At 30.9% G+C, this 71,135-nt stretch overlaps 9 protein-coding genes and 1 pseudogene across 12 annotated transcripts; 4 read left to right on the top strand and 6 right to left on the bottom strand.

Annotated features, from left to right (window-relative positions):
• Nucleotides 1-2,008: 2,008 nt before the first annotated feature.
• LOC110642940 (uncharacterized) lies at nt 2,009-7,070 on the bottom strand. Its single transcript, XM_058137607.1, has 7 exons — nt 6,930-7,070; nt 6,630-6,723; nt 6,120-6,252; nt 5,870-5,973; nt 3,630-3,801; nt 3,385-3,525; nt 2,009-3,312 (listed from the first exon to the last, which is right to left on the bottom strand). The coding sequence occupies exons 2-7, from the start codon at nt 6,677-6,679 to the stop codon at nt 2,326-2,328; spliced, it is 1,587 nt and encodes a 528-aa protein (XP_057993590.1). The 5' UTR covers nt 6,680-6,723; nt 6,930-7,070; the 3' UTR covers nt 2,009-2,325.
• Nucleotides 7,071-11,257: 4,187 nt separating this feature from the next.
• LOC110672114 (ATP synthase delta chain, chloroplastic) lies at nt 11,258-12,336 on the bottom strand. The gene has a single exon (XM_021834798.2). The coding sequence runs from the start codon at nt 12,130-12,132 to the stop codon at nt 11,404-11,406; it is 729 nt and encodes a 242-aa protein (XP_021690490.2). The 5' UTR covers nt 12,133-12,336; the 3' UTR covers nt 11,258-11,403.
• Nucleotides 12,337-14,550: 2,214 nt separating this feature from the next.
• On the top strand, nt 14,551-21,513 carry LOC110642949 (uncharacterized). Of its 2 annotated transcripts, none has more exons than XM_021795164.2 (12): nt 14,551-14,775; nt 16,214-16,365; nt 16,462-16,509; nt 16,696-16,737; nt 17,160-17,279; nt 17,443-17,588; nt 17,677-17,824; nt 17,952-18,035; nt 18,458-18,573; nt 20,338-20,396; nt 20,672-20,762; nt 21,073-21,513. In XM_021795164.2, exons 2-12 carry the CDS (start codon nt 16,263-16,265, stop codon nt 21,298-21,300), a joined length of 1,185 nt encoding a protein of 394 aa, XP_021650856.1. In that variant the 5' UTR covers nt 14,551-14,775; nt 16,214-16,262; the 3' UTR covers nt 21,301-21,513. The 2 variants fall into 2 exon arrangements, with proteins under 2 accessions (XP_021650856.1, XP_021650849.1); XM_021795157.2 differs by having other exon boundaries at nt 14,551-14,779.
• Nucleotides 21,514-23,522: 2,009 nt separating this feature from the next.
• LOC110655292 (transcription termination factor MTERF4, chloroplastic) lies at nt 23,523-25,370 on the bottom strand. The gene has a single exon (XM_021811538.2). The coding sequence runs from the start codon at nt 25,138-25,140 to the stop codon at nt 23,596-23,598; it is 1,545 nt and encodes a 514-aa protein (XP_021667230.1). The 5' UTR covers nt 25,141-25,370; the 3' UTR covers nt 23,523-23,595.
• A 15,916-nt stretch (nt 25,371-41,286) lies between these two features.
• On the top strand, nt 41,287-52,191 carry LOC110655293 (putative 1-phosphatidylinositol-3-phosphate 5-kinase FAB1D). Of its 2 annotated transcripts, none has more exons than XM_021811539.2 (13): nt 41,287-41,519; nt 42,777-43,073; nt 43,187-43,220; nt 43,311-44,024; nt 44,785-44,929; nt 45,008-45,349; nt 46,097-46,912; nt 47,315-47,643; nt 48,613-48,739; nt 48,912-49,067; nt 49,438-50,925; nt 51,007-51,273; nt 51,622-52,191. In XM_021811539.2, exons 2-13 carry the CDS (start codon nt 42,836-42,838, stop codon nt 51,955-51,957), a joined length of 4,992 nt encoding a protein of 1,663 aa, XP_021667231.2. In that variant the 5' UTR covers nt 41,287-41,519; nt 42,777-42,835; the 3' UTR covers nt 51,958-52,191. The 2 variants fall into 2 exon arrangements, with proteins under 2 accessions (XP_021667231.2, XP_021667232.2); XM_021811540.2 differs by having other exon boundaries at nt 41,289-41,453.
• Nucleotides 52,192-52,662: 471 nt separating this feature from the next.
• On the top strand, nt 52,663-53,750 carry LOC110655370 (protein DMP2). The gene has a single exon (XM_021811671.2). It carries the CDS (start codon nt 53,115-53,117, stop codon nt 53,748-53,750), a length of 636 nt encoding a protein of 211 aa, XP_021667363.1. The 5' UTR covers nt 52,663-53,114.
• A 63-nt stretch (nt 53,751-53,813) lies between these two features.
• On the bottom strand, nt 53,814-56,912 carry LOC110655295 (probable arabinosyltransferase ARAD1). Its single transcript, XM_021811542.2, has 3 exons — nt 56,223-56,912; nt 55,183-55,436; nt 53,814-54,498 (listed from the first exon to the last, which is right to left on the bottom strand). Exons 1-3 carry the CDS (start codon nt 56,869-56,871, stop codon nt 53,947-53,949), a joined length of 1,455 nt encoding a protein of 484 aa, XP_021667234.2. The 5' UTR covers nt 56,872-56,912; the 3' UTR covers nt 53,814-53,946.
• Nucleotides 56,913-57,049: 137 nt separating this feature from the next.
• LOC110655296 (hevamine-A-like) lies at nt 57,050-58,846 on the bottom strand (annotated as a pseudogene).
• Nucleotides 58,248-59,736, top strand: LOC110655371 (hevamine-A-like). Its single transcript, XM_021811672.2, is given in 3 exon segments — nt 58,248-58,265; nt 58,844-59,678; nt 59,681-59,736. Coding segments are annotated over 3 exon segments (909 nt in total).
• Nucleotides 59,737-60,377: 641 nt separating this feature from the next.
• LOC110655297 (uncharacterized) lies at nt 60,378-64,528 on the bottom strand. 2 transcript variants are annotated; one of them, XM_058137842.1, is made up of 2 exons: nt 64,390-64,528; nt 60,378-60,894 (listed from the first exon to the last, which is right to left on the bottom strand). In XM_058137842.1, exon 2 carries the CDS (start codon nt 60,850-60,852, stop codon nt 60,556-60,558), a length of 297 nt encoding a protein of 98 aa, XP_057993825.1. In that variant the 5' UTR covers nt 60,853-60,894; nt 64,390-64,528; the 3' UTR covers nt 60,378-60,555. The 2 variants fall into 2 exon arrangements, with proteins under 2 accessions (XP_057993825.1, XP_057993826.1); XM_058137843.1 differs by having other exon boundaries at nt 60,378-60,891; nt 64,390-64,514.
• Nucleotides 64,529-71,135: the final 6,607 nt, after the last annotated feature.

Genomic DNA, 71,135 nt, shown 5'->3' with positions numbered 1-71,135 from the left:
AATATTCTAAAGGATAGTTGTAATTTATTTAATGATCTAAATTAAAAAATGTGGTGTTTAGATGGCAACTTTTATATATATATATATATATATATAATTGTAGGATCTATATAATTATAAGTAAAATATTCTATTTTTGAAAATTGTGGAATTTATACACATAAATTTCACAATTAAAAAGATAATATTTTTATCATAAATTTATTTATTAAAAAATAATTTATAAGTTAAAAACATAAGTTTAAAAATCAACATAATAAAACATAAGTTTAAAAATCAACATAATAATATACATATATTTTTTTATCAAAATTATAACATTTAAATACTTAAATAATTCAATTAAGATTATTTTGAATTATCTATAATAAATACTATTAAATCAACCAATAGGATAGAGGGTGTTGGACAGTTAAGTTTTTAAGTGACTGTTGCTAGTATTCCTCAATTCTTTATTTACTCTTTGAAAACTAGAATATTTTATAAAAATTAAATTAAAATTTTAATTAATTCTTATACTTAAAAATAATTAATTTTTTAAATTAATAAAATTATTGTAAAAAAAATAAGTATAATTATAAGAGAATTTAATTAATTTTTTTAAAAATAATTTATCTTAAAAACGAAAAGCTTAACTAAGGTCCAAATTTAAGAAGTGGAGACTTGTACATTACCAAGTTGCATTGCCCAAGCAATCTCCAGTAGTATCCCTAGAAGAATATCAATCCCAAATTCTTGCATTGATTCAATTTCAAATCTTGAGGTACCCATATAACATTCTATGGATTCTAATGCCTCTTATATTCCAAGTTACTATATAATCTTCGCCACAGTCTGGCTCAAAATCAAAATTGAAGTCAGTCAAATCCAGGTTAATTACAAAATTAGTATTAAAAATTGGTCAGTTCAGTCCAATTAAGAGTCAAAATAAAAAAAATTAAAAAAGAATTCAACATGGAGTTTAATTAAAATCAGATCAAACTAGAATCGAACTGAAATCAATGATCCGGCCTAAAACCGCCTGCCATGTCTAATTATTATGTCAATGCCTGTCCAAGAAGTGTGCAGACTCCCTGATCGAAATCAGAGATTTTTCCCAGCCTAATTCAAATAATGATCAAGAATTAGTTGCATTCAACCAGTGCATTCTCAGAAATGCAAAACACTAATACTGTGTTTGGATTGAGATAAATGAAGAGAAGATAAATCAAATTTCTTTTCTTTTCTCTTATGTGGGCATCAAGTAAAAGAGAGAAAGGAAGAAAAATAAGAAGAAACGAGGAAAAATGCTCCTTTTTAATTAACCCACACTATTTCTCTCTAAATTGATGGAAATCGGAGAGAAATAGATAGAAATTTATAGTAATATACTGAAATCTTCTACAACATAATATAAATCAGAAAGAAAATGATATAATAGTTATTTTCTCTTTTTTCTTTTAAGGGCAATATTGCATTTCTCTCCATTTCTAGAAATATATCTAAACAATAGAAAGTATTAATTTTTTTTTCATTTTTTTTCATTTTTTTTATTTAATTTCTCTTCAATTCCCTTGCATAATTAAGGATCCAAACATAAGGTAAGGGTACTTTCAATTCGCACACTAGAATAAAAATCGGTATTAGAATGGGAATCGAACATGGAATAATAAATTTTCATTTATATTTAGTTTACTATAGAATCAAAAGTCAAGGCTTTTTTAACTATAATTATAATTATTATAATTATAATTTTTATTTTTAATTAATAATATTAAAATATAAAAATTAAAACATTCTAATAAGTACGGATAAAATTAAGCATTTAATCTTTAATAAAATAACCATTCGTTCTGCATTTTAATTTTAATGTTGAAAAGAGAAATAATAATTTCCTTAATTGTGGGAATGTAATCCTTTAATTTATTGCAATTAAAAAAAAATTCAAACACGCACAAAAAAAAATCATTCCCACTCTTGAGTATTTTTTAGTGAACCAAACAAGTTCTAAGGCTTCGAACGTTGAAAATATCAAAAAGTTGAAAAAGAAATTTATTACCAACACGATGCTGTTTTTTGCACAAAAACCCTAAACCTCACCAACACATCACAGAACACACCATTTGAGATAGCTTCTCAGCCACAATAGAATTTTCCTTGTCCAAAACCTTGTTGAACACTGGCAGCCATAATTGCATTGTACTTGCACTCTATAACAGCTAATGACCTTATTGCTCTACAAATAATACAGAAGGATCAATACCCTCCAGTATAAGTGCCATTATGCCAAATCTACTCATTGGTCGGGACCTGAAAATAGATGCTTCAAGACCCTGCAACTCAAACCTAATGGATGGAGTGGGAATTATCTGTCACAGATTGAGCATTGGTTCCAACATTTGGGTTCTGAGGCGTAAACAAATTTGGGTACGAGAAGTATGACTCATCATCCATTGAAGGCAGCCTCTGTGGCTGGTGATGAAAAGAACCTTGCTCACGAACATGATCACTTGGAGGAGAATCATATTCAGTGTTGAGTTTTCCGAAGGAAGGAAGATCATGTAATTTTGATGGCTGGTGGTCTTCATGAAGTTGATGTGAGTCACGATCAACACCCGTAGGATCAAAAGAATGTTGATGATCAAAATGTGGCTTTTCTGTAGTAGCTGATTGATCAAGAGTATCTGTATGAAATGGATTCTCATTACTATCCTCAGGGAACTTCTCACTATTTTTCTTGGTGAGCTCACTAATCCTGGCCTGTGCAAGAGTAGCTGCTGAGCGGGCTGCTGCTGCTGCACGTTCAGCAGTTTCTGCAGCAGCTTGAGCAGCAGCTAAAACATCCTGCAGATCTACATTGGCCTCGCTTTTTGTCCTTGAGGTAGGAGGCAAACTACTCGGCCTTGTTGAAAGGGGTGTAGAAGCTACTGATAGGGGAGACATAAATGGCACAAATTGTTTTTCTTTGTTGGCACCTACCATAATATTGGGCATTTCTTCCTTGGCAGCCACTAGCTTTTCTTCAGTCCCATCCTCATTTTCCAAATGAGATCCCTGAGCTAGATTTTCAGAGGTTGCAGAGTGATTTGATGATTCACTATCAATGCTACGCTGTGCAGAATCTGGTATAGGTTCCATTTCTGGTGCTGAGGCGGCATTGGCATTTGGCCGTAAAGACACTTTAGGGACTTCGGGAAAATCTAATTCTTCAAAGTCTGAATCTGAATCAGGGTCCTTATTATGGGAATGATCAGGAACAGAGTTCAATGCTTCATTATGTTTCTCTTCTGGAAGGGGCAACTTAGACCCACTAACAAATTGTGTTGGACCATTCTGATAAAATAAGGACAAATGTAAGGCAAAGAATGAAAGCAAAAATCAGGGCACCAAGATATTATCACTTACCAATAAATCTTCATGTTTTTTCAAAAGCTCCTTTTCAGAGGCAGCTGGATCCCAATCTAATTCATGCTCTTCAGCAATTTCCTTCAGAAGTTTCAATTTTACTTCAGGTGAAGGAGCACGAACAGATAAGAGTTCTATCAACTGTTGCATTTTAATTCACAGGAAAAATGTCACAGGAAAAGAAACATAAATATGCCACTTTTTATCATAACTAATCCACAATATAATATGACAGATCACAAAACCTGTCGATTGACACCACATTCTGGCATAAGCTCAGTTGCAGCAGCTATAAATTCCTTTCCATATTTGAAAGCAAATAGCATTTGAACCTGCAACAACTCTGGCAGATCTGCGCATCTTGGTGCAGCAAAACAGATGCTAGATATTGCTTCTTTCAAGTCTAAAGGACACTCCCTGAAGTAAATTTGACCTTTCAGATATTCAATTTCTAAAAGAAAGTGTATAAAACAAATTAAGTAACAACAAAGCTAAAGTACTCGCGAGATATAACGTTAAGTGAACACGATACTATCAAAATGATACAAGGGCATAATACATAAATATATGCTCTTCCAATCCCATAGTTATTAAAGGCGCAAGATGCACCAAGGCACCAAGGGGTCTTGGAGCCTAAGCACAGGCTCGCGCCCAAGTGAAATGAGGAGAAAAAAAATAATTTGTTTACAAAAATTCAATATTACTTATTTTCATAACATATATAAGAAATTAATACTCAACCTCAACCTTTAGGAAAAAAAAATTAATTACATAATTAATTATGTCTAAACAACTTAAAAATTTTATCAATTTCCATCGCATATATCTTAAGTAAACAAATTAATCACAAGAAAAAAAAATTGAAAATACAACAAATTAACCACTTTGAATAAATTTAGCACACACTCACAATTAAAAAAAAATAAAAATTTATCAAGAAATTCAAAAACAGGATCTTTTATGAATTATCTTCTTTTGTTTTAATTTTTATTTTAATCATTTCTTTATTTTATTCTCACAATCTCACTAGATATCTAAGAAAACAAACTAGCAAATTAAAGAGCAATCTGCACTCTGCAACAAATAAACCAGCAGCAAACTAGTAAACAAATGGTAAATCAGCAAATAAACAAGCAATAAATGGCAACAAATAAACCAGCAGAAAATAAACCTAATTGAAAAAGAAAAAGGAGGAAAGGAAGAAGGAAAGAAAAAACCGGGTTCCAGTAGAGTGCAGAGGTGAGTGCTGGCAGGGGAGAAAGGGAAGAAGGAAAAAGAGAAGGAAGGGGGGGGGGGCGCCGCGGGGGGCCGCGGTGGTGTTGTCAGGCATTCTAGCAAAGGAGGAGTAAAAGGGATAGAAATGGAAAGAGAAGAACAAGAAAGAATCGAAGGAAAAAAAAACCAAGTGAGTGGTTCTTCGTGGATGGCAGCGAGACTAAGAGAGGCTGTTGGTACTGCCCTAAAACTGAAGAAGAACAAAAAAGCGGATGGGTTAATATGCGCCTGAGACAAGCCTTAGGCACATCGCCTGCCTTTTGCAGCTAGAGGTGCTGAGGCCTGTGCCTATTGTGCCCCTTTGATAACTTTGTCCATTCATATTTCCTCAACTGCATATGTAACAGTTATTTTTCACCTTTCATTTTCTCTCATTTTTATTTTTCTGGTATATGGAGATGGAACAATAAACTGGGCTAAATAAAGGAAAATGATCCATGTATCAGTTGCTAACTAGATTGGGATATAGATTAAGTTGTCTAGGAAGATGGGTTTTGAAATAAGCCTGTTACTTGAAAAAATAATGCAGAACAATCTCTATGAGCATTTGTTTTGATGGTTGTAACATAAAAATTCAGGTAAAATAGAAGTGTTTCTTGTTTGGCACAAATCAATATTATTCCATTCAAGACAAACAAAAAATTAGAAATTTATACTATAATACACTTAATTGGCATATTTTCTAATCACATATCACACTAATCAAAATCTTTAATTTATTTATGAGTTGAACCAGTTTTACAGTTAAAAATGATTGTTGACTATCAATTGCCTTTCATAACAAATCAATTCTTCAAATACAGTGGATGCTAAAATTTGGCATCCTTCTGAATCACATATGCAGACCTTTTTCAATAAAATTAATCCTTATGATCTTTCCCTGTTTTTCCTTGTTTGTTAGAATAAATCTAAACTAATTTGACTTTGAAAACAACCCAGATAGCTAAACATATACCCAAACAGGCTAATTTTATAAAATTTTTATCATACAAATTTCCATCAATTTAAGGTCTCATTCTTTCAAGATAAATGTAGCCCACACTTAATGCAAACTAAATTTAAACTGTGCACCCTAACCATTCCGAACTCCAGCCTTGTGGACTGCTAACTCAGAAAGCTTTATAACTAGTACAAAAATCTATATTGACAAGTGTATTAACAACACAATGAGAAGATAGTGCAAGCTAGACAATAAATTTTGAGGAATAACCTTTGTACTTCAATGATTGGAAGGCGCACAGAAATAAGCTCGCAGAATAGCTCAAGGATCTCTTGAGCAGCCATCATGTTTTCTTCTCTTATTATATGCTCTACCTGAAATGATGGAAAAAAAATCAACGTGACCATAAAGACATTTTATTTTCTCCCCACAACAAAAGCCTGTCTAGGTAAGAATATTTTTCATATTAGCAGCAAGAACAGTTGAACACCCAATGATTTTAAAGGAAAGGCAGTCATACCCGAATGCGAGCAGTCGCTTCTTGGCCAGTCTCAAGAAGCTTAGCAATGTCTCGACGCATTTGCTTTACCTGAATCTCTCTCCTATTCCTCAGCAACTTTATACGCGGTGTAGTCAACTTAAGCAGGGTTTTACTGCACATAAGCAATACAACAACGGAAAAGAGACAAATAAATTTTCGAATCTCTAACCCCCAAAATAACAAATCATAACATTCAACTAAAAGATTAAAACACTGAAAGCAAAAAAAAACACCAAATTGTCAAAAATTCAGTTCACTGCTAAATACAAAGATAAAGTATTATGTATTGCAATGCCCGATTTTTCATTCAATTGCTGAGAAACAGTAGCAAATTATCAAAGAATTTAACCATCACACATCATGCAATTTTTTTTTTTTTTCAGCAATTTCTTCAAACCAAAACGGAACCCACAAAACTCTCAATCCCCACCAAAAAAAAAAAAAAAAAAGATAATAAGCAGAATTAATCAGAAGAAACGAGCTAATTACCATTTCGCAGCTTTAAAGCCCTTGTTGAAGAAGGAATCGAGCATCGACATGACTGACTGCTCACGATCAGATCAGAAAGTGGGAATTTAACCTCCTAATTACAAAACCAATATAAAATTACAAAAAAAGAAATCTACTTTTTGCGATCAGAGGCTATTCGGGTTTGTTTGTGTTATATATGAAGAAAAATAGGAAAGGAATCGCAAATTCGATTCTCGAACTAATAAGTAGAGGATAAGATGACGAAGAAAGAGAAGAGATTTTAAATTAATTTAAAAAAAAAATAAAAATAAAAACTACCTGCTACGCTCAGATGACGCGTAATTACAAGCAATGCTTTGCTTCCTTACGATAGAAGGCTTCTTCTTCTTCCTTTTCTTAAAAAAAAAAAAAAAATCATTTATTAATTAAGTTATTTATGATTGGCTGTTTGGTTTTTGTTGCTAAGGAAACGAAGATATCAACGCGGAGACTATTTCTCACGTCGACCTAAACGCAAATCCACTTGGCCCAATACGGTGGCACCAAGTCTGACATTTGTGAAATTAATTAAACTCTAATAAAATTAATTTATGACGAGATTAGATTTAAGTATAATATTTGTGGTGAATTTAGATTGAAGTATTTTTATTTAAATTTATTTATATAAATAATTAATTAAATATAAATATATATTTTATATAATAATATTTATAAACTTTTATATATTATATTTTTAATAAATACAATTTAAATATTTTATAAAATTATTAAAATTTTAAAATATAAATTATTAATAAAAAATATTTTTTATGTAAATTATTAATTTAAATATATAAAATTAAATAAGTTATAGTATTTTATCGGTAAAAATTGGGTTTTAGACAAGTTTCGACTGTTAATGTTAAAATTTTAATTTCATTTGAGATAGTTTCAGATATTAAGAATATTAATGTAACACTCTTAATTTTTTAAATAATTATTTTATATATAAATATTATAGAAATTTATTTGAAATTTTTTTGAATTTTAAAAATAGAGTTGATTTTCTTAAGACAATAAATTTTATTGATTTTTAAAAATTAATTTAAAGATCACAAAAGCTTAAACCATATTTTTCAACAGAGGGATTTAAATTTGAGGCAGAGGAAATAGATGGAGTTCTACGCAGCTGGTTATATAAGACAGGCAGGAGTTGGTACAAAGATCTCATGATAAAAAGTAGACTAAAAACTTATAATATCATGGAACTAAGAAGTATATGTGCTTTTATTATGGATAAAAGTCTTGCTAACGCTTCAATAACCAAATAAGATCAGCAATGATTTTCGATAAGGTGCATGCAAAGGTAGTTATTTTAGAAGGGCGCTTCATAAGACTCTGTATGGCAGGAAATGTAGATTCTCCCTATGTTGGATAGATGTAAGAGAAGCAAAAGTACAGTTATTTCGCAAAGCTGTCAGGTTAAAAAGAAGAATGGAGCTATGAAATAAAGTAATCAAGGTTCTATTTTTTGTAAGATAAAAGAGATGAATTAAAGAGCAAACCGAATAGTCAAGAATATGACAAGATTAGGAAGATCAAAGTAAGATATAAAGTAAATAAAGTGCTATCCTGAGCAAGATAAATAAGATCAATTGAAGAGCAATATTAGAAAACCTAAAAAGAGAGTACATGAGCGAGGATAGTTGTTAAGATATAGAGTCCAGAAGTATGGGACTTAGAGCAGGTTGTAGTTCAAGCAGTGTCAGGAGCCAAAACATGGAGTTCAGAGTTGTAGGATATGGATCAAACTCTTTATATTCCTGTCCCCAAGATGCAGTAGGTAGCAATGGGATAAGTCCATTTAAACTTCTAACAGTAGGTTGATTAACATTAATGTAATGGATCTTATAGGTATGATGAGAGAATAGAAGGGTAGGAAATGACACATAAGCATTAGGTTGGACTCTCATTTGATTTTATATTGATTTGTGGATGATTGTAAGGGTGAGCTGAGCTCCCCAAATGGTTTTATTTTAAGATTATAGGTCGGGTGAGTTAAGAACTCCTTGTTGGATGGTTCATGTTATGGTCAAACTTTGTCCGGTTGATTTCTTGAAATTTGGCTCAAAATATGGGCTTCATGGATGAGTTAGAGATTAGTTGGACTTACTACGGGTTTCGGAGGTCTTATGCTGATCCAAGTCCTATTGCCGGTCCGACCCATAATTTGGGTTGTGACAATAATGGTATCAGAGCTTAGGCTCCAGATTCATGTGAAAAAGTATAATTGGGAGTATAAAAAGGGTCTTGTTAGGAGGTCACATGCGCAATATAAGATCATGTTTCATCTTTTTTTATAATTCCTTATTTCTAAATTCTGTGTTATTCATTGAGTAATTAAGAGTGCTTTAGTTTAGTGTCGTAGTTTTTGTGGAGTACATGGTGATGTGAACTAAAGTTAGTAGATGTGTTGAGTTCTGCCATAAATATACATACTCCAAGAAATACTATGTTTCAATCAATATGGGTTTAAGTGGCATGCCTATCTAATGCAAGACACGAGGACATAAAAGTGACTTTTGCAGTATAACTACCCTAGATGGGAGTGAGGATATCCCTGCTGGCAGGCGTCAGTTGATGGCCCAATCAGAGAAAATTATAGTATGAGTAAATCTGAGAGAAATAAAAGATCGAGAAATTGGTCTTTTGGGACCTATTATAGTAACTATGCAATGTTCTCAATGTTTGTACTGTAAGCTACAAATTACAGTACTGACATGGGATTATTGTATAGAGTTGCGTGCTTCCCCGTGATGTACCATGATTAGGGTGTTTGTAAACAACCTCTGTTTTGGTATAGTTATATCAAAACAGAGTTTTATTTCTGTAGAGGAGTTAGGAAAACTCATAATTAGGGTTTAAGACTCTAGAGATAGAACATCAAAGGTCGCAATTGGGTGATAACTAGAGTCAGTGACTCAGTTATCCTACTTTGAGTGTAGAGTTATAGTATAAGTGGCATAAGATTGGAGGTATTTAGTATGGTCGCAGTGTAATGATGACAACTACTTTGTAGGATCATCTGGTCTCCGATATGAGATCGTTGGGAGTATTGGCGTTATGGTGGACGTATTGCCTAAAGTTTAACAAAGGTAACACCTCCTTTGTGTGACAGAGGAGCATAAGTATGGCTTTACTCCCTAAAAGAAACTAGAGGTTATGAATAATATTCGTAGTTTGCGAAATGGCATCCTAAGAAAGTTTATAGTATAAAAAGAAAGTAGACAACCTTATATAGTTGTAGTAATGTGGTAGTGGTAGTATCTTTTTTGCAGTCAATTATACAGTAGAGTATAGTAATGTCTTCTCAAGAGAGACAAACGAGTACTACTAATATAATGATATGTGGAATAATGTCCTAAATGGGACTATAGAGATGAGGAAAGGATAAAGATAAAAGTTAGCATAGGAAAATCATAGAATATGTGTATATATATAGAAGAAGTGCAGAAGGGAAAGATAAAATAATTGGATCAAATGTAGCATGAGAGATAACTTGAATAAGTAGTAGCTAGAGTGGCTAGAGGACTAACTTTGAGTAACATCAAGTTGTTGATGACTTGATAGAGTTAAAGTAGCGGCCTATCGGTTGGAGTTACCACCAAGCATTTCTCATGTCCACCCATTGTTTGACATTTCCATGCTTAGGAAGTATGGTTCATAAAATGAAGACATGGAATTAAAAAAAAATATCGTCAACAATCACTGTGCAACTTTCGTCGTCTATTTTTGATCAATTATCCTTATTGCACAATCCCAAATATGCTCTAATTAGAATGATCTTATTCTTCACAGCGATGCTTTGTATGGGTAAGGGAAAGAGTTAAATGGATGAGGATAGGCAAGATCATACCTTGGTTTTACTTTCCATGTCTAAGTTACAAGCCTCTAAGGACATGCAGCAAGGGCTTGAACAAATTACAGAAAAGAGATGGAGAGATTTAACTCTTAATTGGCAAAATTAGAAGAAAAGAAGTTGGAATTGTTGTTTCTTTGATGGAGTGAACACCATAAAAAACTTTGCAATTTTATAAGGACAAAGGCAAAGCCTCTAATTTATTATTTGCCTAACAAACCTTTGGATGAAGATGCTACCTTGCTTGAACGCAAAGAACATAAATTGTCCTAATGAAATGTTAATAAGAGAGAGAAACTTTCTGAATATCCGTCATCAAAAGCAACTGCTTATGCCTTTTTTGTCACGGAAAGCTGATAGTTCTATCAAAATCTCAGTTTGGCCATTAATCTTTGCTCTATATTTCCAAGGACTCCTCATCCAAAATCAACCCTTCATTGTCTAAAAACTGCTCAACCTTCTCGGCACGGACTGCAGCCTCCTAATTATCCATCCCCATTTCGTGGAACTTCATTACTCTTCCAATAAAAGAAATATTACAGGGAGTTGAAGAGGCATACAAAAAGAACAAGGAAATGCCACACACAAATTTGACAAGCTTCAATGATCGGTATTCCAAAATGCTTCCCTTTACAGTCTAAATGTGTCAAGAATGAATGTCAAGAGCTGCAATATTTGCAATTTGTGATTTGAAATTGAAAGCAATTTGATAGGTTTCTGTGCTATCGTGAGAATATGTAAGTATAGATTTGGGAAAATTGCTTCTGATATTTACTTCAAACCAATAACAATCTACACTATCTACCTTCTCATATATCTGAATCAATCAAATATTTCATTTCAGCAAAAGCTATTAGTCCAATATCAAAACCCATTACAAAATTTACATCAAACTCAAACAAGATCAAGCTGCGCAGCAATTTCATCCAACTGCTTCTTCACACTCAGATCAATCAGCTTAGAACCCGAGATCCCAAATCTTACAGTGAACCCAGCCACCAAGCTAGGGTCAAGCACCGTCTTAATCCTCACGTTCTTAGCTCCGGTGAGTTTCTGCACTTGCTTCGCTATCTGGGCTAAGTGCTGTGACTCCAACTTCACAACAGATGTCACGACCGCAAGCTCAGTATCCGTCAATTTATTGTACACCATCTCGAATTCCTTCACGATATCTTTCACCAAGTCGATGCGCTTGGCATCGACCAAGATGTTCAAGAAATTTGCAGTGTGGGGCTGGAGCTCCGACGACTTAACAATTTCATCCAGCAGTTGGCGCTTCTTCTCGGCGTCGATTGTTGGGTTGGAGAAAAAGTCGTACAATTGCGGATCCGCAAAGAGCTTCTCGATTTTTTCCACGTCGGCGGAGGTCGAGTCTAGAGTGTTGTTCGACTTAGCGACATCAGCCAGGGCTGCCGCGTAACTACCAGCGGCGGTTGCAGCCATTTTCGCTCCGATAGCGCCGCCGCTACGGTGGGTGGAGGCGATGGAAGTGAGTTTGATAGAGGGGAAAGTGGCGGAGAAAGAGATGTTGAGGGGTTTTTGAGACGAAAGGGCTGTTGAGAGTCGTGCAGATGGTGGGATTTTGGACTGGAGGGAAACTGGGGTGTTGAGAAGCGCTGCCATTGCTGCTGATGGTGGTGGTGAGGGAAAGAAGGAGATGTGGAACGAAAGCAAGCAGCTTGCTATGGCTGAGAAGGGAGTTTTTGATAGAATTGTACGGTGGCGGAAGCGTGGTTTATCTTGTGAGGGGATATGGGAGAATCATAGCCAATCAAAGACGAGACGAGGAATTTCACAAAAAGAGTCGTTGACCTGCTGGCCTTAAAGGAGGAGTGAGCATTTGATTGGTTTTAATTTATTATTAATTTTTTAATTTAAATTTAATTTTTAAATTATTTAATTTAATTTTAATTTAATAATTATTAATAAATAAAATTAAATAATTATTATATATAATTAAATATAATTTATAAATTTTTTATAAAAATAAATTAATTTAAAAATCAATTCGATTCAATTTGAATATATTAATTATTATTTGATTTAATTAGATTTAATTAATTTTTTTTTTTTTAAATTAAATTAAATTAAAATAATCAAAATTTTTATAATATAAAATTGAATCACACTAATTGCCGCTCTCATACCTAAGATAGTGTTGGGTATTATAGAATAAAGGTGAAGAATTGAGGAAGTAACCAATTAGATCTTGTGTGCCTATCAATACCTATATTTTAGATTATTACTAAAGTTATAGGAGTGATATATTATGATCAGAGTTAATATCTAAATATTTCAAACTATTTATTGACAGAGTGTCTAGAGTCATATTTAAATTAGGATTCTAACTCATTAATAAGTATCTCGGAATCATTTCTGCGAGATTTCTCACTCCTTAGCTATATATTTAAAGCCTGCTGGACGGACATACTTCAAGCAAATAATATCATGTATAGTTTTTATTATTAATATATTTAGAAAAATATTATAATACATATGATTTAATATTTTTTTTTATTTAGTTAGATAATATTGTATGATAAAATAAATATTAAAATTAATAAAATACACTTTAGTATTTTAAATATATAAATAATTTAAAAATTTTATTTTAATAAAATATTAATTTATAAATAATATTATCATAATGATAATTAAAGAACGAAACGAACCAAAATTTGTCTGTAAAAATTTTTTTTATTTTTATTTTAATTTATTATTATATAATATAAATTTATTTTTATAGAAATAAGGTATAAATATAAATTTTAAATATAATTTTAATTATATATTATTTTTTTAATAATAAAATAATAATAATAATTCCTCACACCCACAATGAATGTTGATCCCCACGGTATGCCTGTTGATCGGTAATTTTTTTTTATTTGCTTAGCGTCATGATTTCTGTAGTATTATTTAGTGTAGTCCCTACAATTTTAGTAAATTTTTTTATTATTCTATTTATTTTTATTAATTTAATTATTAGTTAATAGATTAAAAGGTAATTAATAAGTCTATAAAATTTTAATAATATTACAAATTTAGAAAAGAAAATATTGATAAAACTTATGTATGAAGTAATAATTTACGGTAGAATGAATTAAACTATTTATGAGTTGCTCAAAACTCATATTGATAATTTAGCTTATTGAATAAATTTATGAATAGATTCATAAATAAGTTTGTGAGAAAGCTAATAGCAATAGTTTTCGAAACTCTTTTCATATAATAATTTATTATTTATATAAATATTTTAATTAAAAGAAATAAATTTATTATTAAAATTATGTAAAAAATTTACATTTTAAATTTATAATTTAATTTTTAATAAACTTATATTATACAATAATAAATTCAAATAAAAAAATAAAAAGCCCTTGCTAGAAAACTCGCTTCACCCTGCTACCTGATGGGAAGTCCCGCCCCAATCTCCAACGACCGTGGGGTGAGGTGGAGGAGCAATTCTCACTCTCTCGACTCGTCTCATTATCATTCTTAATTACAAACTCATTTATTAACCTGTGTTAAAAATTTGCGAGTCAGCGTGTTTTTAAAAACATTTATATTAAATATTATTATTTTTAATTGTGATATAATAAAAATAAAAATTACATTTATCAAATATAATTATTTATAATTTTAATTTATTTTTTTTAAATCAACTTAAATATGAAAATAAATTTAAAATAATAACATAAAATTATTTTAAATTATTTTATTTATATTAATTATTAGATAAATTAAAATTTAACCCTATAATTTTTGTGGTGATATGACTTTACCCACTCTCTCTCAGTGAATTTTCTTCGGCCCTTTGTTTCTCTTTTGAATCTTTTGAAAATTTCTCTCTTAAGCCTTTAAATCAATCAATTTCTCTATTGAAACTTTACATCTCTCTTAGAACCTTAAAAAAATAATTAATAAAATTAAATCTTATATAAAACTAATTTATAAATATAATTATATTAAAAATATAAAAAAAATTATTTAAATCCGATTATTTTTGAATTAAAAAAGAAACGCGTTGCGATCACAGTGTACACAGCTGCCCCCATTCCTTTTAACTTTCTTCTCCTGTAGGCAGTAGGCATTGCCGCCGCACAGTTGCTCACTCTCGCAGCGGTAGCCCTTCGGCCAACAAAAACCTTCGGTTCAGCCGTTAATCGTCGGCCGCTTTCTTCCTTGGGAGCTTTCTTTACCGGGCGCTTTCTTCCTCGGGTGTTTCTTCTTCGGGTTCATCTATCTTTCGGCCATTCTCAGCTGGTCGGTTAGTTTACCCAAAATCTAATGGTTGTTCTTCGGTTGAGTTTGAATGTGTTTCTGTCTTTGGTTTGTTTATTGCTTGGTTCGGTTTTGAGCTGATATAATGAAGTGATTTCTGTTGGTTTTGAGTTAATATGATTCTTGTGGCTTTTATTCAAAATTAGGCTACCTTCTTAGTTCTTAAAGTAGCGATTTCTGTTGATATAATGAATTGATTTCTTTTGTTTTTTTTCTTAAGTTAATATGAAGAGATTACAGTAGCCCTTACACTCTTAGCACCTTCGGCATAGCTGCGAACCCATGTTATTTGCTTCTTTAATTCTTTATTTTTACAATTTGTTTTACTAAAAATTCATTGGTAATTCTTTTGTGGACTGCAAAAACGCTGCTGAAGGTGTATTACATATGGTGTTTGCCATATGTATTAAGCAAATCTCTGTATTAAAGCAGCTGATGTGAAGGTTTTCTTAACTTTGATTACAGGCTACTAACTTTGAAGCTTTATTTTTGCTTATATGCTATGAGATATATATATATATATATAGATATATATATATATAATGGTAAATCTTTTATGGATGCAAAAATATGGCTTATTTTCCACCAAATTGACTATCCAAGAATTTGAGTGATTTAATACTTAGAATTTGTCATTTGATGGGCCTATTTTATTTTATTTGTAATGCGTTATAAATTATTTTTAATTTAAAATAGGTATTATAAAAGTTAATCTCAATTTTGAGCTTGTTTTAATTTATTTATCAAGCTCGACATAAATTGAGTTTAAATTTCACTGATTAATATAATAAATGAACTTAAAGTGAGACGTACTCGAATTTAATAAATTTTAAACGAGTCAAAATTCAGTTTGAACTTATTTTAATTTATTTATTAAGCACAACATAAATTGAGTTTGAATTCAGCTAATTAATATAATAAATGAACTTAAAACTTAAAATGAGGCGTAGTCAAATCTAATAAATTTTGAATGAGTCAAAATTGAGTTTGAAATATTAGAGTTTGAGTTCAACTCATTATTTACATTCTAATAAAATTAGATAGGATGGTAAAAGTGTATGATAAAATAAAAATTTGAAGATATTTTTATTTATATTTTAAAACATCTAAATATATGATAAAAATTGCAATTTAGTTTATCATATTTTATTATTTATAATAATTTATGTTTTACTATTTTAATTTATGATACTAATAATAAATTTTAATATAGAAATTATTTTGTTAATAAAAGATTAACTTATTTTTTATTAAAAATAAATTAAGCTTTATTTTTTTCTCATATTTTAGATATTAAAATACTTGTTTTTTATTATATAATAAAAATTATTGTTATTAATTGATATTTAGAGAAAAGGAGGAGAGAAAATTATTTTATTTAATAAATATATCTAACTGCTTGCGGATATGAATATGTCAGAAACCCTGGTAAAACCTCTGCAGAAGCAGGCGAAAAGAAAGCAAGGAGAATGAATAGTCCAAATCCAGTCCACGACGAAGATGATCATGATGAAGGCGAGGTTTTCCTCGACGAGTCTGATATCATCCGCGAAGTTACCGTCGACGACGAAGGTTCTCTCTCTCTCTTTGCTCTGTCTACACATTTTCACTTCCATTTCTGTACCATTTTCTGTTTACAGCTTATCAATTGCTTTTTTCTCGACGCAGATCTTCCCGATGCGGACGATTATGGTGGCTCTGATGATGAAATTGCTGGTATGCAATTTCTTCTTTTCTCCATTTCAATTTCAGTATTTTATATTCCTTGCTCGCTTTTTTGCTTTTTGAATTCCCTCGCTGTTGTTCATGCTGCGCTATATAAGTAATAATAATAATAATAATAATAATAATAATAATAATAATAATAATAATAATAAAGTTGTTTTCTTGTTGTTATTTCAGAAGGAATTGATGACTCTATGCACATATTCACTGGTCATACTGGTAAGTTTGTGGAACTTACATATCTTTTCTTTTAAAGGATTCCCTTTTGTTTTGTTTCTGCTTCTGCTATCTGTAATGAATTGAGATTTAAAAAAAAAAAAAAATTTTAATTTGAAGACGAGACATTTTTTGAAATTATTTATGCGGACAAGCTCAATTCAAATGCATGACTTGTTCACAATTTGTTTATACCTCGAAGAAAGAGTATAACCAAATTTAATAATCACAACATGGCATGCAAGGGAATTTCTTTGCTTGATGTTGAGATTGGAAAGTGGGTTAGGGTTGTTGGTTTTCTTGAATGGCACATAATTTAATTTTCTCTTATTTTATTTTTGTATAATTTTACTATGGAAATTGTGTATGATATAGCTTTAACTCTCATGCATTCTTACGTATCCTTTCTTCCCTTCTTTGCACAGGTGAACTCTATACCGTTGCCTGCAGTCCAACGGATCCTACATTAGTGGCAACTGGGGGCCAGGATGACAAAGGGTTTCTTTGGAAGATTGGTCTAGGAGATTGGGCTTCTGAACTCCAGGGTATGTCCATTTTTTTGTCTCAAAAATGATCACATGTGACTGCCTTCAATTTAGCCAAGATCATTTTCTTCCCCTCATTTCTGAGATGCCAAATGTGTGTAAATATTGTGTCCTGTACATATCATGCACGATGCATCTTAATCATTTTGAAATTTTTATACAGGTCACACTGATTCTGTATCTAGTTTAGCCTTTAGTACGGATGGACTGTTGCTTGCATCTGGGGGGATGGATGGATTTGTCCAAATTTGGGATGCTTCATCAGGAAACTTTAAATATAAATTTGAAAATCCTGGAGGGGAAATTGAGGTGAACTTATTAACTGGACTTAGTGGCACTGTTGTCTGCTGTAATTATTTTGAAATATAAATTGAGTATCAACTATGTGGTTTCTCAGTGGGTCAGATGGCATCCAAGAGGGCATCTTGTCTTGGCTGGTTCTGAGGACTCTAATGCCTGGATGTGGAATGCTGATAAAGGTGCCTTTCTTAATATGTTCTCTGGACATGGCGGTAGGGTCACTTGTGGAGATTTTACCCCTGATGGTATGAAACTATTTGCTTTCATTTTTACTTATCTGTTGTTGTTGTTGTTATTATTGCTGGGCTTTCTTTTTATCTTAAATTTGGTTGATTCCTCTTTAACTTATCTGCCTTCTGCTGCTTGCTTAAGGCAAAACAATCTGCACTGGATCTGATGATGCAACCTTGAGGATATGGAATCCAAGGAGTGGAGAAAATGTTCATGTTGTAAGAGGTATTTCCTTTCATTCTGCTTGAATATTTTTTCTGTTTTTTGTTTTTGTCTTTCAGCTTCGGGTTCTGAAACTCAACTCAACTCAACTAAGACTTTATCCCAAAAAAATCATCTTAACTAGGAAATAAAGTATGCAGGGAATTTTCAAACTTTGAAACAAAATCATCTTGTCATTAAGGAGCCTATAGTCAAACCTGAGTTCAAACTTTAAATAAGAATCATTGGTGCAACCATTCTGTAAATATATTGCATGATAAGGTTAACATTCCTTTTTTTGTATTCATAAGCTTCTTGAACCTAATAAATTCTCCTTTTGTGATAGTTCTTCTGATTTATAGCAAACAGCTGTCATAAAAATAGATGTAACTTGCTTTATTGGGGCTTTATTTCTCTGGTCTGACTGTAATGTTTTTGCTGTTTAGGTCATCCATATCACACTGCAGGACTGACGTGCCTGGCGCTGAGTTCAGATTCTACTCTTGCCATTACTGGTTCGCAGGACAATTCTGTCCATGTTGTGAATATAACAACTGGGAAGGTTTGCTATCTTGTTGCATTTACTATTCTTTTGTTTTTTTTTTTTTTTATTTTACTTTTGTTAATTTTATCTTTGTAATAAAGTTACATCTGCTGTGAGTATTGTGTCTTGGTCATTGCATTGGGTTTCTTATCTTCTATGTTTACTCCTTTAGGTGTTTTTCTTTCCTTTTAAGCGCTGCTTCTGGGTGATTTTTCTGTGGTAAACCGTTGAATTTCCAACTTTTAAAGTGTGGAAGCAATGGTGAAATAAAATTACAGATTAAATCACACACTTAATGATATATGAGTAATATGGTCAGAGTCCCATAGTTAGCTAATTCGCTCAATCCCCCTCAAAACCCAACCAACCGCACAACACCACCCCCTCTCCACTCCCCCTCCGCCTCTCAAGAAACAAAAAAATGGTACCACAATCTGGGATGCACACTCCAGAATGCACTACGCCAGTGTTCCAAAATGCTGCATTATGAGAACTGATTCACTGAAATAGGGGTTCCCATTCTTGATTTCAATTTAATTTTGGAGGTGTTTTTCCATGGAAGAACAGAGGAGGAACAATGCCCAGAAGGAAAAGAAGAAGTTTCTAACGGAAAACAGAGGAGAAACAATGCCCATAAAGAGAAGAAAGAAGAGAAGGGGAAAAAAAACAGATAAGAAGAGGATGGACTCTCCGATTTATCTTTTTATCGTTAGGAGAAAAGAAACAATGCCCATAAGGAGAAGAAAGAAGAGAAGGGGAAAAAAAACAGATAAGAAGAGGATGGAAGCCATGCCAGAGAGGAGGAAGAAGAATCAACACAGGGTGCCAGGGGTGGACTCTCCGATTTATCTTTTTATCATTAGGTGGGATTAGGTGTCTTTGGGAGAGTACATATAATAATGATTAGGTGTATTTAGAAGAGTAAACGTGATTAGGGAAAGTGGAGAGCAATTATGGGATTATTACATTCTAATTTAGTTAAATTTTAAAGAAAGTAGTTTTCATTTGTTAATTACTGAAGCTATCGTATTTCTTAAAGCTTTATGGTGTATGACTGTATAATGATTCAATTTTTCAGTTGGGTACTTTCGTGTAATATTCTTCTTATATGTAAAATTTATGTAATAAAAATCCTAATGAACCAAGTATAATTCACATACCAAATAAGTTTAATTCATGTACCTTGATCTAAATTGGTGTACCAACTAAGCTTACCCCCAACAAACCTTATATCTAGCTAAGTGGCGTACAATGTCCCCTTACTGAGGGGTACTGCATTCCAGGTAACTCTGGTTCTTCCTAAAAAGTTTTATATGGAGTGGCAACGAGCTGGTGTTGTGGACTTGTCGGATAGAGTAGTACTTGGTTCAAATGTAGTCATGCAAAGTGCAGTTTAGCTGTTGGGTGCTGGCCATTCGTGGGCTATCATGTATGCTTGTCTAGGTCTTTTCCCTTGCAACATTCTAGTTTAGCAACTATGTTTTTTGGGATAGTATGATTCTTCTATGGCTATGATCATTTAAATTTTACTCTTTCCAAGCTGATTGTATCACATTTGGATGATTTCCTGTTTTATTTTTGTTTGAGGCTCCTTGTGATGTTTGGATGTATTTTTGGCATGCAATGTTTGCATCCATAATCTCTGTTGTTTGTAACTCACATAAATCATATGGGCAAAATTGCCGCTTTCCACGTGTTTGACTTTATAATTTGATAAAATTGGTGAGAGTGATGACCGTCTATCTACAAACCCTTAATATGCTTGCTTGTTTCCATTAACAGGTGGTTAGTTCTCTGGTTTCTCACTCAGATTCAGTTGAATGTGTTGGGCTTGCACCAAGGTAGAGTCCAAATCTCTGTATCTCTCTATCTTTGTGCATGTGTATGTGTGTGTGCACGCGCACGTGTGCTTGTGATGCAGTATTGGAAGAAAAATCAACTTAGGACACTTAGGAATCTTATTCATTGTATTTATTATTTAATAATTCTATTATTAAGTTTATTATTATTTTTCTAGTTTATTTTATTTAGGATTTCTAATTAGTATTTGATTAGGATTATAAATAATAATAATCTTTTTTATTAAAGAGTAAAATAATAATCTTTTTTATGGCAGTTCCCCTTGGGCTGCAACGGGAAGCTTGGATCAGAAGCTTATCATTTGGGATCTGCAGCATTCATCACCTCGCTCCACATGTGACCATGAGGTCTGTTTTATTTTTTGTTTATCTTTTATATGTTTATTTATAACAAGTTCTTATTGAATTAAACAAGTAACTGCTAAAAGTCATGCTTACGTAAAAGTTTTCAAGAAAAATTGGCAGTCATGTAATTCTGCAATTATAGAAGTCCATGGAAAAAATGTAAATGTAAATAGTTGGTCTTTTGCCCAAGAAACATTAGGCAAAGGAATATGAACGAGTAAAAATCTTTTAGATTACAAGAGAAAAGAAAGATGAATGACCGTAAACCATACAGAACCTGTCCAACAAGATGTACTTCTTTCCCTTTTGACAGGATGGAGTTGCATGCTTGACATGGCTTGGCGCATCTAAATACCTAGCTACAGGATGTTTGGATGGAAAAATAAGAGTATGGGATAGTCTCTCTGGTGATTGCATAAGAACTTTCAGTGGACACGCTGGTGCCATTCAATCTCTCTCTGTGTCTGCTAATCTGGATTTCCTTGTTTCGGCTTCTATTGATGGAACTGCAAGAGTGTTTGAGATTGCAGAGTTTCGGTAAGCAGAGCAAGTTGTTCAATATATGAGATGGAATTCAAAGGAAATTGAAAGGCATATTCCTGTCAAAGACTACAACACAGTGTACTCACTATTTATGCTTAAAAGTAATTAAATAAACACAAAGCTCTCAAGTGTGTTGTATGTTATGTTTATTGATTCATTGTCTGATATCTTTATGCTAATTTTTGCATGTCGAAATTAAGTTTTGAGAACAGACTGAGAAAGTATGGCTTTCATCCTTATCATCTGAACAAATTGATAAAAACTGACTTGAATATTATCTCATTCGTGCATGCTTAAAACTTATAAAGAAAAATTGATGGTTACCTATTTTTTAATTATAATTGAAAACTTTGTATCTTGCAAACGGAAGGATAAAATTAGAAATTATCAGTTTATCATGGAATTCAGCCGTAATCCAGATCCGAGACGGGGGCTTCATAAAGGACTAAGCCAGTCTGATGATGTTAAAATTCTTGCCAACCCAACCAACCGAGTTGGTGCCAAACAGTCCATAAGATTAATTCTGGAAAAAGCAATTATTATTATAATTAAAAACCAATTCATTATTCGACAACCTCAAAGCCTGGAACGAATTCAATGAATGCCTTCCAATCGTAATGCCTTAAATATATGTATATTTTAAATTCAATATATGTATATTTTAAATTCAACAATTATTTCTGCTTATCTATAAGCTATCTATTGGTTTATCATACCATGATAATATACAATTTCTCCATGAGGAGGATATATCAGCATTCAATTTAGAATGATCTTGTTTTTTGGGTATGCATGCCTTCGACTGGCACTTGAACTCAGATTTCACAGCCTTAAAAATGATTTTATGGTGATTTACTATTTGGATCCTAGATTTTTATTGATATTATAATTTAATTTCTGTATTTTTTAAATTTATGGATATAGTTCCTTATACTTCTATCAAAATTAAAGATTTTTCTATCAAATATTGTCATTAATTTAAATAATCAAATAAATATACTCTTTATTCGGTTAAGGAAAATTTACTATTTGATCCCTTGATTTTAGCTAATATTATAACTTGATCCTATATTTTAAAATTGAACGGCTTAGTCCTTATATTTAAAAATTACTAAAATTATTAGAATTTGCTTTTTGTTTTTCTTATTAACTTTGTTCTTATTTAAATTTTTTTATAGAATAGAAAGAAATAATTTATTTGATAATAATTAATTTTAATTAAAAGAAAATATAAGTAAAAAATTAAATGGTTTAATTTTCAAAATAAAATGATCAAATTGTAATATCGGTCAAATCTTAAAGGTTAAATAGTAAATTTCTCTTAATTAAATAAAAGGTATAGTTGTCTTTTAAACAAAGTACAATATTAGATAGAAAGACCATTGATTTTAATGGAAGCACAAGTAAGGAACTAAATCATTAAATTTCAACAGAGATCAAATTGTAAAAATAATAAATTACCCAAAGCTTTAATACCAACCTTTTCCTGATATATATATATATATATATAGCCGTCTGCCTACACTATCAAAGAGATGAGTGAACTAGGCAGGCCATGAAAAACTAAAATAGGCTGGTAGTGCTAAGAAAACAAAAATTTTGTCAACACACCCCAGCTTAAAATTCATGGCCTATAAACTATAAAATTCATTGACACTATTAAACTCATTATCAATGAATGTGCTTGCATTTATCCAAGACCAACCCTTTGCCTTGAAAAAAGACCATCTTCTAAGTAACAAAGAATCCTAGAGAGAAGAGAAGTAACTGTTGCAACTCCTTGTAAGATATCGCAAAATTCTCTTAAAAAAATCAAACACCACCAAATCTACCAATATCAGCTTTGCATTTTGCAGTTGCAACCACTTGTAAGATGTTTCTAAGGTAAATGTCTCTAAGAGAAATCAAACACCAAAAAAAGTCTTACCAATTTCAGTTTTATTGTCTGCACATATATCACTTTTGCAGTCTGCATTTTAGATAATTTCAGCTAAGAACCAATATTCCTTTAAAATAAACAAACTTTTCTACACTCCATATTTGGGTTGAAGTTTATTAAAAGATGAGAACATTCACATAATTAAGACTTGAGAGCAAAACAATATAATGGTTTGAATAACACAGGATCGAGCAACCTTTGTCACGCATGTAACATGTTATTATTAAAAATGAACAAAAAAAATGATCTATTAAAAATTTAAACATAACAGACAGCAAGAATAATATGGAAGGGTTAATATATTTGATAATCATGTTAGGAGTGTAAATATTCATTGATGTAACTAAAGAATTATTAAAGAGAAACAGTTCGCCTGTAAAGTACTTCATCATCACTCTCATCTTCCTCATCTGACACAACCTCAAAGCCTGGTAGTTCTAACTTCCCACCCATACAGAATGATGGACCCTGATTTTCTGAATCAATATAATCACCTTGCAATCTTTCCTCAAATCTCTGGTCACTACAGTTGAGGAACCAATTCATTGAACACCTGAGCCCCTTGCTTTGCAGCCTCTGGTATCTTGGCTTGATTCTGGATTCCAGGCTATATGTAAAATATTCAGGAAAATCCACAAGTTCATTCAAAGGCCTCCCCATTTCACTCTTGAAAAAGTAATAGCTGTTCTTCATGAGTGGTACTCGCAATGCAACTAACTGCGGACATTTTACAACCATCTTTGCTACATCCTCAGATGGGATTCCTCGCCCCAAAAGAAACTGTACTGGTTTCATAATCACATGTTGGTTAAGGCTAGCAATCTGTGGCATCTTTTCTATCACTTGTGCAAACCCATCAGGATCAATCTTGAGCTTCAAGTTGAAGAAATACTGCTGTGAAGATAGCTTAGCCTTTAAAGGCAACCCAAGAATCTGTGGATACTGTGCTATAACTGAAGGTAGTGATTCCCTTCTTATGCCAAAACTAATTAAACAATCCGCATTTGGCTTAACAGTCTCTTCAAGATCATATCCAAGAACATAAGTCCGCTTCTCCAGCATCCTAGCCACTATTTTCTTCGGCAAACCCAAAGCAACCAAATAATCAACAAGTGGCTTAATTGTAGTCCCTACTCTCATCCCTAGAAAGTATGGAAATTGTGTCACCATTGGTCCAATATCTCTAGGATTAACGCCAATGCTTACAAGATAAGCCACAGAAGTACTCATTGTTCCTTCAAGCTTAAAGCCAAGAAGCTCAGGATATTTTTGCAGAACATACCCAATATCCTGTTTCTCCACATCTAGCCCACGAAGAAATTTAACAACTGGCATAAGCTCAACAACAACACTTGCATGCAACACTTGTGGATAGTTCTTAACAAACTCCCCTAGTTTAGACCTACTAATGCCAATCTTTTCCAAGTACCCAAACACAGGTATCATGTTTTTCCGCACACTGCATCCTAGGATTAAAGGGTACTCATTAAAATCATCAATGGTTAATCCCAACTTCTGCAAGAACTCAACACGCTCCTTCATCACCTCAACTGTTGACGGCAGTTCTAGGTTTTCCAATTCATCAGGAATTATCCCCAAAGACTTAAGGTAATCACATATTATAACACGATTAACCAGCTTCTCTCTCTTGCCTTGGACCACACCCCAAGTGACCGAAGGCATCTCATACTCGGGGAACTTAGAGGACTGTGTTGAAAATGAAAAACCAAATGGTAAAACCCTAAAAGAGCCATCAAATTGAGGGTTTTGGGGACATGGGTCTATTGGGGTTTTGATTAACAACGATACTGAAGAGGGTTTTGCACAAAATTGTTGTGGAGCAATAGCATTGTTGAATAAGATTAAAAATTTTCTTCTTCTAAGCAAGTACAAGCTCATGTTATTTAAAATGGAATCCAAACTAAAGATGTATAAAGCGAGGAGAAAACTGAGTTGAACTTAATGAAAGCAAGAATCTGGTGCTGCTTCTTTTGAAGATACTTGTATTCAACTGAAACAGAACAAGAGGATTACCTCATTTTTGCAGTGTGATAAGCCGAACAAATCGCCAGAGGTGCGAAGTGAGAATTCGCCGGCGGCTGATAAATTTAAGAGTGAAGTTTTGGGCTTTGCCATCAGAGTGTTAATGTAACTGGGAGGTGGATCAAGGCCTCTATATAGGCGTGGACATGGCCTGCAGCCCAATATCTAACATGAGCTCTGCTCTGAAAAATTAAGGACCTGTTCGGTATTCAGTATGTTTTTAAATTTTTTTTTAATTTTGATTTTCAATTGAAAAAGAAATTTATATAATTAAAATATTTTTTTTTACTTTAAAATATAAAAACAAGTTATTGCAGCTCATGAAAATTATAAAAAAAAAATTCTTAATTTCATTGTTAGTTTTCTAAAAAAATAATTTATTTAAAATTTAATAAAAACAGAAAATATAACCATACTAAACATCCCCTGAGAAACCATGTCCATGTTTTAGCTCTTCAAGGATCGCAATAAAATTTTTTAATATTGTTAAATTGTTATTTTTTTTTTAATTTTCTATTAATGAATATTCTTCAATTAAAAATTTTAAAAATTTAATTAAAACAGTTAAAATCAATTTATTAAAATTTATCTTAATTGAATTAAAACTATTCAATTTGATCAATTCAAAATTACATTTTTTAAAATTAAAAAAATAACAATTAAAATGGAAACCAAAGTGAAATAAATTAAAATTAAAATTAAGATTAAGGAATGGCAATGAGTGAGTCAAGGATGGGCATTGCTTCTTCTGTCCTTTCTCTACGTGAGTTTTGGGGTCGAGACGGAGACTGACTCATCGGAGAGTAGGATACGACAAGTTTTTCATAAAGACTTTTCTTTTAATTTTTTTATTTTATTATATAATATAAATTTATTTATTAAAAAATAAGTTATAAGTTAAAAATATAAATTTTAAACATAATGTTAGTAATATACTTATATTTTCTGTTAAAATTATAATATTTAAATATATAAATATTAATAAATAAATCATTTTTAATAAAAAAATAATAATACATTATTGTATGGGATAGATTACAGAGATTTAGATAAAGAAAAAGTCTTTTCATTTTTACTTCTCGTAATATTAAAATTAAAATAAAATAAAATAAATTAATTGAGTTTAAAAACAATTACCATCATATAATATCGAGAAGCCAAGAACAAGCAAGCACTCTTTTATGATTTGTGAACAGTGAGAAGTAGCATTGGCAAAAAGGGTAAGAAATAGGAGCACTAGACAAGACAAGGCCATAATAAGTTCATTTAAACCCAAGTTCTGACCTTCACGTTTAGGGCAGGTCTTATTCAATTGGTCTCACTTCCATCAATTGAATTCCTCCTTCTATGCTACTTACCCGTGAACTCCTCCATAGAAAAACTCTTCAATAAATATAAACACTTTATAAATTTATTTATTAAATATTGACTACGAGAATCGAATCCATGATAATATAGTAGGAGTATAAAGCTACGATTACTCGATTTAACTCTCATACTTCAAATTGCTAGATTTTTATGCTAGTGATATAGTCCGCTCAAAATTGAGTTAATTGGTTAGAAGGTTCGATTAAAGAATTAATTGATCAGAAAGCTCAGTCAAAGAGTTAATTAATTAAAAGGTTCGGTCAATGAATCAATTGGTTAGAGGGCCTATTCAAAGAGTCGACACAATGGTGAAGGAATCAAAAGATTATAAGAGTCGGCCGAATATCAGATTGCTCAGACTGCATAGGAAGCATCTCAAACTATTTGATGATTGGATGCTTGGACAGATCACCCGAGAAACAACAAAACTGAACGCCATTAGCCGACAAAAAGAGCTGGTTTGCAAGGAGCGCGCATTTAATGACAACCGTACTCGTCTAGAATCTTAAGATCACATCCGAACAATTCAAGATTTTGAAAATTACTTCCAATGATCATCTAAGGCTTCAACCTATTTATATCAAAATAATTGCACATATAAGGTACACTTACTCTATCTAAATTTTTATTTAACATTGCTCTTATTATTTTTAGAAGTCTCGCAATCAAATACTAATTTAAGCGTCGAAATGGCTGGTAATAAACCATCGACATCACCCTTATTTCTTGTGTTACAGGGCTACATCATCATCAAACTGCTCAAAGAAGACTCACAGCAACATTAACTAACTAGTTGTGATCGTATTGGCAAGAAATTAATGGTAGACTGAGTAACTAGCTTGATAAGTAAGATGTAATCTATTTCCAAATGTTTCTAATACTGAATACAACTTTTAAATATATATGTAGTAAAGTTATATATATGTTCATTAAAAGTTTTTAGGGTTTTTTTTTTTTTTATGTACTCACCAAGACATGTGAAACCCTATTCAAAGGATGGCCGAGCATCAAGTGAAGTGTTTCAGGTGTACCTTCTTCAACATTAAAAACCATACCCATTTTCATCCTCCATATATATATCATAACCCTAGCTTGCTAGTCCTTCATGATCAAATCCATCCTCCTTTCTTATCGCTTCTTGCCTTTCTTTCTTTTGCTTTCTAATGGTATTTCTCTTCAAATTTCTCTAATTTGTGTAGTGTAGTTGTTATAAGAGAAGAGACATGAAGCTCTTTCTTGGAGCCCACAAATCTTTCCTTCTTCTGCTTCTTTTCTTGGCGTTCATTGTTGGGAAATCCCTCCAAACTCATCGTTGTAAGTGCAACATATAACATTGTTCTTGAATTAGAAATTTAATTTTGTATGTTATTTTTTTTTCTTAAAAAGTAATTGAATATCCATTTATTTAATTAAGTTCATTTCAATTTTTAACATATTTCAGTCAGTTTTCACAAACAAGTTACACTAAATAGCAATGATGATAAAGGTCATGTAATTCTACCAGGTTTGTCAATCAAAAAATTATTATTATTTAAAGTCGACCTATTATGAATATGTGATATAATATGCATAAATAGTGAATTCAATTTTGAGTCCATAATGAATTGAATTTAGTATAATTATTTTCCTTGTTAATTTAATTTCCTCATAAATCATAATAATAATTAATGTGATATGCTTAATTAATGAGATGAGATATGGTGATTAGGGTTTCTGCTGTGCGTGAATTTTACAGCAAGGAGCAAGAGAAGAACAAAGGATGGAAGTATATCCAACTGGGTCGAGCTTGCCTGACTGTTCTCATGCTTGTGGGCCTTGTGTTCCGTGCAAGAGGGTGATGGTGAGCTTCAAGTGCTCCATTGGAGAGTCTTGCCCCATTGTTTACATTTGTTTGTGTAAAGGGAAATACTACCATGTCCCTTAAGCTTGACAGAAATTAATGGAATAGTTCCATCTTTGGAGGTATTTTAGAATTAGTTTGGTAGGTTATTATATATGGGCTTGTATTTTTGAGACAAGTATTATTATTACTTCCTATACAGGGATAGTAATGAGTTAGGTTTTTATGAATATTTAATCAGATCGAATCCTAATAAGATAGATTTGTATAGTATATGATGAGGATTGGGACGGATTCGATTTTGAAAAATAATAATCATGACGGGTTCGAGACAAATTTAGATTTTATATATTGGTTATCTGTTATCCGAATCCATTTATATAAATACTTAATTAAATATAAAATATATTTTTTATAATAATATTTATATATTTTTATATATTTTATTTTATATAAAATAGAATCTAAATATTTTATGAAATTATTAAAATTTTAAAATATAAATTATTAATAAAAATAAATTTTTTATGTATGTTATTAATTAAAATATATAAAACTAAACAGATTAAGGTAGTTGTAAATAAATTTTAATTGGGTTCAGGACAAATTTAAATTTTAAAAATGTTAATCAAATTCAAATTTAGATAAAGTAATTTTTGTGGGTACTCTACTCATTACCATCTCACTCTTATATATGATTTATGTGCATATGGAAAAGAGGATTGAAAGATTAGAAGAGGAGAAGTTTGTAAATAGTAGAATGAGTTTTTTTTAACCTTATTATGGATTGGAATTGAGTTTTGGATTTTTTTATTATCATTTTTTATTATCTAAAGTAGATAAGCATACACAGGCTTAGAGAGATAACACGTTCTTTAAGAAAATTATGACAATTTTATCATGATAATTATTATTATTATTATTATTATTGCCTAAACTTAGTCTATTATAAATTAAAAATATAAATTTATGAAACTCATATATTTAATAGATGAATCCCATCATATATTGTGTGCATTAAGTTTATGGTGAATCAAGAAAAATCATATTATTAATCCTTCATTGTTTATGGAGGGCTATCAAAGTTGTGAGATATCCCGATTAATGCTTTCAGTGCAATTTACAAATCAACAAATGTGAACCAATATAATAGGGTTAGTTTAGTTGATAAGAAGGAACTTAATAATCAGTGTTTCATTCTACTAAAGATTACTTAGGGTCTGTTTGGATGATGTGAGGAAAGAGTAAATAATAGAAGGGTAAGAAATGGTAAGGAAGGGGAAGGATAAGGAGAGTTACAATAAAAAAAATCTCATGTTTGAGAATGACTAAATTAATGGAAATGTAAGGAGAGATTATGTATATTCTTTATGTTTGAAAATAGGTGAAGGAGAAGTAAAATTAAAGAGTGTAAAAATAGAAATATTCATTACTATACTCTCTCCCTCTTTAACCCCCCCCCTCCCCTTACACCCCAATATGGAGTGTAAAAAAAATTGAGATTTGAGGGGTAAAGGAGGGTAAGATTTACTCTTACTTGCCCTTACCACCCATTAACTCACCTCTTCCCAAACAATGATAAAATAATTAATTATCCCTCCTTACCTTTATTTACCCCTCCCTCACCCTCACCCTCACCCTCACCCTCACCCAAACAGACCCTTAAGAATCCTGAATATAAATGGCGGGTGTGAGGTAATGCATCTTTAAAATCACCCAAAAAGAAAACTTACAGCCTGTTTAACATTGAATTTTGAGATGATGCTTCTTTAAAATCGCTCAAAAAAAAAACTTATAACCTGTTTGGCATTGAGTTTTGCAGGTTGAAACTATTTTTTTAAATAAAAGCACCATTTTATATGCTATTAAAAAAATAGTTTAAAAAAACTATTTTATTATTTTAGTGTTCTTACGACTAAAACGGATCAAATTTAATTTTTAATTATTTTTTAATACTCTCTAACTAGTATATTTTAAAAAAGTGATTTTCTCAACAGCAGTTTCAACAGTAATGCCAAACGGGCCCTTAGTCTCTTTATTTGAAAAGTGACTAAAAATATTTCTAAATGTAAATTAAAATATATATATATATATGTATAGATTAGTATTAAATGTAGCGATAAAACTTACTGTATTTTCAAGAGGGAAAACTAAAATTTATTATTAAATAAAATATTATTCGGAACCCAAAGACAATAAAGGGCACAAATAAATGGGGTGTGCTCTGCTCTGTATAGGAGACAAAATGCCTAATGTAATTTCCAATGATGAAATTAAAGGGCATATTCTAAGTATCTAACCCAGCTGGTTAATTAAATTCCACCAAAATTCTTACTGGTCCTTGAACTTTCAGGCTTCAGCCCATTTATAACCTTCCCTTCTCTGTCTTTTTCCATATAAATACAATCCATATTTAGTCAATTTTGCACTCCAAAGTCTTCCATTTTTGCTTTTCTTTTCATCACCAACATTTCTACATTTTATTTTAGGTTGAGTTTTCTTCCTTTGAATATTAGATTCTTGCCTTTCTATTTCGGAATTTTGGGCTTAATATTCTATTATATTAGTTATTCATCTTAATAATTTTAGGTTCTTGTGTTAGACTTAAGAGATTAAATGTTTACGCTAATTAATAATTATATTTATATATTTTAATTTTAATTAATAAAGGATAAAACCTTTAAAATTAAAAATAATTATACCGTACCTTCAAAATTTATAACAATAAAATGTAGATTTTTTTTTCTTTACAAAAAAATATTATATTTTTTTTTGTTAATAAATTTTAAATTCCTCCCAATTGATTTTGAGATTTGAATATAGTTACTCACAATCTTGAAGGTTTACCAAACACAATTTTAGATTTTCTTAAAAAATTTCAAAATTAAATATATTAGAATTTTTTTTTTTACTTTATATATATTATTCTATCCCTTATTTATTTGGACTGTAAGGTCAATTCGTTTACAAGTCAATAACGGACAGTCTATGGACCATTTTTCGCGTTGAAATAAAATGTTTTTTTTTTTTTACTCTGATCAAAATTATAAATTAGTCAATGATTTTACGGATTCGACTAATTTAAAATTAGAATAAACTGAAATTAAAATTGATGGTCTAATTTACCTATTTGGTTTGATTCAAATTGTCAATTAATTTTTAAAAAATATTTAATTATTAAATTATCTCAATTTAAATATAATTAAGATCAAAATCAAAATGAAAACTAACATCAAATTAAAATAATGAGGAATCAAAATCATAAAAATCGACCCATGACCAACCTACGTATTATATGCCAAGCCAAAAATTATGGAGTAAATTTCTTTAAGGCGATCCTTCGGGATCTCACCTCGAATGTGGAGTGTGCGTATATTTGGGTTATATAAAAATAAAGATTCCCTCAAAATTATAATGATTTTGAGTTGTGGTCCATTTTTGTCCCTGACCCAAGTGTGTGTATGTCTTTACCTCATAAAAGGAAAAAAAAGTAGGCCTTATTACCGTTTTGGAGTAGCCGATGTGGTTAGGGCCTTGGTTGATGTCCCATGTGAGACGTGCCCATAGACTGATCCTTTAGAATCCCACATCAGATGTTGGAGTGTGCGTATGTTTAGGTTATATAGAAATAAAGATCCCTTCAAAATTATAATAATTTTTGAGGTGTGATCCATTTTTATCCCTAATTCAAGTGCGTGTGTGTCTTTGCCTCGTAAAAGAAAATTTTCTTTGAGGCATTTTTATCTTTTTTATTTTCAGGATCTAAATTTTTTATTTTTTTAATTATTAGATCAGATTTTAAATGCCCATTTCGATTTGAAAATTTCTTCCTGATATATATATATATATATATATATATATATATATATATATATATATATATATATATATAATGGCAAGCTATATTGGGTTTGTCAACCTGAGTTTCCATTTGGAAAATGGAAAGCTAGCTAGACTCAATTTTCTTATATGGGAGCCACCATTTATATGAAATATTACATTATTCAAGTCAATGTTTTAGCCTGAGATACTAGAAAGTTGACTGCTACATATTTGCTATTCCATCTCATGGAGTTTTTATTTATTTATTTATTTTTACCCATATGTAGGAATACAATAATTATACATTAAAATACGTATATTCAAACAAATCAATTAATATTTAATTAAGTGCCTATTTTATAATAAAAGAGATGGAAATATTATTTTAATCCGCTGTTATGAGGAAAACTTTACAAACCTTAATGTTTCTTTAATAGAAAATAACTTTAAATACATTTTTAATTTTTAAAAATTAATGCGAAATTCACCTCAAATAAAGCTGAATGATAAAAAAAATTAATATAATCATCCTAATTAATTTGAGATTAAATATTTAAATTTTTTGCCTATTTTAGAATGCATAAAGGTCAAAAATTTAAATTCTCATGGCTTTCTTTTTTTTTAAAAAAATAATAATAAACTATAAAAAAATATGTATAATTAAAATAGTAACTCAACAGTAACTAGAATATAGTTTTATCTCTTCAATTATTATTATTTTTTTTTAATGCTATAAGTGTTCAATGATTTGATTTTTCAATTATAATTCAAGTGTGCTCTCTCCTTAATATAAAAAATGGGCCAATGTGTAATTCTCCTTAAACAAATCTCATGATTATTAAAGTTTAATTCATTTATATAGAGATTTTAATTCATACTATTAGAATAAAAGGTTAAGAGTTATAAATTAAATAGGACAGATCTATTTTATATTATATACATAATTTGAAAGAAGAAATTGGCCATCAAACTTGAAAAGGCAAAATGTTAATTTAAACTTTTTAAGCTATACTAAATAGTCATATAAATTTTTAAAGTATTTCAGAATCTAATTAAACTCTTTAAGTTAAAAAAAATAAAATAAGTATTTTAATTTTTAAAAATACATTAAATAAACTCTTTGGTAGAAATAAACCCTTAAGTTTATAAAAATAAATAAAAAAAGATTGATCTACAATTTTTCTATAATATAAATCCAACTATGGACGTGCACGAAGATTTTATAGTGCACAGAGTCTTCATCAGTAATTCTACATATCTGATTTGTAACATTTTGATAGATATTTGTTGCATCCTAGAGCAGATTGATGAATTGTTATTTATTAGGTTCAATAAACTTTCCTTCAAAAACTATGATGAAAATAATCAACCTTAGAGAGGTTTCTTGAATAATTCGATAAAGAATGACTCATTAGTCTACCATAAGATGTAACAAATACAGAGATGTTGCAAATCAAATACGCAGGATTGCTAGTAAGAACCTATGCACTAGAAGATTTTCATGTACGGCATTGACTAGATTTATATTATAAGCAAATTATAATTATTTTTTTTAATTTATTTTTAAAAGTTAAATGACTTATTTATCTCAAAATAATAAAATAATTTATTTAATATATTTTTAAAATTTAAAAAATTTATTTAATCTTTTTTAAACTGTAAATGCTTATTTGGATCTCGAAATATTTTAAAAATTCATATAACTATTAGTATTTATTTTAAGGATCAAAATAGACATTTTGTTAATTTAAAATTGAAGCAACTGAATGCAGAAAATGTCATAATCTACATGATTAGAAACTAAAAATAATTTATTAGCATCATGTGGACCAATTTCAGAAATTTGAAAATTAAAAAAGAAATTTAAAATTTTATGCATCAAATTTTGGAACAATGCCAATATGTCATATGGAAGCTGAATGAGAAATTCTTGTCCTTAAGCACCAAATGGAGGGAAATTTTTGAATTGAACTTGGCATTACATCATTCTCAATATATAATAATAGGAATAGATATCATATATTGTAAAAAAAAATGAATAAATAAATAAATTCAAAAGCAACAAAGTTTATTTTGTTAATTATTTATATGAATCACATGGATTAATAAATTAAATAAATCAAATTTTTTTATTAATATTTAATACAAAGAAATAATTTTTATTGTGCCTGATTATTAGTTTATGGTTGGATTTGAATGATTGATTATTTTAATTTTAATTTGTAAATTATAATTATGTAATTAAATTAAGATACATTATCCCTATAACATTGATATAAAATCATGCATCAATGCTGGAATAATTAAATAATGAGGATATTTTCCATAACATTGCCCATCATTTTTCCTTTTTTACTTCAAAAATTTTAATTTTATTAGTAATAATCTTATCTTCTTAATGTTATATGTCAATCAAATTATTGTAATTATTGTTTTTATTAATTAAATTATATAATTTTGTAGTTAAAAACATATTATTCACTTGGCGGATGTCAGATTTGAATTTTCATTATTTCAATCTCTTATAAAAAAAATTAAATTTATAACTTTACGATTTTAAAATTGATGTGAAATTAAACTTTGATAATTTAGGCAATTATTTAATGTAGACTCAAGCACAAGCTTGTTCGAATCATGAATCGAACTACAATTAATTCAAGTCAAATTTTGGATCGATTCGAATCAATGGTTTTAATTCATGAACCAGCCAGGAATTGAGGTATAGGGGCCGGTTAGGGTCTCTCTTTTCTTTAACCTTATTGAAATCGGTTCAAATTGTCAATTCGAATTGATGGTTTCAAATTAGAATTAACCCAATTCACAAAATTGTTTTCTTTTCCTTTGTTTTTTCAATTTATATGGGTTTATAGTTCGATTCTTTTAATAATTTTATATTAGAAGATTATAGAAATTAAATAAATAATATCTAAAAATTTATTATAATTTAATAATACCTTGAACCGAACTAGACTGAAACATTTTAAATTGAAACTTATCCGAATCATGAGGTCAATCAAACCAGCAATTCCAACCCTGAACTAGACCGAACTGACCTGGCCAGGTCTAATTTAACTCATCCATTGAACTGTCACTAACATTATGTTTGGAAACCATTTTAGGGGGAAGAAAATAAAGGAAAAAAATAAAGAGAAAAGGAAAAATAAGGAAAAAAAAAATATTTGCTTCCCTTTATTTGAATATTAGGTAGAAAAATAAAAGAGAAAAGTAGCTCTCTGAACAACAAAATATCTGTTTAACCCTTTTTATTTGCGCCTAAAACAAATAATTATAGGGTTATAAATGTAATTTCATCTATTTTCCAACATTATATTTTTCAATATTATTTTTTTCTTAAATTTATAAAAAAATTATTTTATTTACTCTTTTTTTCCTTTTTTATTTTTCACTAATTTCATCCTTACACCTATTTTATATAAATACATTAATTTTTTTTATTTTATTATATAATTTTCCATAAATATGAAAACTCAAAAGAAGAAAGTGGGAAAACTATTAATAAAGTTCCTCTATTGGTGGAACTTAGTCAATTTTTGAGACATTTTGGGGGCCTTTGAATTGACTAAAATAAATAAATAAATAATTAATAAATGAAATTTTTTTTTTTTTAAGCTTACTATTTTCTTATTTATTTATTTTTTAAAATTTTTCTTTTTCTTTTTAAATTTTTTAGGTTTGAAATTTAAGTAAAATTACTATTGAGCAGCCCATTATTGCTTTACGTCTAATGCACGGACACAAATTTCAATGATCTCCACTCTCTGTCCAATCATCGACTGCCAAATCATAGTATCAAAATGTTCCCCTCACTCCACGGAACAAGGGTATTTTAGTAATTTAATATTATTCCCAATGAAGTATTGCCACGTGGATTGCAACTCAACATTGCTCCAATGATTGTATGTCCATGTCGAATAATAGCCGCTTTGCCAATCATGTCCTTACATGTGGCATGAAAAATTTGCAGAAATTAAATTGGTTAATGGATTTACGTAAGTGGTTGGAATACAGTGACATGGGCCGCAGTGGATTATTTTTAACCTTTTTTGGAATTTTTCAGAGGGCATTTAAACCTCGTAAATGGCCCTATCAATAGAGTTGAAAAAGACAAGCCGTCTTTTGCCTTTCAATTCAACCAACACTACTATAATTGCTTTGCAAAACTGCCCTTATTGTTTTTTGTATTTGTTCTTATGGCATGAACCATGAAAATGACCCTTAATTTTATCTAAATCAAAAGAGAAAAACAAAGGGAAAATGAACAAAAAAAAATCTTAAATTTTGTTTTTTTTTTTTTATAATTATACTCTAAATTTTTTTTTTAATAATTTTACCCTAAATTTTATATTTTAATTCAATTGAACTCACCATTAGAATTTCCGTTAACACCTAATAAAAGTGTCACGTTAATACTTTTGATCATCTTAATAATTAAACCTAAATTACAATAAATCAAATCCTAATTAATTAATTAATTAATTAACATAGACATAAATTATAAAGCCCAAATTTCAGGGTAAAATTATTAAAAACATAAATTTAGGGTACAATTACAAAATTTTCCAAAAAAAAAAGACCATTAAGGGTTTCATTTTTTTTTTAAATATTATCCTTTTATTGATCAATTATTTGCATATACGTGTATATATATTTACAACATAAGAGAAAACAAGACATTGAAAATTGGGATTTAATTAGTTGATTTATTTCTCTTTATTTAATTGAATACTTATCTTAATATGCAAGGAATATTAGAGATCCAAATCCTAGCAATTTGATAACTCTTTTAGCCAAATAACTTTTAAAAATTTAAATTTAAATTAATTAATTCTTAATTTTGTTTTACAAATCAAATTAAGTAACATATTCTTAAAATGTTCAACGTTTTAGTTTTATTTTTCATCATATATAAAAGGTAGATAAATTATTTTATAATTATAAATTTGATTTAATATATAATGTATTTTACAAAATATTTTTTGAAGCATAATAAAAACCACATGTCAATTTCTTTATTTTTAATGAAAAACAAATTAATTTTGAGATCTTTATGCTAAAATTTACTGTTTGTATGTTGCCCGTTTGCAATAGTTTAGTTCATTATTTTTTTTTGACAGTTTAGTATCTAAATTTTTAATATTTGTAACAAAGTTTTTTAGATTTAGATTAATTATTTTAATTTAGGAGTGAGCAGATTTCGGTTCAAATTGAAAAATCGAACGGAATCGAATCAATTCGGTTCAATCAGTTGTGTTCGGTTTTATATTATAAAAATTTCGGTTATTTCGGTTCAGTTCGGTTTTGAAGAGAAAAAAATCAGCTAAACCGAATTAAACTTAATAGTAATTTTATATATTCAAATCGAATCAAATCAAACCGATTTCATTTTTGAATTGATTTATTTTTATAGGAAATTTATGAATTATATTTAATTATATATATATATTGTTTAATTTCATTGATTAATGATTATTATGTTCAAATCAAAATCAAAATTAGATCAAATAACTTGAAAATCAAGTCTAAATTAAAAAATAATCAAAAATAAAAAACGATCTGTTTGAACCGAACCGAACAGAAATATAATGGTTCGGTTCAATTCTGTTTTTCATCAATTTCAGTTTGATTCGGTTTCTAAAATATATAATTTAATTTTCATAATTTAATTCAGTTCAGTTCGGTTCGATTCGGTTTGAACGAAATTCTCACCCCTATTTTAATCTATAATTGACTAATGATAAATTTAACAGAATGCCTATTATGTGAACATAATTTTGTTTAGAGACTAATTTATTTCCTATTAAAAGATAAAATGACTAAATTATAATTTTTATCATGTCTTAAGAGTTAAATTATAAAATGCCACAATATATACAACATATAAATGCACAATAGATAGAGAGGCTTGAATTTGAGATCTCCTTACTCCTTATATCTTAAAGTTGTAGAAAAACCAATTAAACTACCTCTTATTGACAACTGTTAAAATAAAATTAATACAATACATAATTTCCTATTTATTTTATGGGTTTTTTTCTTATGATTTTGTGGTAATGTTTGATCATTCTCTTGGGGTTTTTCAATCAAAATTTGGAATTTGCATTAAACAAAAAAGATGGATGTGTCCACTAAAATTGTTGTTTTAGTCCTCTCATATATTTTATAAACTTGGTTATATAATAACTATTCTAGGTAGGTGAATCAAATATAAACTTGACTTAAAATAAATTTAATAATTATTCAATTAAATATTTTTATTAATATATATACAAATTAATTAAAGTGTGTATAATAAGCGCAAGAATCTCAAAGGCAAACACACATTGATCTTAGGAACTGTTTTTTTTTTAAATAAAAAGAACCCTTTTGTTTAAAAATCTAGATACACAATTTTAATAATTTATATATATATTTAAATTATTAAAAATCTTAATTTTAATGATTAGTTTTATTTGTTTGTTTCAAAAATTTATCTCCAAATTTAAGAATAATAATTTTATCAAATTTAATAATTAAAATTAGATTTATCAACATTTATAAAAATAAATTAAATATTGAAGTCAAAAATCTAATTTTTTGTGTAAAAATTTATCTATTTATTTTATTCATATAAACTATTTAATATAATAATTATAAATTAGTATTTTAAAACATTAATTAATTTAAAAAATGTCTCTACACACTTTTGAACTCTTAAAACTTAATTTTAGCTTTTTCTAATGACATTTTAACTTTTAACTTTCAAACTCTAAATCAAATTTTTTAAAATTAATATCTTAAATAAGAATAAAAGAAATATAGTAATTAATGTTGATTATGATTTATGGATTTTTTTTATTTTTTTAAATTAATAAAATATATGATATATCAAAAAATTAATGAATGTTGATCATTGTTATAATTTATAAATAGTTAATTTAATGATTATTAAATTTATTTTCATATACGATCCAATTCAACTTATAATAGTCACAATTAATATAAAATTAATTTATTTTAACCCAACAATAAATGTGAAACTGACTAATTAGATGTAAATATTAATATTTGAATCTCATTAATATAATTTTAAAAGTTTTTTAGTCTATTACTCTATTCGTTCTGTTTTAAGTGCTTTTTAAAGTTTTTCATAAGAATTAAGAAAAAAGTTAGATAGTTTTATTTTTATTAAAAAAAATTAATAATTGACTAAAATATTCTCTTATTATCTTTGAAATATAGAAATGTAAATAAAAGAGATAAATTTATTGACGATAATAATAGATAAAGATAAAGTTGAAAAAAATTAATACTTTCTTAATTTTTTGAAAAAATAAATAAAGTGGAATAAAGAAATTTTTTTAAAAGATCACTTAAAATGGAATGAAAAGAGTACTTTATTTGTGAATTAGATTAATTAAATTACTTTATATCATTTATATTTATATGTAATTATACAATATTAATAAAAATTAAATTATATATTCATTCATAATTATATTATCATAAAATAAATTCATATTCTTAATTTATAAATAATACAATTGAATTCTTATACAATCATAAATAATATTTATTTTTTTAAAATAATTTTTTTTTATATAGTCTATCCTAAAAATTTGATTTTCTTTGATCTGATATGATCTAATAAAGACCGAGTCCAATAAGGAAATAGATTGGACATTATGATCTGATGTCAACCCAAGTTGGTTAATTCTGAACACAAGGATTGGAATGACTAGTTAATCGGACTAGTTTAGATAAAGCTCGGACTGGAGACTGGTAAGAACAAGCTCAATATGATATGGACATGACAAGTCATTGATAATAGTAAGCAAGATCACCATTGATGATTACACTGATAAGGTACAATTTTGTAACGCATGGGAATATAAAACTCGATATTAATCAATAGAATCTCAAGAATCACGCTAAAATGTCCTCTATCATCATATAAGTAGGTTTTTAACGGATATTCAGGTAAGTTTTACATTCTCTACTCATACTTTGCATGACATTGCCATTAACACATTTTTAAGAGCATTTTTCTAACTTAAGTATCAGAGTAATTATCTTTAAGCAACCAATCTCACTCTTTTTATAGTTTCAGGCAATCAAAGAACTAAACATACTCAGTCTTAGGAATATCGCATATCATTTTTAAAATTAAAAAAAATTAAATTCTTTTTATTTCAAACATAATAATTCACTTAAAAATAAATAAATTTGAAATGAATTTTTCAGAATTATAGTTTGAAAAAGATTAAACTCAACTAACCTACATATAAAATATGTCTATATACTATTTCCTTTTATAAGTAATCCAAAGGGCTCCATTTAATATGGTTTTCAATAAATGCAAAAAGTCAAAGCATATTTTGATGATAATTTTTTTTAAGCAGATCAAATGTTATAACAATATACTTAAAATTACTTTTTTTTTAATAGGTAAAATATGAAAATTTTAATAAAATCTTTATTCTTATATAAAGTAAGAGATTATATTTAAAATTAATTTAATTTATATAAAAAATATTAATATATTTTGTATTATTTGGTAGAGATCTAAATATTAAATATACCTTGGTTATGTGTGCCTCCTTAATTAATGCCTTTATTTATTCCTAAATTTTTGAAATGAAAGCTGTCATTGGTGCATGGATGGATTTATTCTAAGCCAAGATGCAAATCTAATAACCTTTTTTTAATAATTAATTAATTTTAAAAAATACACAATACGATTCATAAATATAAAAATCTATAGGGGCATGATAGCAAAATCCTTAAATCTACAAATCCTAAATCCAGCCGTATATAGACTGTATGAATGAATATCCTCTTTCAAATACTATATAAAAATAAAAATCCAAAAAGTAAAGAGTAATTATTTTAATAATTAATTTTTTTAATTACCATTGACAGTGTGGAAATATGTGTAGTGGAGCCCAGTTTAAAACCTTTCATCACCATTTCATGCCTTGAGCCTTCTCTCTTTTTCTCCATTCTTCCCTCTACTGACTGTTGTGAGACTTTAAAAAAAATTAAATTTTTTTGCTTTTTACATGGACCAAGAAATTTGGAAGAGAAGAGTTTCTTAGTTCTGCAATGTTATTTTTGTTAATGAAAGATTGAATTTTGATGGGTAGGTAGCAATTGGCTTTGCTCTATCAAAAAAATCATATCTTTGTTGCTTTGGATTGCTTTTACAGTAAGTTATATTCTTTTCTTTCCTTAATTAATTCCCGATTTTGTTATTGGGGAGGTATTCTTTTATTTTTGACTTGTTTAGGCTTAGAAAATGGTAACTTGTGTGTGAAATCTCGGCTTTCTGATGGATAATCATTATACTCATCAGGAATATTTATCTAGTTGCCATTTACCAGTTTCCAATATTGATTTGGTGAGCTTTATCCAAGTTTTAGATCAGTGTTGGCTATTTAAGTAATTGGTTCATGAGTGTTTCTTTCTCTTACTTTGGGTTTGAAACTTACTGGATTTTGTTTGGACTTCTTGTTGAGTTTTTCTTGGCTGGTTGATAGATTGAAGATTTGGGTATTGTTTCCCTCTTGTCTTTTGATTTTCTTTTATTTGTTAAATTGATCTTGATTTTTTTGCGACATCGGTAATCAAATTCAAATTGGTATTGAAGATTATGGGCTCATAACGCTGTTTGAATACTCTTCCTTTTTTTTTTTTTTTTTAAACTATTATTGTTTCTGGGAACTTTCTTCCTGTACTTTATATTCTATTGATCTTGGTCGATAATGATTTTCTTTTCTTTCTTTTTTCTTTTAATCGTTTGGGTGGGAGAATCTAACCAAATAGAGACCTTATACTAGAACTTTCCAAGTTACTGCTTGATAAACAAATTCATCACTAATAATCAATTATAAATTTCGAGGGTAATGCTGTTTGTTTCATATTAAATCTGGATTTATCATGGAATTGTGATCTTATCTTTTTTTTTCTTCACTTCCCCATCCAGTGCGTTATATTTGAGAAGTTTTTCTCATATAAAATTGAAATTTAATAAAGTGATTGTTATTTGGGTGCTGTGTTTGGCTCTCTAATTTAATTTTATTTTAGTAAAGAAGTAATTGATAGTTGCCGTCTTTATTTGGGATCTGTTTTACAAATCAAATGGGTAGAGAGAACAATATTAAATAATTTTAACTTATCAATTTATTTTTTTTCTGTCTTATTTTTTTTATTATTCTGAGTCTCAGTGAGATCTAACATTTTGAACTTTTGAATCCCTCTGTATGAGTTCTTAAAATGAAATGGTTTAGATAAATGGAAGTTTTAGAAATGCATCTTAATATGATACAACTAAGGATGAGGAAACATTATTCATCTGTTTGTTTCTAAATTTTTCTATTATTTGCCCTGGAAGTATCTTATGTCAGAGCACCATTGATTGACATGTTCATAAATATAAATTGATCTTTGTTCTTGAACCGAACAGGTGATCAAGGCTCTACGTCATTTAGAGTAAGCTAGTTGCTTTACAGTTTTCTGCTTTGGATGTGTAGCATGTGTCACTACTGTGGTGCCCAACTGCCAAAATCAGAGGACGAAAAGAGGAAACCAAATAATGAGAATTCTTTAAAATTAAATGGTGAAGGGCACAATTGGTCTTGTAGATTTTGTCGGGAGAAGCAAGAACAAGGACATTTAAAGCAGGACGGTTCGAGTCCTACATCACCAATGATCAGTCCAACAACTTCGTTGTCCAGTAGCGATAGATCTGTTTCAAGCTGCAGTAAATTTCTGCCTCTCATAATTCATTTAATTTTTTTATTGATATAATTAGATTAGTGGCTTTATACTGTGTAGTTATGCTTTTATGCTTTGTTTGTTTATCTCCTCCTTCAGGTGATCTGTCGGTTGATATAAGCTCATATGACCGGTATGTATCAGACCTTTGAATTGTGGGCCTGATAGAGATTCCCATTGGGCTTTTAGTTACTAATTAAAGTTCCTCTGTTGATTTTGTTAGGGCGAGTCAAGAGGAAGGAAGAGTAGACAGAGCTCGGGAGGATGTCAGTTGTGGGCTTAACGGCCAACCGCATAAATCAAGTTTGGAAGCTTCAGTAAATGGAGTACACAGATCATATGAAGTAACAGAAAACAATTTGGAGAAAAGCCATAATGGCAGTGACAGGGAGATTGTGAGAGATATTGATATAATGGAAACTGCTAATGGACAAGAAACAAAAGATAATTCATCTCAGAATCCTGTTGAATCCTTAAATGAAGGAAATGAGGCTTTTTGTTATGGTGATGATGAAATCAATGCACAGGTTTGGGACCCTCCTGAAGCAGAGGATCCGGAAGATGACCTGGAGGGTAGTGTGGCTTGCAATGATGATGATGATGATGATGAATGTGGTGATGGCACAAAATGGGGCAAGCCAAGTTCTTTGAGCTGCTGCACGGATGAAGGGAGTGGGAGCTACAGGTTCAAAGAAGAAAAACAAAAAGCAATGGAGGAGGTTGCAAATGGGAAGTTTAAGGCCATCGTCAGGCAACTTCTTAAAACTGCAAGTGTTGGCACCATGGTGAAAGATTTTGAAAGTTGGGTGGATATAGTTAGCGTTTTATCATGGGAAGCTGCTTCATTTTTGAAACCTGATGCAATTGATGGGAAAGGAATGGATCCAGATGGCTATGTGAAAGTGAAATGCATTGCAACAGGCTCACGTAATGAAAGGTGATCTCTTTGTTACATTATCTTTCCATAATGAGTTTTATTCTTGTTAATGGAACACATTTTCCTTCCCCCCTTTTTGCACAAATTCTGTTAATTGAAGATGAACTTGGCTTTTTCTTTTCAAAGGAAAAGCTTCAATGCAGCTTTTAGTTTTGGAAATCTATTCCACTTTCCAGCAATATTATTTTATCTATTATTTACAATCTAAACCTGATGTGGAACCAGGAAATTAGAGATCAAAGGAACAAATTCCTATAAGAATGAGAAAAAAATTCTCAGAAATAAGGAGGAGAAACTAATAATAATTTTATTAATCTCAATAATAATCATAATCAAAAGCTTAATAATAATGAAACCTTACGACTATTTATAGAGTTTTTAGTAACCCTTATTCAAATCTAATTAGGAATACTAAATAAGATAAACTAAGAAATGATAGACCTAATAAGAATAAAATTTCTAACGGATAAAACTCTTAAATTTCCTATTTTTACATTGACTATAACTCCTAATTCTAATCTTCCTATACTGCGTCAACACCTTCACTGAAAGTTATAGATAACAAGCTATGGAATTTGGCGTAGAAGTTGTAGATAGTTAGATTATATTGTATATAACTTCAAAAAAAGATAAAATCTTAACACAATTCTCAAAGAAAGTATAAGTGCCAATCATTAGTGGAAATTGATGCTTTTTATTTCTATGCTTTTTTTTTAAACCTCGGAATTATTTCTTTTCTTTGGTTTCGTACTTTTTGCAGTCAAGTAGTTAAGGGCTTAGTCTTCAAAAAGCGTGCTGCTCACAAGCACATGCCAACTAATTACAAGAACCCAAGGTTGTTGCTGATCCGGGGAGCGCTTGGTCAGTCTTTAAGTGGCTTATCATCATTTAAATCAATGGATCTGGTATGTTGATCAGAATCCTGTAGTATTCTTTATCATGGAATCATACAGCTATTTCTGATCAGTTGCTTCTGAAAACAGGAAAAGGATAATCTGAAATCGCTTATGGACATGATAGAAATGTGCCATCCAAATGTGGTTTTAGTAGAAAAGTCTGTCTCTCGTGATCTTCAGGAGTCTATACTTGCTAAAGGAATCACATTGGTGTATGATATGAAGTTACATCGCCTAGAAAGAGTTGCTCGTTGTACTGGTTCACCAATTTTATCATCTGATACTTTGCTGGGTCAAAAGTTAAAGCAGTGTGACTCCTTTCATATTGAAAAGTTTGTGGAGGAACATGCTGGGTTGGGTGAAGGGGGAAAGAAACCAAGTAAGACGTTGATGTTCATTGAGGGCTGTCCTACACGCCTGGGTTGTACTGTGAGTCTGGGAAAACTTTGTATCTTTATGTTCTTTCTGTAATTCTAGGAAGCAGAGTGTTCTCATTTGTGCACATATGCACACATGGGCATCCACATTGTCACATAAATGCTCGTGCCTGTATACAAAGATGAACTTACTCATGCATACATGCATGCCTTTTTTGTAAACTTTCTTATCGACTGGAACCTTGTCCCTTTACCATTTTGGCATGGGCAGTTGAATATGTATATATTTGCTTAATTTTTAGAAATATTTCAACTGTAATTGCAGTATAAAAGGCTTATGTTTCCTTCTGTTGTTCTGGGCTGAATCCTGAAGTGAAGACATTTCACACTTTTTAGTACTCTATAAAACTGGACAAGGTCTTGATAGAAAACAAAATTATTGAAGCTATTTTAAGTAGTATTGCCTTCTTGGCCCCAGAAACAGGAGGTCCACTTCTTATATATATATATATAAAGCCTTTTATTGCATGATGTTTTCGGATAACAACAGCTCACAACAAAAGGAAAGTTTGGCCTGAAACAGAATATAATAAAGGAAAAAAAAAGATCAATTTATCTGACCCCAACTAGTTTGGAAGTGAGACCTAGAGGAGTCAGAGTAATTATTGCTACATGTGGCTCTTTGATTTTGTATTTGTACTCATATTTTTCCATGTATATGATGAATGTTCTGATTTTTAAGAGGGAAATTTTTTGCTAACTGTGCATTCTTAATTGGCTGTACAATGTAATATTGCAGATTTTGCTAAAAGGAAGTCATAGTGATGAATTGAAGAGGATCAAATATGTGGTGCAGATTGCAGTCATCATGGCATATCATTTGATTCTTGAGACTTCATTTCTTGGTGATTGGAAAACCATGTTCTCAACTGTAATGTTACCTGGGGCAAGGGATCACGACTCATCTATTTTAGAAACCAGAGATTCAAGCATTCCTTCTGTTGAGGAGTCTATTGCTGAAACTGGGCCAGCTACAGTTGATATTCCCATTTCTAATGGATTCCATGCAGAAGGTTCCCATGACATGGGATTGGAAGGCCATTCCATGTCTTATGTGCCATATAATCCTGTCATTTTTTCTGGGTTCTCCTCTCTTTCAGCATCTCTTAAGAAAGTTATAGGGGACAGTTTCCCTCTTGCCTCCTCTGTGCCATATCAGTCCCTGGCTAATTACTTTGGTTTGAATATAAAAGAAGCTAATGATCAAAGCACAGAAGAGGTACCGGTTTTGGAAACTTTGGAAGCTTCTAACCATTGTGATATGGAATCTAAAGATGTTTCTGATGAAGAGAAATTACTTGATGGTGGACAGCCTCAGTCTTTCAGTTGCTGTAAACCCGTTGACGGAGAAAATGATGTTGACAATAAATACCAAGTTCAGAATAAGGATGGTGTCAATTCTGTGTTGGATTCTCAGAGTATTTTGGTTTTGATGTCAAGTCGGAATGCCTTAAGGGGGACTATGTGTGAGCAAAGCCATTTTTCTCATATTATGTTCTACAGGAATTTTGACTTTCCTCTGGGGAAGTTTCTTTGGGATAAGTTGCTCAATCAGGTTATACACATATCCATTTATTAGGCAATGCAATATTTATGTAGTTCTTTCTTCAGGATAATTAAATAAATCAGGTTTCTCACATCTCCATTTATTAGGCCGTAGTATATTTACGTAGTTCTTTCTTCGGGATAATTTACTCAATCAGGTTTTCTCTATTTCCATTTGATTATGGAATAGTATATTTATCTATTTATCACTTGGCGTGTGGTTTTAGATTGCTCAAAATCTTGTGGGGTCTTACCACATATGTATTTGTGGGTTCAAACATTTCTTACTATCTTTGAGGTGTTGAAGGTTGATCTTATGATCTTTTTGGAAATATCATGTATGCTTGCTGTTTTGTAGATTTTGGTTGCATTATTTGAAGCTAACTCTCATCAAAACTGCTGCTTTTTGCAGAGACGCCAGTGCACCACTTGTGGTGAATTGCCAGAAGCTCACTTCTACTATTATGCACATCATAATAAGCAGCTTACAATACGAGTTAGACAGCTTCTGAAGCATTTGCCTGGAGAAGCGGAAGGAAAACTTTGGATGTGGAGTCGCTGTGGTAAATGTAAAAATCGGAATGGAGTAAGAAAATGTACAAAAAGAGTCTTGATTTCCACTGCTGCACGATGTCTGTCCTTTGGAAAATTCTTGGAGCTCAGCTTTTCTCAGCACACTTCATCTGTTAGATTGTCTGGCTGTGGCCATTCTTTGGAGAGAGACTTCCTCTACTTCTTTGGGTATGGATTATAAGATCATTTCCTTCCTTTTGTGTTTCCTTTGAATTTGTGCCAATAGGGAAAAAAAAAAGCATTAGCTTTATGTTCAAGAAATGGTCTTTAATATCTCAGAAGAGGACTTCCCTGGTGGGGTCAAGAGAATGCTTACAAACATACATAGAGGTGCGTACGCAAAGAATTTTGCTAAGAAGAATTAAATTTAGCAACTAAAATTATTCAAAACTAACAACAGGGACCAAAATATGCAGGTCTTAATATTCAAAAGAAAACCCATGTGTTACTGTGTTAGTTTAGCTAAAAAAATGCAACCCCCTTCAGACTAGTTAAAAAGAATTTGAGGTTCAACTTCATGCAGGAAGAATATTTTCAATAACAAACATTAAGAATTAGAATTAATATAGATGAATATATCTTAACAGTTAAAAAAATACACATGACAATTTAATGAGACCAGATATATTAAACAATATATAAAAGATGGAAAAGGATGTTGATGAATTGCTAACCTGATCCCCACCAAAGTTTGAATCTTATAACACTATACTGTTATTTTTTTCATTTTATATTAAGGATTTCTGCCCTTCATCCGCTGATTTAAAATCAGGGCCAAAAAGAGGAAGTGATTCACTTTTAATATGAGGATAATTTTAGGTTTTTCAGTATTTACACTTTACTAAAAAGAAAACAGAAACTATGGGTTCAATTGGTCCCGCTAATCATATGGTGGTTTTTGCAACTGTACTTGGTGCACAGATTAGGAAGGTAATATTGTCCTAGCATGATAACTATGATTCATATTATTAGTTCTTTCAAGAGAATTTTGGGGCGCTTTTTTTTTTTTTAGATGCAAGAGTAGATAGGGTTGATCAGCCGGAGCCTTTCTGTTCCACATATGACACTGTTATATCAACACTGAAATGTTACCTTCTAAATTTTGTCTCCTTATTCTGGCTCTATTTCATTCTGCAGATCAGGCCCACTGGCAGCAATGTTCAAATTCTCTCCAGTTACAACTTACACTGTGTCTCTCCCACCTCAGAAGCTGGAGTTCAGCCATTCAATTAGATATGATGGGCTCAGGCGAGAATTTGGAAATGTATGTTTCTTCTCTGATTATATATGCTTCCTAAACTTTTATGATGCTTAAATGTTTCTTTAGCCAATTTTGTATGATATATTCAATTTCCCCCAATGAAGAGTGATATTCCTTTTCTAGCGAATTTGAAATTATGTTGAAATGAAATTGATAATTTTTTCATTTTCTGAAGGTGCATTTGAAGGGGAGGTTACTTTTTAGCACAATTGCAGACACTTTGAACAAGTTAAGATCTCAATTTGTAGGCTCTAATCTGAACCTTCGTGGGCCATTAAAAGAATTTTCTGATATTGAAGACATGTTGAAGCAGGAAAGTTCTGAGTTCGAGGTTAGTTCTCTTCCAATAAATGTTTGTTTCATTTACCTTGAGAGATAGAGTTAATGATAATTACAGATCAAAATTTGTCGAGTGCCTTAGAAAAAAGCTGAGCATCAAAAACTCTTACACTAGGTAGTCTGTTTTCACTTGAGGGATACTTGAATTTGCCAAACTTCCTAAGCTCTAGTATATTGTGTGTGATTGAGGAACTCTTTTTATTTACTCTTAAATCTAAGTGACAATTTTCTTAGAATTGTTTAGTTACAGATTGGACTCGCATATTTCTTTTTAAAGACTATGTGCAATTGGAACTTCATTTCATTTTATGCTCACTGCTAACATACTTTTGTTTGTATTTTTGCACATGGGGAAAAATCAGGCTAGCATTGACAATGCTGTTTGTAAGAATGGAAATACAAACAAGGCTGATTACAAGCTTCTTAGCATAAATCGATTGTTATGGGAACTTCTTCTGGAATCGTGCATTTGGGAACAGCGGCTGCATTCACTGCTCTTACCTGATCGTTCTTTGGTTCACACTGGTGCTATTGAGAAAGCAGTGGACAACCAAGTGAAGTCAAAGATGAGTGGCACCATTGATGGAAGAAATGAAGGGACTGAAATTGTTTTGGATGACAGAAGTGGTGAGTTGAAAGATATGTTGGGTAATTCTGTTGAAGCAAATGGATTTTCAATAAAGGAAATTTCAGTGGATGGTCTTGTTCAAGAGTCTAGAGTACAAGATCATCTTGATAACTCATCTCCTTTTGCTGAAGATGTTGAGAGGTTAAAAGTGGATGGTTTAAGCCAGAACAGATCATCCAGCCCTCAGATATCTGAGAAACCTAATGGTTCTCATTCTGGTGATAGTAGTTGCCAAGCAGACAATTTAGCTTTGTCTGGGGATTTAGAAGTGGAAAAGGCCATTCCAATTGCCTCAGATACTGGAAATAGTAACTCTGTTATCGTATCAGATGAATCTAGAAAGGGTACATCTCTGCATTCAGTATCATCCAGTTTAGAAAACTCTAGTGGATGGTTCTGGATGCCATTTTCAGAAATCCGCCAGATATACATGGAGGATCTTGAGAGAGGTTTCATGCCTAAATTTCAGTCAATCGGTAGCTATATACAAGAACACATATCTGCAGCCTACCAACTAATCAGCGAGGAAGGACAAAGGTTGCACATCCCTCTTGGAATTGATAATTATATTGTGAGAGACTATGATGGTGAACTATCTAGTATAATTGCATGTGCTTTGGCAGTTCTGAAAGATGTACCTGTTTCACTGGAGTTTTTTAGTGATGATGGTCGGAAAGAGGGTGGCGCGTCTGCTAAATCAACTGATAGTTTACATATCTCGACTGGATTTTCCACCAAAGTTTCTTCATATTGGTCTTCGAATAGTTCTTCTGATTCAGATTCATTCCATTCTACATCAAGTGTTTCTCCAGGAGAGTCACGCTTCTCTAGCTTTGATGGGATCAATTTGTTGGAGTCTCTGATTCCTCCTGAGAATGTTAGCCCTGAAGTCTCTCTCGGGGTTACAAAGTCACTTGGAAAGGGTAAATATTCAGTAATTTGTTTATATGCGAAGCAGTTTCGTGATCTGCGGAGTCGGTGCTGCCCATCAGAGGTAGATTATATTGCTTCTCTTAGTCGTTGTAGGAGCTGGGATGCTAAAGGTGGAAAGAGCAAATCCTTTTTTGCTAAAACACTTGATGAGAGGTTCATAATAAAGGAAATCAAGAAGACAGAATTTGAGTCATTTGTTAAGTTTGCTTCTCATTATTTCAAGTACCTGAATGAGTCATTTGAGTTGGGGAACCAAACTTGTCTAGCTAAAGTTCTTGGGATTTATCAGGTTTGCCATTTTGATTTAGAACTCTGATACCCTCGTTGCTTTATTTTTCTAAAAGCTTAATGTTTCAATATAATTTTGTAGGTGATCATCAGACAGACAAAAAGTGGAAAAGAGATGAGGCATGATCTGATGGTTATGGAGAATCTGTCCTTTGGTCGAAATATCACTCGTCAGTATGATCTTAAAGGTGCTCTGTATGCTCGATACACTTCAGCTGGTGATGGTTCAGGAGATGTTCTATTAGATCAGAACTTCGTCAATGATATGAATTCCTCTCCACTATATGTTAGTAACAAAGCAAAGCGTGTCCTGGAACGTGCTGTTTGGAATGATACAGCTTTCCTTAATGTGAGTGTCACCTTAGTTGTTTCTACCAATGGGCTAGAACGACGACAAAATTTGTCAAGCCCTAAGCATATTGTTTAAAATACATTAGATAGCAGATGATACAATGAACATTGTCTTCCTGAGCAATCAACACTGCTTTTCCTCCCTCCTCTCCCTCTTGTTGCTATTGCTTTCTTGCATTTATTACTTCTACTTCCTGTCTTTTGCTTTTAATCCCTGCACGTCCTTTAAATTCTCAACCCTTCATTACCCCTCTAGGTTCTTGTTTACAGTTTTACTATTCTTGTTGTGCTGATTATCAGAAAATTATGTTGTTGCTATTGATATATTTGTTGTTTATCCTTGCAGTCAATCAATGTAATGGATTATTCGTTACTTGTTGGGGTAGATACCGAACGACGAGAGCTTGTATGTGGGATCATCGATTATCTTAGGCAGTACACGTTGGACAAGCAACTGGAAACGTGGGTGAAGTCTTCCCTTGTTGTTCCGAAGAATGTGTTGCCGACCGTCATCTCTCCAAAAGAGTACAAGAAAAGGTTCAGAAAGTTCATGTCTACACATTTCTTGAGTGTCCCAGATAATTGGTGCTTGCAGAGATCCTCTGAACCTTGTCAACTTTGTGGCATCTCTTCTCAATCAGAGTCTGAAAAGCAAGGAGGATTAAATGGGTTTTCTGAGTAGTTGATGTTTGTATGGCTCATGATTTTTGCTGTAAATAGAACTTTGTCACAGTTATATGGTTATCACCCCATTATTTGGCGATTTTTAGCATATTTGTGGGGATAGTTTTGTTCTTATAGGTCTGTCTTTGATTTTATCAGCCAGAAATGCTTGTGAATTTTGTAAATTCCATTGAGAAAGTGTAGAGAGCCGCGAACTGGCTATTTCGAATCAATGAAAATATGCTTCTATTCATATTGATTTTCCAATTTTTTGGAAAAATTTTCTTTAAAAAAAAATGAAAAATAAAGTTCTGAATAATCGATTTTTTAATTTTTCAAAATTTAATTAAAATTGAAAAATAAGTTTGTTTTTAACTATTTTCTTTTATCACAAAACTTTGCTTTCTAAGCGTTTTTCAAATAGAAAATAATCAAAATTATATTATAACTTTTTATAATTATAATTAAATAATTATTAAGAACATATTCATAATGATAAAAAATTAATTATATTATTATCAAATTAATTAATAATACATATTAAAGGATTTTAAATTTTTAAATATGTTTATAATAATAAATTTTTTAATTATGAAAAAATGAATATTTTTTTTTAATTTATATATAATTTGAAGAAAATAATTTTTTAGTCCCTTTTAAGAAGAAATTGTACGTTAGTCCTTTGCTCAAAGATGTAACGTATTTAGTAACACGTTGGGGGAATTCTAAATTTTTATACACAGCAGTGTTCATTATTTACAAAAATATAATTTTTTTTTTTAAAATATAAAAAGCAAACTCCATATCGGTGATAATACTTGTATAGCGATTACACTCAATAATTTCCCGTTATTATCTTTCTACTTTGATCCACTCTAGGAACCAAACAAAGAGTAGAAGTTTGCAGCTTTCACACCCTCCACCTCTCTAATGAAGTTTCCTTCTGTTCTTAAAAAGTTCAGTTCCTTCACCTCCATGCAAAAGAGACATTCCTCAGGAACCTAGTTAAGTGGGAAAAGCATACTCACTTCTCCAAAACAAAGTCACCAACAAGCTTGGGCAAAAGGTCGAGAATTGCTTGCCTCTCCCCAACTCAACAAGGAATCTCTCCTTACACTCCCTTAAAACTTCCTCTTCCACTGCAAATTTCTTCAGCAAACAAGCTACTAACCAGAGATGGAGAATTCTATTAGGCAAGACCTCGTCGAAAGGTACGAGGATAGCGGTGATTATTACTGTCTCAATGATGATGATCCTGATGAATCTCATTACCTATATCTAGTCAATGCAATCCTCAGTGGCACTGCTAGGCTTAATGTTCTCTTGCCAACTGCTACAATCCTTGCCTTCACTATTTTCGCTCCTCTTCTAACCAACGATGGCCAATGCACTTGTTTGAATCGCTGGCTGATGGGTATTTTCTGGGCTCTTCTGGCTGCCTCCTGTGTCTTTTTTACGTTCACGGATAGCTTCCGAACATCAACTGGTAGGTTGGTGTATGGGGTGGCAACATTCAGAGGAATATGGACATTCAGTGGAGGCAGGAGGAAACCGAATGTGCCTTCAGATTATAGGCTGAGATGGGCTGATCTCTTTCATTCTTCACTTTCCTTGATTGCTTTTCTGGCTTTTGCTGGTTTACATACAGATGTTGTGAGATGCTACTATCCAGCAATGCCTAGGAAGGTGATCAACATTGTTCCTCTAGTTATTGGTTTTGTAATCAGTGCGTTGTTCGTGTTGTTTCCCTCCAAGAGAAAAGGGATCGGATACCCTTTCTTGCTGCAGAGGAATGCTTTGTACTTTAGATAAGTTCTGTTCTCCTGGCACAAATCCAAGAAGATAATGCATACACCCCTTTTTTTCCCTGTAGAATTTTCAATGAAACTAATCGTGCACATTTTATATGATAGCACATGAATACATATTTTCTGGTGTGGAATGTCAAATCGTGTATAAAACTATTGCAATACAAGGGGAAAAAGAAATTGAAGAAGCTGTTATTGATTCAGGTACAATGGCACCGCAAGGGAATTGATACTCCTGCAGGTTTTCTCTTATCTCTAACAATGGTTTCCTTAATCATGGGCAATTTTTGCTGGACCTTTCTCCACATGTGATTCACTGCACCATCTGGAGGAACTGGTCCAATACCGCCAGGATGGCCATTGTCATACTCTAACATTGGCTGAACCTTGGCCATTTTTTGGCGAAATTCATTTCTCCGCTTTTCAGAAATTCTTTTAAGATAATCCACAAGCCATCTTGGTTTTAAGGCATCATTAACTGCCACAAAAACTGAGAATTCTGAGTAATCCACCATCCCCTCAAATGGGAGTTCAATATTGTCACTGACAATAACAGGTATACAGAGACTTTGGATGGCATCAAAAAGTCGACAAGAAGTGGGGGTATCCCCGGCTGGGTGCAAGCAGAACTCTGATGTTCTCATCCCTCTAATTGATTGCTCTCTCCCAGTGGCATTGGGGAAGCCTTCTTCCATAATAATCCCAGGTTCATTAACCAACAAGTCCCACAACTTTTCTCGAACTACACCTCCCTGTAGATAGAAAAAGAAAAAGATCTAACTAAATTACATGCACAATGAAGAAAAACTGAATGCCATTTAAATGTTTTAATTATTGTGAAATGAAAGCTATTCTTCCATAAGGTTTATCTTTGCGCTTAGAAACAAAGCTCTTATTGTCACTTGATATGCCACATAATTATCCCGAATTATACAAAATAGAGTATAACACAAACAATGAAGCTTTTCAAATGTTATATTGACAAGGATATCTTTCATACTGAAGTTAGGGAGTCCGATCAGCAATAGTTAAAATTGCAGCAGTAAGTACATCACAAAACATGACTTAAAAGAGGTATTTTGGACTAATCTAATTCAACAAACAAGGGAGACTCCTCTTCACAAAAGGCTGAGAAGTCCAAACTAATTTCCATTGATTGAGAATGAGAACTGCCTGTTTACATAAAACATATATTGAGGAGAGGGGGCAGGTGGAATGAAAACATAACGGATGGAATGGGAAAACATGAATGCAATTACAAATAATACAAAGAAAAAAAAGATATCAAACACATAAAATAATATCACAACTGATCAAACTAAATGCCAAGGGAAGAAATATTATATCGAATTCTTGAACAAGATAAAAAATAAAAATTATAAATATAAAAATCTCTGCTGCTAATCTCTAAAAGGATTTAGGAAATAGATACTAACCCGGTGCCTATGTTTGGCTCCTTTAAAATAAAGAAGCATGTGACGCTTCTTGTTCTTTGATAAGTGCAATCTAGGAAGCAAATGTGTGTATGGAACAATTATATCTTTCACCAATGAAACTTGAGTGTGTTGTATCATATCTGAGGAACTACCATTGGATGATTTTGAGTCAAGCCTATACCATCCACCGAAATCAACCACTAGAAGAATCGCGGGCGCTATCTCGGCTCTCACATGCCACATTGCAACAGGGTCTGCCAAAGAATGCTTCAAGGTTTAAGATAACCTGACAATCCAGATGCTAAATCATAAGCTACTAAAGTATGCATAACAATTTATATTTTGGCTTTATCAAAGGTGAAACAAAACTATCATTGTATACAACTGTTATGAATGAATTTATACAGCACAGGCATATGTGAGGCATGGGGAAAAAAAGGCCATAAATGATACCAAGCATAATATGAGGCTCATTTTTCAGACTACTTTTTTGGGTATGTAACCGCCGAATCCCCAAATTAACAAGCTCAGTTTATAAACTCTCTAACCAAATCCATAGGTACGAAAAACATAAAGAGGAACCAGAAACAAAATTATACAACAAAAACACACTAGGATACATAGTTATGACATCCCATTAGATCATAAATCCTTTTAGTTGTTCTCAGAGAAAGATCCTCCCAAGCTCACTGCTAAATGTAGATATAATTTCATCCCCAAAATCAAACACCAAGCTGAACTAAGTTAAGAAAAACAAACAAATCCATAAAGCAGGCAAACCAATTTCAATACATTGATCATAACACCTACGATCACCAGAATTTTAAAGATCCAAAAGCACTAAATCTAGTTAGTGGCCACCTTACACCAATGGCCATAATAGTATTAAAACAACTAAAACCAACAGCTACAATTACTTCAAACTCGCCATGCAGCAGAGATCCAATTGAAAAAAGAAAAATAAACAGCTGAAGATCAAATCAATGCTAAAATAATTCAAGAAAGGAAACTCAATTTAACAAAGCGATCAAAAGCATTACCTGTGAGAACAAAAACATGATCTCTACCACCAGACCGTTTCCAGGCATCGGAATTCTTCACAAACTCAATCACCTCCTTCTGCCTTTTGTAATCCTCATTGCCTTCCTTCTTCCGAAACGTACCCTTCCCTTTCCCAAGCTCAATCTCCGCACTCAATGTAGCGAAAAACGGTACAAAAACGACATCGGCCTGATTAACATCAACTACCCTTTTCGCAAATGATTGAGTCCTCAAATTCTCCGGGGTCATCAGGTCCCCCGTGATCCAGTACTCCGCACTGTACTGCTTGATCAATGGATTCTCAGGATATGGAGGGAATTTGGAGTTTTTGTGCCTATGAATCTGGAGGTGATCCGGGTCAGAGCTAATGCGGGAGTCGGGTACAGAGGACGACCAATACTGGTCTAGGAGGTCGTAGTTGAGGGATCTAGGAAGGTCCGCTAAGTAGACTTTGAGGGGATCTTGGGAGGCTTGAAGAGTGTTTTCAGGATTCGAAAAAGATGGACTTGGGTTGGAGAATAGCAAGAAAAGGGAAAGGGTGATCAGGGAAACGAGAATAAAAGTGAGAAACAGAGAAGCGATTGAGCATGGGAGAGTGGTTATTTTAGTGGCGGTGGAGGTGGCGGCAACTGTGCTCTTTGGAGGCATTTCCGGCCTTGCTGGGCTTATGATGCTTCTGATTTGCTCAACTGGTTTTGAAGCTACTTATTCAATTATGTCTTAAGAGGATCCTACGTCGTTTAGGAGTTGCAAGATGATACGGTGACGTATCATCATTTTTTTAATTATAATATTAATTTTATAAATAATTAAAAAATAGATTCCATCACAACAATGTCTATATCCTAAAAAATTAATTAAGAAATTAATAAGTTTTAATTTAATAATACTTGATTAATTAGTCTCTAAATTTATAAGTTACTGAGTTTGAATTTTAATCATAAATCAAATTAACGAAAACAAAATATAGGTTAATAAGAAGTATTGGTGGCAATTTATTCAGAATTTGTACTGAAACCTGACAAGATAGATATAATTATAATTTCAGACATCATTCTCGATGGAAGAACTATAGCCACTTTGATCATCATAGTATTTAGACCAAAGCATTACACCACCATACTTGGAAGAACCCTTAATGGCAGGAAGCATCCTGGATGCTAGATCAGGTACAGGAATGAAGCCACTGCCCGCTGCCTCAGGAGAAGCAGGCAAACCTAAGAAAATCTTGGTGGCTGGAATATCAGAATTCCATTGTTTCCAAGCATCTTCAAGACTGCTAATATTACTGCGTGCAAATTGGCAAGGTGGGTTGTTGCAGAGTTGGACCCAAACGTTGTCAAAAAGGCCTGTTTTCAGGGCATTTCCCACTGATGCATCAGGTAAAGGGCATTGTGGAGCTGCTGTGAGGTATACCTTATTGCCTTTCTTGCTATATCCTGAGAGCCACCTTGCAAGGTCATCCCGATACAGGCCTGAAACTCCTTCGATGTCAAAGTCGATTCCATCCAAAATAGCAGATCCTAAAGGACGAGACGAAGATTGAGATTGTCCTCCCAAGAAGTTAATTCTATAAGTAAGCTGCGACTTACCTGGCATCCTCTGAAGAGGCAAGAGAGTAGCTACAAGCACAACCTTCAATGGAAAGCATTACTTCGATGCCTTTGGATTGACATTGTTTTATGTCGGCGCTTAGGCCAGTGCAGCCATTACTGTAAGGATCGCAATGGCCTGCAAGATTTATCATTGGAGTTCTACCACTGCCAAAAGTGGATAGAAAAGCTATGTTGACAAAATCATACTTTCCGGAGGCACAGGTTTTCTGCTAGTGTTCCCTCATTTCCATTCTGACCCCAGTAAATGGCAATGCTACCAGCATTTTAACTGCTTGCTAGCATTAGTATTACTAGGATGAGGAATGGCATTGAAACTGCTATTTGTTGGGCCATTTTGGAGATGAAAGCTGCAAGTCTTGAAGAAAATGTCTTCCTATTCAGATTGTGAGTTTAAGATGCTTGAGAAGCATGGCTTTTATGGCTGATGTATGCATCTGTTCTGATGTCGGTATTTTGTTCTTATGCTTCTGTGGTGTGCCGTAACGGCTACTTTTATCTTATGCCAACAGGTCTTAAATTTTCAATGGAAGGTTTTGCCATCACTCAATTTGTCTCTTTGCTTTTGTCCACTGCTTTCATTTTTACAATTGAAAGAACTGGTTGAAAAATAAAGGACAAGTGACGAATCTTGGAAGAGATAACCAATCGAAACCCACTTGGATTCAGCATTCTACAATTCCAAGAGTTGAGTCACTTCTTAATATGCTGCAGTTGATGGCTACAAATAATTATCAGCAATGGACAAAAGCTAAGTGACATGATAACTGTCAGAATTGATATGGTTTCAGCTTCAAACATATCGTCTACTTGTAATCTACATCTTCTTTGAAATTACAAGGCAGAGTAATTGTTCAGGCAAGGAATCATTAGCACACAACAAAATTGATTTGATTCAGATTTTGATCCTCCTTTCTACCAAAAAAAACCCTGTTTCTCCAACCCATTCTTGTGCAACAACTACATATCATAAAATCTACTTCTAAATTGGTATCTAGTGATCCTAGCTTCAAAGGGCTCTCCAAAAATTGTCAATTCTCACACTAGTATTGCTAGTGCTAGCAGCAGGTTCTGATGCTGGTGGAATAGCTATCTACTGGGGTCAGAATGGAAATGAGGGGACCTTGGCAGAGACTTGTGCCACAGGTAACTATGATTATGTGAACATAGCTTTTCCGTCATCTTTTGGCAATGGTCAGACTCCCACAATAAACCATGCTGGTCATTGCAGTCCGGACAGTAATGGCTGCACAGGGTTGAGTTCTGATATAAAATCATGTCAGTCCAAAGATGTTAAAGTGATACTTTCTATTGGAGGAGGTGCCGGCAGTTACTCTCTAGCCTCTGTTGATGATGCTAGGCGAGTTGCGACGTACCTCTGGAACAACTTTTTGGGTGGAAAATCTTCATCTCGTCCTCTTGGCCCTGCTGTTCTTGATGGAATTGACTTTGACATTGAAGGAGGAGCATACCTGTACTGGGATGATCTTGCAAGGTACCTTTCAGCATATAGCAAAAAAGGAAAGAAAGTGTACTTGACTGTAGCTCCTCAGTGTCCATTCCCTGATTATTGGGTAGGAAATGCACTGAAGACTGGTCTTTTTGATTATTTTTGGGTTCAATTCTACAACAATCCTCCTTGCCAATACTCCTCTGGTGATGTTACTAATCCTGAAGATGCTTGGAAGCAATGGAGTTCAGACATTCCAGCCAACAAGATTTTCTTGGGTTTACCTGCATCTCCTGAAACAGCAGGAAGTGGCTTCATTCCTGTACCTGATCTAACTTCCAATATGCTTCCAGCAATCAAGGGATCTGCTAAGTATGGAGGAGTGATGCTATGGTCCAGTACTACGACGACCAAAGTGGATATAGCTCTTCCATCAAGAGCCACGTCTAGAATCTTTATTGGTCTTCCGTTGACATGTTCTAGTATTACTTCCATATATGTAATCTTTATACATGTATCAATAAATGTTATATTTGCAGCTCTCTTGTGCTCTCAAAGAACATTTGCTTGAACATTTCACAGTTATGCAAGGCTAACATGCCTAAAAAGTTTCATGGATGGTTTTTTGCCATCAATCAAAATTTCACCCCGATTTGAACTGGGCAGGCAACTCTGAAATGAAAGTTTCTAGGGTGGTCTGGAGATCTGGCATGCTTGAACTAAAAGGAATGTATTTTTTTTCTTTTTCTTTTTCTAATTTAATCTTCCATTTGAAGAGAACGATAATAAGGTCAATTTTAGCAACCATTGTTTCTCTCCTTTTCTTATTCTCATCTGAGCCTCCACGTAGATTGCTGAACGCAAAACCAAGCAAAAGTTACAGCAAAGAGACTGGTTTTGAAAATCTCCTAGTTAAGGCTTTGAAATTTATCACTGTTAGTTAAGGCTTCTTTGCTCAACCTGTGTGAAGTTTGTGAGTCTGCACCAGCTATTTTCCAAATTGATCAAAGTCCATCCATAATCAAGCTTCATTGGACTAAAATTCAAACTTCACCGTGAAAGATGACTAGAAATGGTATATGGACAGAGGAGAAATATGAACAACGTTTTATATTGAATTTTCCTACAATGGTCACAAATGCTCCAACTCTTCAAGTTGAAAAGTGAGTTCAATTGCACCCGTCATAGAACGATCTAGAGAAAACAGCTAAATAAAGCTCTAATACCGTCATACTACTAGTGGATAGACCTGCATTCTTTTCCAAGGAACTAATGCTCCATCACTACCCCATCAAAATTCCAATCTCTCACCAAATCCCTTCTCACAGCACGGCTTCGGACTAGTCTTGGGGGTCCTGTCATTTCATGACTTGTATTGGTTGGTTGTGGGGTCACTTTGGATGTTGATGCAATGGTTGCTCTTGGAGGAGGAAGAGATAACTTCCTGGTTATGCAGTTTGCAATGGCAGAACACCTTCCTTTATTATCAGAGCTTGAGACTGAATAGCTTCTAAAAGAGTGTGATGGACTTTCAACGCTATGGCATACAAGACATGCTAGGCTCATATTTGGTCGCCAGCTATTTTGGGATAAAGTATATCTGCCCTGCTGGAAGGTACATGCCATGAACAAACAAAATAAAATATCAGCATTCCACAACTAGATTGTGCCATTTTTTAAAAAGAAAGAATTTGTGAATGTGCTACAAGCATAAGTATAGCCGATATCCTTGTACAAAAATGTAAATCACATCTCTGAAGAATCAAAAGTGCTCTCCTCATCATAACACCAGTTCCCTTCTTGTCTGGAACTCTTCTCTCCCCCCCTCAACATATTAAAAAAAAAAGAGAGAAAAAAAAGAAAAAAAGAGATTCCATGTTATTTTATTTTATTTTATTTTTTTTAAGTTCTGCATCAAGTTTTGATCAATTACCATTAACAAATACTGGAAAATTCAATTTCACCTGGAAATAATGATTTTTTTTATCTCTCCTGTTGGTTAGGTCTTTTACCTTTCTAATTTAGGAGCATCATAAACAGCTTTTGAAGTTAGTAACTTAAATGCCCTCTCCCGAATAGGGTAATTCAATTGTGGCCCATATTGGCCAAACCCTCCACAATCATCATTCCCTATGCCACCTCACATAGTCCAACAAATGACAAAGGCCAGATCACTATAGCCAAATTTTGCACACAAAACACTTTCATTCTTGCTCTATTTTTTTCCCTGTAATTGCTTTCTCTTAGATTTAAGCACACTAGGTGTATAATTTATAAAGATCACTAATAACAAATTGAAGCTGTTTCTCCAACTCTCAAATTTCTCGCAATATTATTTCAGGTCCCATCCACAGACTCTTTACTAATGCAAGAAAAAGGGATCAGAAAGTTTTACAGCAATAAGAGGGGAAACAAATGCATGAATGTGGACTCATTAATATGAATGGGTATGTTTAACATTTTTATTGTCTATATATATTAGGTAGTAATTTGAGTGCAAAAAGTTGTTACATATTTATCTACCAAATAAGACCTCACATATTTGGGTGTATATGCACAAATAGCCCCACCCCAGTAGCCTCTGAAAAACTGGAATGTTGTCCCAACTACTATTCAGGTTCCTGAGTTAGAGACCAGATACTGATATCTGTAGATGTCGTTCCTCACCCTCAAATGATACTATTACAATGAATTATGGTTCATCTATCTAACCAAGTTAAACTACAAATCTATTATCCATTGGTGTCAATAAACTCACACCATTCTGTAAAATCTATCATGATGGCAAGAAATCCAATCTCTTTGCTAATTGCAATCAAAGAACTACCATAATCCTGTCCTGCCACAAATTCACATCAACTTTACACGATGAAATCCTGGTTTCATTCAACTCCATGGACCATCACTCATCTTTTAACTTTCTCACGTGCTTCATTTCAGAATCAGGATTACTGAACAGTCTCATCAAATTGAAGTTTCTAAAAAAATAACTATTTTATTGAACAACTATCATGTCTAGCTATAAAAATATTTACTACTCGACTGACAAATGAGCCTGTTAAGTAACTTAATAATATGCTTTACTCAAGATCACATTCTTTACAGAATGTTTCAATATATATGTATATACATATGAACTTGGCAAAGATTACTACATCCAAAAATAGTACTTAGCGAAATGGATAACCTTATTTGCCATCATGTTGCTTAATCCTCTTTTTTATTTCAGTCTCTGTACATCAGATGCAAAAATTATAGATCTATCACAAAAGAGTTATGAATCAATAGCATCTCTCTGTTCTTTTTCTATCTTTCACAGTCTTTTTGTCTTTAAAATGGCAAGAATTAAACCTAAGTCCAATCTTGCCCCATTCTTTAACATTTGAGCTACAACCCAAGAGATTTTGTCATTTTATTTTCTCCTATTTCAAGTATATTTGCCCAAAATTTGAGAGTGGATTATATCATGTTAAAGGGAAGAAACTGCAGTGCAAAGGCAGAAGTTCCGGCTTACAAAGATTACGGAAGTACTAAAGAGCTTCACATTTATCACACACACTCTCTTCAAGATCACAACATAACAAAAATTAATTGTGCCAGGAATGAATAATACTAGGACTGATCTTCTAATACAAACACTCCTTAGGAATGGATACACCTTTAGAGTTCCTCATATTGGAACCAGAAAATGGTTAATTAGTGTTATCAGGAGCCCAACCCTGGATTTCACTATAAGGGAATCATTAGAATGGCATTCACCAAATTTTTAACCATGGATTTGAAGCTGTAGCTGTTCATCCACAAATTAAACTAGTCATTGTGCTTTCAATGATGATTCTCTCTCCTGGAGCCTTTAGAAAATAGCAAATCTCATTTTCTGGTGTGGTTATTTTGGCTGGAACAGATCCAAGATTCAGAAAGACAGAACTCAGAATTAATTGCTAGCAAGACATCATATAGTATTTTCTTTTTCCTGCTTGATAAATATGCAATTAAATTCTCATAATCCATTATCCATCAGAACATAATCTTCTTCTTTGTGTTTATACTGTGGATGGCCTAGAACTAGAACCAAACAGGACTTCCAAGTGACACATTTTGTACATCTTGATCTTGCAAACAGATTTCCACAACAAGAAGGATATCTTCATATGGCTCTACTGTTCTAACTAAAAAGAGCAGAGCAATTAAAATAGTTTTGATAGAAGGGTGTACACATGTCTGTTGTTGGTCCTAAAGTATATGAAAGGCTGTTCAAGAAAGTATAAGCAAACCAATCAATTCACACAAGATATATGTTAGTTTGGCACAAATAAAAGAATAGATTAAATTATCATTATAATTATGAGTTTAAAAGCTTACCTCTTTGATTTACTGATAAATTATATTATGCTTAAATATGAGCAATATTTTCCATGCAAGGCATGATTCATTGAACTTGAGGTTAGACATGTTCACAAATTCAGATAAACTCGTGGGCAACATGCATACTGAAGAACATGCAACACAGAATCTAATTGTGGTGAGGAATGAGGGGTAGAGAATTTCCTTCATAAACAAAATAGAACATTCCAATCATTATTGAAGAAAAGACCACAATACTTTCCATTCACACACACATAAGTGCGCGAGTGTCTGAATTGCATTCCTTTGAAACCAAAGGATTTCTCCTACATCTCATACATTTTCTAGGTGTTCAAATGAAAACTGCCCACATTTGAGATATCCATGGTTCAGAAGAACAGGAGAGAAGGATAGTAGCAGGCATCAGACAATGCCAATCTTATAGACCCATTCACCCAAATCCCAATTCAACATTGTCCACAAACTATTCAACCCTAAAACTCCAACTAAAACTAAGATATGTCTTTCACACTAAAAATCTTTAATCAAAATAACGAGTACCCATTAACAAGCCATAACCAATTCAACAAAAAAAAAAAAAAACTGGAATTCAAAAAGTTAATGTCTTGTGAAAGCCCAAAACAGCAAACAAATAGATTCAGACGGACACACATAGATAAGAAACAAAGACGAGATCTAACAACACAGTTGTATAAGAATGGAAGAGACAGAAACATGATTGAGATCCAAGAAACAAACCTTAAATGTTGTAACTTTGGTGATGACAGTTTCTGTTTTGAGATTCCAAGGAGGTTAAACAAGTGATGATCCGTGAGGGACCAGACAATTGTATTTATGGATGAGTAAAGAAGTGGGGATCAGATTCTGGAAAGCATAAAAGAAGGCCGTGAATGACACGAGCTGAGCTGCGCGTATAGATGTTGTCCTACCCTAAGACCAATCATAAAGTTCCACGTTACCAAAGATATATGGGTAGGACCCATAAATTTTTGCCGCATGCATGACGGTGGATCCACAAGGTAGAAAATCTAAGTCAACCCTAGAGTGTAAATTTCTAGCGTAGACTTTATAGTGGAGAATGAATTATTATTATTATTATTATTTTTATTATTATTCATGTCTTGATTGGATTGAATAATAATAATAATAAATTTTTTTTTGCACATTTATTCATGATAAAGTAGTAATTCTTGAAATAAATTAATTTTTTTTATTTAAATTACCTAGATAACTTACTAAAAAAAATAGTAGGAGATTAAGAAAGTGTAGATTCGAACTTGACTTTATCAGGTGATTAATGTGTTTTTAATTATTAAATTAAATTAAATTAAATAAAATATAAAGTAATTATTCTCATAAAAAAATAAGTTAATAATGCAATTTATTAGGGAGGTAGGCATTATTCACTTGTTATTTTATATATAATTATTTTTTAATATTAATAAATATCTGATTATTCATGAATAAATAATTTTTTTAATAAACTTTTAAAAAAATTAAATCAAAGAAAATTTTAATATTTAACTAAGTATATATAATTAACAATTAAATTGATGCAAATAGACTTTATAAAATTTGAACATAAAGTGATTCATATTAATAAAAAAATTATAATGTGCATATATTTTTTTTTTTACAATTAGTTTCGATATGCATTTTTTTTAAATTATAAATAAAAGAGAAAATTATTATTTTTTATTTTATTCTTCTATCTAAAGATAGACACAAAAAATAATATAAGCTACAAATATGAATAATTATTTTAAATTGAATTCAAATATTTTTATTTATGAAAAATTTACTTGAGGGTGTCTTAGTCTTTTATAAATTATTTATTAAATTAGTTGTGACCCTTTTATATATATATATATATATATATATATATATATATATATATATATATATATATATATATATATATCACTTATATTAGTAATTTTAATGAGTTAATTATCTTGAACTTAATCCAAAGCTCTTTTATTAATGTAAATGAATTAAATTTATAGAAGATTTTGCTAATAGGACTTTGACTTAACTATAGTTTTAATTAAAAAGTGTCTATTGTAGTAACTAAGCTTTGCCCATATATACTTATTCTATTTTATATATTTCTTTTGTTTTCGTAAATAGATACATATTTATTTTTTTTTATAAAAAATATTTTAAAAAGAGAATGGTATTTGGCTATTGGTGAATTCTGTGGTTATATTATTTGTGATTTATTAATAATTATATATATTGTTCAAAATTTTGAGGAGATGAATAATTGAGATGAATTTTTTCTGTCAGCAAAATCAATTAATCGAATTGAATCGAACAAAAATTTTTCATTAATTTTAAATTGACTTCTCCTATATTTTTAATTTAATTTCTATAATTATAAATTACAATATTTTAGTAAATTCATTCGATTCAATTGAAAATCAAATTGACCCATTGCATGCTTTGATTATGATAATAATATTACAATATTAAAACAATAATTTTAATGCATTAAAAATTTAATTTGAGATATCTTATTCTATTCTTTTGTTTAAAGGAAATGCTGCTGCATTCATAATGGTTTGATGTATAATTAAATTATTTCAGTTCAGTTAATTTGATTTTATAATAATATGATTATTTTCTATGTATTTATCATAAACAATTCGACTAAATAATTTATTTAATAAATTTATGTAAAACATAGAATTCTCTCCTTTACTGCTTGAGGCCTAATCTAAAGAATGTGGACAGCTTAGCTATGGCTCAAGTTGATGGACTGGGCCTTGGCTGCTTGGGTTTCAACAACATTTGGATTTGGATATAGAAGAAAACTAATTGTGCATTTATTTATTTATTTTATTAGAAGAGAGAGATTGTTTTTTTTTTTCTTTACAATTGTTTTCAATTTGGACTTTAACTCAAAACTTTATAGTCATAATATCACTAAAATATCACCCATAAGAGATTATATTTAATAAGACTTAAATTATTATGCCTGCTTTTAAATTGCATAATCTTTATCATTAAATGTCTGTTTAACATTATTATTAAATTTTTTGTTGAGAAAAATATTTTTATTTTAAATATATTAGTTAAAAAGTATTAAAAAATAATTTAAAATAAAATTTGATAATTTTTAGTAATTAAAGTACTAATGCTCTATTTGTTTTGTGAAAAATATTTAAACAAAAAAAATTTCTTTTCGTATTTTCTTTCTTGCATTTAGAGTACTTAGGAAATGGATTAATAAAAAAATATGTCACAGTTAAATGAAAAATTAAATCATTTTTAAAAGAGAAAATTATTTTTCATAATCTCATTAAAAATATTTATATATGCACGATATAATTACATATTGTTAATTTAATATTGTAATGAAATAATGAAAAATATTTTTTTATAAAATAATTTCTATGAAAAAATATTTTTCATATATAAATTATTTGTTATTAAATAAACAAAAATTAAAATAAAAAAGTTTTTTTAAATTAAATCACAATGTTAAACAGGTTTAGTGTGGTAAATTTTACATATTGATATAACAATGGAAAATTATATATGCAATCCACCTTAAAAATATAGCTTACAGTGTTTTCAATATCATTATTATGACTAGATGTATAAATATCATAAGTAAAAAAATCATAAATTACTGAGAAGTTATAAATCTTATTCTCAAAAGTTTTCATATAATTAAATTCAAGGGAAGGCCATTAAAAATTGCAGCAGGTGTGCGGCACTTCTTGTTCTTCATCGTCTGCAGCATTATTGTCTGCAGTCTCCTGTTGCAGACCTCATTCAATTACCTGAGGTAAATGGAGCTACCGCCTGCCTATCGTTTCCCACATTTATTTCTCTACTTTAACTATGGTTACCAAACGGGAAGATTCTGGTTAATTAATTTAAATTATTAATTAGTTATTATGCAAAATAATTTTAAATCAAATTTAAATGAATTTATATGCTATGTTTTGATTTAATTTAAAATATTAATTAAAAACTGTTTCCTACTCTCTCTCTCTCTTTTGTGAGCTTTTTGAGATGGTCATTGATCAGTATTGTCATCAATTGTTATTCCTCTTTTTTTATACTTTTTTAATAATTTCTAAATTTGTATTCTTTTGAAATGTATGTGTCATATTTTTATTAATTTACCTGAATTTTATCACTTCTTTTGCGAGGATTTGGTATTCTCTGTTCCGTGAATTTTTTATAGTTTCTCATTGCAAGGATTTATTGTTTCCTAGAGAATCTATTTTTCTCCCTTTTTTTTTTTTATTATGAGTTAGATAGAAATGAGTATTCGATTAACTAAACTAATTTTTGAATTAATTGAATCAGTAACTGACTCTAAAAATATTAAATAAACCGAATCAAATCGAAATTGAGAAATAATTGAAATTAACCGAAACTGAAAATATTTGATCAGTTATCAATTCTAATCGAATAAACAAAAAACATATTTTATATTATTAATTATTTAATAAAGTATTAATAAAAACATATTTGTAATTTTTTTATTTATAAAAAATAATAAATATGATTTATTTTTAATAAGATTATAATTATAAATTAAATATTATTATAAAATCATAAAAATAATAATTATAAATAATATATTATTAATAAAATATAATTAATATATTAATTAATATAATTTCTATTATTTAAGTTAGTTTGGTTTCTAAATCAAAATTAACTGAATTAAAAATTGAACACCAAACCGAATTGAATTTACTCTTATCAAAATAATCGAATTTCATCGATTCAGTTGATTATTCGGTTATAACTGAATAATGCATACCCCTAGAGTTAGGTATTTTGCTTTGTTACTCGTGTAGGAAATACAAATTTTCTCTTTTTAAAGATATTAAAGTTTTATGGTTTCCGGATCAAGTTTATAAAAATACCATTGAATCGAATAGTGGTAAATTATCATTGAGTAGAGCATACTCCATGTCAAATGGTCAAATTAAATATTTTATCAATATGAATAGGTCTTTCAAATTAATATAACTGCTATTATATTTTGTACAAGTGATTTATTTTAAATCTTTTACATAAAATTATAATAGTATGGAATTTTATATTTTCTAATTAAATTTTATCTCCTTAACAGTTTTATCTTAAATTCATATTAAATGAATAAATTTAATTAAAATATACTATTTATACCTTTAACCCTTTTATGTCCAACAAAATCAAATACAGTTTAATGGAATTTTCTATTTTAATTTATAGTAAGATAATGTTTAAGTTGATTTTTTGTGTAATTTAATTAGTCCACCTCTTCCAAAAAGCCCAAAAGTAGGGTTTTGAATATCATATATTTGTTTTCCTTTTACACTTTATATAATTTCAAATTTGATATGAGCATTTAATGGAGGCCTACAATTTTCAGAGAAATTATATAGTGTTAGTGGATAACTTACATGAAATTACAATTCAATAGTAAGTGGATATATATATATATATATATATATATATATATATATATATATATATATATATATATATATATATATATATATATATGGATACTAAAAATATATAATCATCTTACAATTTTTTTAAAAAAAATAATAATCACATATATGTGTATATATTTAATTATCATTTATTTGCTATTTTATATCAGATACTGATATAAAATCACGATAATACTATATAATTTTTCTAGTTTTTAAGTATGTTATTGAGGTTGATTTTTATTCTTCATAAGAGATGTATTTTTTTTTAAGTAAATTTTTTTAGTTTTAATATATAAATAATTTGCTTTTAATAAATCAAGCCAAAAAATGAATTATATATATAATATAAAAAATATACTATAATACCCACTTGCTCATAACCAAGTAAATGTTCTCATGAATTTTAGTTTAATAGTATAGAAATTATTTTTATAATTTTAAGATTTTAAATTTGAAAATTAATCGAAGTAAATAAAAAAATAAAAGAAAACGACTTTGCCTATGTTTTTCTATACAATTTGAGACCTCAGGGCAATTAAATATTACATATCAATTGCATAGGAATTGAAACAACTCGGGCATTATTAGTGGTGGCAACAGTTTAGATATTTATAGATACTTGATGTGATCAAATTTAATAGAACGATTTTAATCGTATATAATCGAGTTTGTGACAAATTTGAATTTAATGAATAATATCTATAATAAGTTTGGCTCATGTTTGAGTTTTGTACATTGAGTATCACTTATCTAAACTCATTTATATAAATAAGTAATTAAATATAAAATATATGTTTTTTATAATAATATTTGTAAATTTTTATATATTATATTTTATATAATTAAAATTTAAATATTTTATAAAATTATTAAAATTTTAAAATATAAATTATTAATAAAAAATATTTTTATATAGATTATTAATTAAATATATAAAATTAAATGAGTTTGAGTATTTTTAAGATAACAATAATTGAATTTAAGGTGAGCTCAGATAATTAATGATAAATTTTAATTAAATTTAAGGGATTTAAATAATAAAAATATTAATCAGTTAGTTAGAATACGTGATTTTTCACAAGGTATCTACTCGTGACCATAGACATTATCTTTGTGAATATAACATGTCCCATTTTTTTTTTTTTTAAGGACATAATCTAGGATTTATTAGCCAATATGTTAGATGTTCAAGGAATACATCGGCTATTTATTTTTTGATTTATGATTTATGAGCACTCAAAAATTAACTTATAAGACGACAATTAATGCTTTGATTTTGATTGGATATAGACGTTACCACCCCATAGCCAACTAAGAATAGCAAAAAACTACCCATCATCCACGAGGATGATATCTTATATTGCATACTTGATTCCATGAGAATTATCATAATTTGGCATATACATTTAGAAAAATTCTTGGTGATTCTCCATATGTATAAATGAAAATGAATGAGAGAGTGATTAAAATTTGAAAAATTAAAATTTGTTTATAAATTATCCTTTTACTTCTCTTAAGTATTTCAACCAGTTTGTTAGCCTAGCAGTAAGGTTATTCTGAATGGGAGAACGTAATGTGGTTCTTCTTATAATTGGTTTTAACTGAGACTCGAACTTGAAATTTTATAATTTTAAAAATAATGTCTATATCATTAGATTAAAAGAAAATTCTCTCTTTATTGTAATATATATTTTTAAATTTTCATTATCAACTCAATTGTAGAAAAATTAATGTATTTATAAAGTTTATATTCAATCCAAAATCTTAAAATAATGTTTATTATAAATTCTTTTCATTCATATTCTCTTATTCAACATGAACAAACAAATCAATTACTCTCTCCATTTCATTTCAAGTGATGTTTTAGAATTTTTTTTTCATTTTATTTGTCATTTTAAAAAAATTAAGGAAGCATTCATTTTTTTTTCAATTTTATCATTGTCTATTATTTATTATGCATTTAAATTTTATTTTCTAAATATGTGATTTTAATAAAAAATTGAAATTGAACTCATTTATGGTATCTTT

This window comes from Hevea brasiliensis, chromosome 16, assembly GCF_030052815.1.
Source record: "Hevea brasiliensis isolate MT/VB/25A 57/8 chromosome 16, ASM3005281v1, whole genome shotgun sequence".
In the NCBI taxonomy this organism is placed as follows: Eukaryota; Viridiplantae; Streptophyta; class Magnoliopsida; order Malpighiales; family Euphorbiaceae; genus Hevea; species Hevea brasiliensis.
The sequence above is the reverse complement of the archived record's forward strand: the minus strand, read 5'-3'. Positions and strand labels throughout refer to the sequence as shown.

Bases quoted from the DNA above. Each gene is read 5' to 3' on its own strand.
- LOC110655293 (XM_021811539.2), top strand. From the start codon at position 42,836: ATGTGTAGCATGTGTCACTACTGTGGTGCCCAACTGCCAAAATCAGAG. The intron at 46,913-47,314 runs GTTATACACATA...TGCTTTTTGCAG, and splicing joins GGGATAAGTTGCTCAATCAG to AGACGCCAGTGCACCACTTG. The intron at 49,068-49,437 runs GTTAGTTCTCTT...GGGAAAAATCAG, and splicing joins AGGAAAGTTCTGAGTTCGAG to GCTAGCATTGACAATGCTGT.
- LOC110655292 (XM_021811538.2), bottom strand. From the start codon at position 25,140: ATGAGCTTGTACTTGCTTAGAAGAAGAAAATTTTTAATCTTATTCAAC.
- LOC110655297 (XM_058137842.1), bottom strand. From the start codon at position 60,852: ATGAGCCTAGCATGTCTTGTATGCCATAGCGTTGAAAGTCCATCACAC.
- LOC110642940 (XM_058137607.1), bottom strand. From the start codon at position 6,679: ATGTCGATGCTCGATTCCTTCTTCAACAAGGGCTTTAAAGCTGCGAAA. The intron at 6,253-6,629 runs GTAATTAGCTCG...GCTTATGTGCAG, and splicing joins GGCTTTAAAGCTGCGAAATG to TAAAACCCTGCTTAAGTTGA. The intron at 3,313-3,384 runs GTAAGTGATAAT...TTATTTTATCAG, and splicing joins AAAAACATGAAGATTTATTG to AATGGTCCAACACAATTTGT.
- LOC110655370 (XM_021811671.2), top strand. From the start codon at position 53,115: ATGGAGAATTCTATTAGGCAAGACCTCGTCGAAAGGTACGAGGATAGC.
- LOC110642949 (XM_021795164.2), top strand. From the start codon at position 16,263: ATGAATAGTCCAAATCCAGTCCACGACGAAGATGATCATGATGAAGGC. The intron at 16,510-16,695 runs GTATGCAATTTC...TTGTTATTTCAG, and splicing joins CTCTGATGATGAAATTGCTG to AAGGAATTGATGACTCTATG. The intron at 20,397-20,671 runs GTAGAGTCCAAA...TTTTTATGGCAG, and splicing joins TGTGTTGGGCTTGCACCAAG to TTCCCCTTGGGCTGCAACGG.
- LOC110655295 (XM_021811542.2), bottom strand. From the start codon at position 56,871: ATGCCTCCAAAGAGCACAGTTGCCGCCACCTCCACCGCCACTAAAATA. The intron at 55,437-56,222 runs GTAATGCTTTTG...ATTCTTTGGCAG, and splicing joins TCATGTTTTTGTTCTCACAG to ACCCTGTTGCAATGTGGCAT. The intron at 54,499-55,182 runs GTTAGTATCTAT...TTCTATCTACAG, and splicing joins GAGCCAAACATAGGCACCGG to GGAGGTGTAGTTCGAGAAAA.
- LOC110672114 (XM_021834798.2), bottom strand. From the start codon at position 12,132: ATGGCAGCGCTTCTCAACACCCCAGTTTCCCTCCAGTCCAAAATCCCA.